Genomic DNA, 72,089 nt, shown 5'->3' with positions numbered 1-72,089 from the left:
GGACTGCCCTGATAGTAGTGTTTGGTCCTGCACTGTGGCTAGGGTATGATGAGATTTTAACAGCTTGTTTGGAGGTCATACCTAAAACCTGCCACTTATAATTAATTTACCTGATTAAATAAGAGGCTAGGCTAGGTTCATAAGATGAATCATCTTGCATACAGAGATGCAGAAGGAAATTGTGAATTTTAACTTATTATGTTAGAACTGCTGGATGCTGGAGGATGTGCATGATGATGCAGGCCGGCCAGACCTGATGCATAATTTCTAAAAGTGAAAGATAGTTGATATCTATGATTGACTAGTTTATTCATTTTTTACAACATTTGTCAATGCATTTTTGTTTGTGTATTCTATAAGTGGAAGAGGTGACAGGGGGCCTAGAATGTCCAGGAGAGACCTAGCAAGTATTGTTGCTCGAATGATGGACATAGATAAAACAAATAGATCGAGATGGCAAAACTTAGCATTTGAGCTAAATCAGAAGTTCAAGATATCAGGTGTAACACTCTGTGCTGGCATACACTACTGCACATCAACCGCATCCTCGACATATATATGAATTAAGACATGTTTTTGCTACGGGATGACCATGCATGGGAGGGGCTTCCAAGATCAAAACCAGATATTAGCTGCTGTTGGTCTTGTTGGTTTAATTTGATTAATCCAAAATCACAAAACTGACTTATCCACTAGACTAGTTTATTTGATTTACAGATTGTCGTAGATTTACTACGACGTGATCCATCAAATGCACGAATTATGTTTCTGGAAAATAACAAATATACATATAACATTAATACTAAATGATATGTCATTTTCTGTTCATCTACTCGTCCCCACATCCCAAACCGAAATCCTATCTCCTTTCCCAGCACAGCAGCTCGATCGTCCACAACAAACAGACAAATCCATCAATATTTTTTATATATGGACGTCATAGTAAATTTAGCACATTACCGAATACATTTGTTAAGAATCAATCTATCAAGGGCTCCTCTCACAGAAAAAAAGAATCTATAGAGGGCGGGCTAGATGGCAGGGGACTCAAACTCAAAGCACATGTCAAGAACTGATCCATATGGGTGCATGTTCGTGGCTTTTCTCGATGGTTTGGTTAAATTAACGCTTCAAGCTCCCTCTTAAAGAAGAGCCGTGGGGATGATCATCCCCTAGCCGGTCGTGGTTTCTTTTCTGAATACAATATATCTAACAAGTTCATCACCACTCTAGCCATCAACCCGCGCATTGCACGTAATGTATCATGGATGTTAAAAATAAAACTAGAAAGGAAGCCCGCGCAGATGCGCGGGCAGTTTATTTATTGGTTATAAAAAGAATACTAAAAGAAGTCATGGCTCACTATATCCATTATAATAACCCTAGATTAACATATAATCTAAAAGAAAAAAATATTTATACTGTTAAATAGACCATAGAATTTATATGCTAAATAAAAATGACTATCATCTTCAAACAAAAATCACTTTGTCTCAATTTTATGTAAACTCTCCTATCACCATCCTCCGCAAACATAATATGGGCTTTGATTTTTTTTTCTTTTATTATACATCTAATTCACCTATGCATGTTTATGGGTAATATACTAAGGAATAATTTATATTATTGAAATTATTTGTGCTAATTGTTAATGCTATTTAAATGAGAATGACATAATTAAAAAGGATATTATATGGTTCCATATGACATTTCCGATTGTACGTATGTATATATATTTTTCTAGTGAATAGTAATCTCTCGTTCGCACTTACTTTTTCCCATTTTTGAACAAATATTTTTCTCTCATATGGGGTAGGGTATGCATATATGTATTCATGGAGTGGGTATGCACATGTTTATATCAGCGCCTATGATTTCCTTTACACTATTTTTTAAAAAATACTTTCAAGAAAATTAGTGGGATAGCGTGAAGTGGCGCCATAGCGGCGTTGCTTCTCTGACAACATCGCCAGGAGTGGTTGCTACATACATGCACAATTTGAAGAAAACATTAGGGCTATAAAGAGAGAAACATAAAACTACTAAGATGGGACAGATCGTACGTGCTCTTCTTTTTTTCTTCTTTTCGATATCTCTTGTGTACATATGTACATAGGGATAGATTAGCTGATTTTCGGAAGCAAGGGATTAGAATAGATCTAATCTAATGGTTGAAAGTGGATTGATCGGTTTAATTTTAAATTGATGACCAGATGTTTTGCCTTTTTCTTATATTTAGCGTCACATAGCATCTTAGGAGTGTTTGTAGGAGTGTAGGAATGTTATTAGTCGTACTCACAATCTATTTGTAGTCAACTATTATTTGATGTGGCTTGGTGGCACTCTCTATTTACCTATCATTATTTGTTCATACATGCCCTTAGGCTGAGTTTGGCAGTGAGAGTTCCCAACTCTCCTCACTCATTTTCCACACACACGTTTCTCAAACGGCTAAACGGTGTATTTTTTGCAAAAATTTTCTATAGTAAAATTGCTTTAAAAAATCATATTGCTCCATTTTTTAAGTTTTTTAGGTAATAGTTAATTAATCACACGCTAATGAACAACCCCGTTTTCCGTCCCAGCGGGAACGTTCCCAACTTTAACGAATGAAAAGCAGCCTTAGTATCGTCCTTTATCCTCCGTGTTTCATGACAAATGTGTTCATTGGATGTCAGCTAATTATTAGACGCATTGCGTATGGATACCATGTAAGCAATATAACTTGGCATTGGTGGATAGTGGTTTGTATATAAAACATATATACATAGGGATAAAATTAGTGGGAACATTATTGAATAATTATATATTGTATACTACATATTAGTTTTAGTACATACGCAATATATTTATGGTTAAGTTCTAAAATGCTTATATGATTGGCTACTCACTTAGTTATCGTGACTACGTTTACCGAATTGCTAAATGGTGTGTATTTGCAAAATATTTTCTATACAATATTTTTCAAAATCAAATAAATTCACTTTTGAGTTTATAATATTTAATACTTAACTAATATTGCGCTAATGACCTACGTCAATTCGTGTGCCATGGACATGCTCAACCAATGAGCTAGATGGAACGAAGGCTAAGTAGGAGATAAAGAACATCAATATGGTGTCAAAAGAATATATTTGTTCTTTAATTTTCCAATAATATATGAATAGAGAAAACACAAAATACAATAAAAGTACATTTACGATAAATTTAGATGTGTCATTTTGATGTATGTGTACTTTTTATTGTTGGAGTTATTTTTATGTTCGAAAATATAAGTCTAATTTAACTATTAAATAATCTACATTTTTCAGTTCATTTATGTTTTCATGGATTTTTCGATGACATGTGTCTAATTAGAATACAACTCGAAATAACATATTCCCTCTCTCAAAATATAATAAATTTTAGGTATGAATCAGGACTGATGCATGCTTGTTCGGAATGAATGTAGTACATGTTTACGCCTTAAAGCATAATACCCAACTTATATGTGTATTATTATTCATTATGGTTTTAGTATATTTTTATTGTTTCGTTGTTATTTGGTTGTCACGCAAATGGCAAAAGACAGTGGTACATATACGTTTAAAGTTAGAAGAGTGTTTTCTTATATATGGATTTAATGGTTTCACCGGTTAAATGTTTAATGGAAATTAATGGGTAATTGTTTTCTTTATAATATTTTTTAAAAAATTTAAAATATTAGCTAGAGTATAGGAAGGTGAGAGAGAGGATTATTGGACGATGGAGGAAGTGTACGTGTCCATGTGCGTGCACGGGTGTTCGGAGGGATTAGTCTGCTTTTCATCTAATCTAAATAAGAAAGAAAATAAAAGATATGCAACCGGGACTACATAAGTACGTACATACGTTTGTTTTTCCTTTTCTGGCCGCACTATGCACATACTTAATCGGTAGTTTTTGATAGATATTTTTTGGAATATTTTTTTAAGTAGTTGTCGTACATGTGTATATAGATCTAATTTATTAGTATAAAATAATGGGCCTAAGAATTTAAGTGAAAATCGATGACAAGTATAAATCTATTCTAACGGTATAAAATAACAGGTCCATCAATTTAAATGAAAATCGACGGTGAGAATAGACTGTACCACGTAGCGGTCTAAGAGTATTTAAAGATAGAACGTTTAAAAAGCATTGATTGGATACTTTATTTTTATATTAATTTGCGTAAATTTATAGAGTAATATATTTTATTTTTAACTTATAGAAAATCCTATTTTATGTGCCATCGATTTTTTTCAATGCACTACGTACGTATGTTTCCTCTTTTTTTTTACTAAGCAGCTTCTTTTCCAGTCGTACGTAAGTACGGAATACTTTTTGATGGGATACATATGTTGAAAGTGTATAAGATTGATTGAGCGAGAGGGATTGAGTGAGAGAGAGAATTGCACACAAGAACATAGAGAATGAATGAGCGGAATCTTTATTGATCAATGCGGTACAATATATAGATGGGGAAGGGGTGGCAACCGGAGATGCGATGGTTTGGGAACCATCGCGTCCGTTGCTAGAATCGCCGTGAGGTGAGAAGAGGTGTGGGGCACGACCAACCGTCGTGTCCCAGAATTGATTGCTGTTCTATCCATATAGATGGATGAGATCACCCAAATATTTCATAACACTCCCCATGATCGAATCCAGCTTTGATCATTGCTCTTTCACTGTTCCAGATATCTGTAAAGATAATCTTAAAAATAATTATAGTTAAATACATCACGTAAAACTTCTCGAAAACCCAGTGGGAAAAATAAGGAGAGAACCGTGATATATATTATTGACTATTTTAGATCTATGAGTAAAGCTCATAGTATGATCCAAAATAGTATAATGTCTACAGTTATCATTTAGTAAAAACCCCAGTGGGGAAAAGCCAAATGATAAGACATATAACTTATGTTGATATTACCTCGTTAAAAACTTTGGATAAGAAAACCTAAAAGGTAAAACTCATACAAAGGAAAAAGAGTATAATATGACGAAAATAGGTTATTTTCCAGAGGAAGATACTCCCCCTGAATCCTACAAATTTTTAAGTCGTCTCATACCGATTCCTTCGACACATTTAAAGAATGTGGAGTATGGTAGAGATTTTGTGAATAAATCAGCAAGACTATCACATGACTTAGTTTGCAAGATGTTTATCTCTCCATGTTGCTGAAGCTCATTAGGATAAAATAATTTAGGAGCAATATGCTTTTTGATGTTGCTCTTAATATAACCAGTTTCCATCTGAACAACACAAGCGGCATTATCTTCATAGATAATGGTAGGTGATTCCAATGAACCAATACCACAAGATGTTAATATGTGGTTAACCATTCTGCGAAGCCATACACATTCACGTGATGCCTCATATAATGCAATTATTTCAGAATAATTTGTGGATGTGGCTACCAGAGTCTGTTCAGAAGACTTCCATGAAATAGCAGTTCCACCTTGTAAAAATACGAATCATGTTTGTGATCTGGCATTGTGGGGATCAGATAAATAGCCAGCATCAGTATACCCAATTAAAGTTGAATCTTGGTTCTTTTTAAAGAAAAGTCCAAGATCTCTTGTGCCATTAAGATATCGAAAGACATTCTTAACTCCAGTCCAATGGCGTTTGGTAGGAGCAGCGCTGTATCTTGCTAATAGATTTACCGAGAAAGCAATATCTGGCCTCGTACTATTTGCAAGTACATAAGTGCGCCAATAGCACTAAGATATGGAAAATCAGGACCAAGTACATCCTCTCCATCTTCCTTTGGTCTAAATGGATCTTTCTCCACGTCTAGAAATCGAACTACCATAGGGGTTTTGGAAGGATATGACTTGTCCATATTAAATTTCTCCAAAATTTTCTGCGTATATGCACTTTGGTGCACAAGGATTCCAGAAGGTAAATGCTCAAGTTGTAGACCTAAGAAAAATTTGGTTTGACCCAAATCCTTCATCTCAAATTCCGTCTTTAAATGATGACGTACTTCATTAATATCTTGTGTATTGCCAATGATGTTGAGATCATCGACATATACCGAGATAATACAAAATCATGTGGGGGACTTTTTGATAAAGACGCACGGGCAATCATCATTTTTAGTGTATCCCTTTAGTGAAAGGAATTCACTTAATCGGTTATACCACATCCTGCCTGATTGTTTTAAGCCATAAAGTGACTTCTACAACTTAACACAATACATGTTACGATTTACCTTCTGATTCGGGATGTCAATTCCGTCAGGAACCTTCATGTAAATATTAGAATCAAGTGACCCATAAAGATATGTTGTCACTACGTCCATCAACTGCATAAATAGACAATTTTGTACCGCCAATGATATTAAATATCGGAAAGTTATACCACTCATAACTGGAGAGTAAGTTTCGTTGAAATCAACGCCATGTTTTTGCGTAAAACCTTGTGCTACAAGCCTTGCTTTATATCTCACCACCTCATTGTTTTCATTCCGTTTCCGGACGAAAACCCATTTGTATCCCACAGGAAAGATACCACGAGGAGTAGGCATTACAGCCGAGAATACATCACTTTTGTAAAGCGAGGCTAATTCTGCGTCAATTGCGTCCTTCCATTTGTTCCAGTCAGAGCGCTTTTGGCACTCTTTTATAGACCTAGGTTCTGGATCAACTTGGAGGCAATCAGCAATTTGTTCAGAAAAATTAGTGTCGACAATTGTAGCTCTTCTATCAAAAGATTCTCCAGTTTCAGAGTAGTTGATGGCAATTTCATCAACCCTTATAGACTCATTGTGATCTCCCGAAACAATGTGTCTATGGTCTTCCGAATTCCTAGTCTCAGTATTGTGCACCACCGAGCTAGGTTGCAGACTATCACGATCTGCTTGATATATAGTATCAATTTGGTGTGCACCAACTAAAGGTTGGTTTGCATTTACCGTCTTTCTTTGCTTATTAGCAATTGTTTCTCGCTGAGTGGCCATACTTCTTCCTCTCTTTTTAGTCAATGGAAGTTGAGTGGTTTTATTTGGTACCTCCACTCTTTCTGGCGCATTCTGAGCGGGAATGAAAGATTTAATCACACCTTTATAATTGGTAAATGCATCTGGCAGGATATTTGCAAGTCTTTGCAAATGTATAATTTTCTAAACTTGAAGTTCAGTTTCAGTAGTACGTGGGTCTGAGGCGGGAATACCTTGGGCATCCCAATCAATTTCCTGGCATTCTTTCTTGTACTTGAAGTCTCCCCCTAATGCTAGGAAATGTTCCTCATCAAAAATAGAGTCAGCGAACCAGGCAGTAAATAGATCACCTGTTAAGGGTTCTAAATACTTTATGATCAACGGAGATTTGAATCCCACATAGATCCCCACTTTCCTGTGTGGGCCCATAGCGGTACGCTGTGGTGGTGAGATCGGTATGTATACAGCACATCCGAACTTACGCAAATGGGAAATACTTGGAGGATTTCCACGTACTAACTGCAGTGGGGAAGTTTCATGATATGCAGGTGGTCGTAGTTCGACAAGGTCAGCAGCGTGCAGAACTGCATGACCCCAACACGACGAAGGTAATTTGAAATTCATCAATAATGGTCGAGCAATAAGCTTAATTCTTTTGATCAGCGATTCAGCCAAACCATTTTGTGTGTGGACATATGGAACAGAGTGCTGAACCTGAATTCCCAATGCCATACAATAATCATCGAAAGCATGGGATGTAAATTCGGCAGCATTGTCCATACGGATTGATTGAATCCTATGTTCAGGGTAATTTGCCTTCAGCCTTATAATTTGAGACATTAATTTGGCAAAGGCATGGTTTCGTGTCGATAGAAGACACACATGAGACCATCTAGTAGATGCGTCAATCAAAACCATAAAGTACCTGAACGGTCCAGATCTTGGCACAATAGGGCCACAGATATCTCCTTGAATGCGTTCAAGGAATTTAAGTGGTTCGGCTCTAATTTTGAGATAAGATGGTCTCAAAATCAGTTTCCCAGTAGCACATGCAGTGCATACGAAATCAGAGGATTTGGGAAATTTGTCAGTGATCAAATGATGACCAATAGAGTTCCAATAATTTTTCTCATCATCCCGATACCGGGGTGCCCAAGTCGATCATGCCAAGTGTGGAATGCATCAACATTTTGAAAAATTACTTTGTACACAACATGTGCAATGGGCTTAATGTATGTATAGTACAATCCCGATGTGAGAGATGGAATTTTCTCACAAATGCGTTTGCCATATCCGTTTTGTTTGGTTAAGAGAAGAAATTCTTCTCGATTATCCATATGGGTTTCAATGTGAAACCCATTTTGACGGATATCTCTATAACTTAGTAGGGTACGAGTTGAATCAGGATACAATAAAGCATCATCGATTGTAATTTGTGTACCCATTGGGAGTGTAATAATTGCTCGTCCTGAGCCAACTATCACAGTATCGCGTCCAGCGATAGTCAAAACTTTGCCTTCTCTCTTTTTGAGAGTTTGAAAGTATTTGATCTCCCTAAGTATAGAGTTTGTAGTACCACTGTCCACAAGACATAATTCCTCTCCAATCGGAGTGATATCCTTAGACATCTATAGTGAAAGAAGAATTGCTTAGTGAAGAATTCTTTATCCACAATATATACATACATACAATAATGAAAACATCAAACACATAGTATGACGTTTACATAGGTTTATAGTACATACTCTAAGGACTGTCAAGTCTTACAACCTTATAATATAAGGGAGTTTGTACTTATCTACTTATTACAACCAATATTGTTTTGACAAACTATAGGATATCAATATAATGTCTCAAACACACTGAGAGTAAAGCAGCTTTATCTCTATGTGGGATGCACTGAGATTACAGTAAATCTTTAAGTGGGTCCGTTGAGCAGTATTCGATGAGCATGTCATCCATTGCAGAAAGTGCAGCGGTATCCTCTGGGAGAAGAACGAGGGTGTTCTCTGGTTCAAGGAGCCTGGTGAGAACTTTCAACCTCAGGTCTTTCTTTTGTAAGATTGAAGTGAGCTTCAAATCTTAGTTCCTCAGAAGACTTTTTCTCCTTTAGGGATTTCTGATACAGGAGAACAAGATGTTTTTTGGGATACGGCAATCTTTAGCGACATGATAGTCAGATCCACACCTGTTGCAATGCTTGTTGCTATTGCCACTAGGTTGTGGTGCCTTACCCTTCCCTTTACCTTTCTGTCGACCATTGGATTTGCGCCTTTGTTGCATTTGCGTTTTCCAGTCAAATTCTTAGGGTTATTCGAGGAATTTCCCTTGAATCCTTTGAGTGCGATACTGTTGGTTCAGTATCATGTCCTCTAGAAACATAGTTGATAGAGTTTTCTCTATCTTCTCTGCTTCCGTTGGCTCTTTTTCGTAAAACTTCAACTTGGAGCAAATGCTATGAACAACATGATTGTATTCTGCCACAATTTTTAAAATCCTGTAGGCATAAATGAATTCACTCATAATTAGCCTCAGGCCAATTGAGTTCCTTTTTCTGATCATAACGCTCTTTTAGAGATTTCCATAGGTTGACAGGGCTCGTCTCCAACATGTACTCATGTTTGAGATATTTATAGATGTAAAGCCTCAGAAGGAAAAGGGCAATATATAGCTTTCTGTTCTCAACTGATGGATCCCAATCATTTGGTTCTTTATTTGTATGTGAAATCCCACTAGAAGAAAAATTTATTTTGATATCGGAAGCCCAAATTGGGTAGTTACTCCCATCGAGGGCGAGTTCGTCGAACTCTATAGTTGCCATGTCCCTATAATCATGATTAACATTATTAATTTACAGAAGTAAATTAATAAAAACATGATATTATGGTTGTAATCTCAATGCGAAATATAAGATTTCATATTCTGTAATGTTTCGAAGATGTAGGTTACAGACCTGACAATTTGAGTTAGAATTCGAAATTAGGTGGCACAATGTGGATAATCTCCAAGTAATTAAATAGTGGAGTAGATCTCTTAATAGTGGGCAAGTTATACTTGCTGCCTAGAACATGGTCTCCAGGCAAATATATTCTGGTGAATATACCGCAGCCAATGTTTAGGACTCCACTACCCTGTGTTCAACCAAATTTCAAATAATCTCATTTTTCAAAACATATTCTCGGAAAATAACACATGTGGGTAATCATCGTGAGATGTAGACCTCTGTGAGATGGGCGAGATGTTCGCTGCCTAGGTTATGACCAGTGCAGCCAATTTGTAGGACTCCATCGGGTAATCATCTCAAAATGTAGACCACTTGATGATGGGCGAGATACTCGCTCCCTAAGTTATGACCAGTGTGGCCAATTTGTAGGACTCCATCTACATGTGAGTAATTTCTGAGTCAAAATGTGCAGTCGAACACGCATTAAATCCTCCATTAATCATGTTGTACATAATTAAGAGAATTTGCTAAATCAAAGTACAAAATTTATAGAATTTTGTAAATTAATAAAGCGAGGAAGTAGAGCGTGTCTTGAAATAATATGCAAAAGGCATGTTACTAAGATAACAAATAAATTTAGTAAAGCAGGGTATTTAATAAGCACATATGTTAAGGAACATATAACATCAGTGGTCTAAAGGACCATTACATAGTAATTTGTATAACTGATGAACTGCTTATACTAAATTGAATAAAACACAGAGACTTAAATGAAAATTGCTGCTAAAAATATAAAATATATAAAAAAATGATAAATTGGGTGGTGGGCCGAAATCTATAGGATTCGGCCCACCACCTTTCGGCACTGGGCCGGCGCGCAAGTGGAACGGGGGGTGCTAGGCCGAGCGAGGGGCGCTAGGCCGGCCCAATATGGCCGCCGGCCCATGTGGCCGGGGTAAGTGGGGAGGGGACGGGTGCAGCTAGGGTTTTACCCTAACCACCGCCGCCGCCTCCCCCATTTCGCCACAGCCGCCGCCTTTCTCGTCGCCACCTCTACCACCGTCGTCGCCGCCGCCTCAGCCGCCGCCGCCGTTTTCGCCCCCGTTGGCCGCCGTTCCCCCGCCTTTCCGCCGCCGCCTCTGCCGCCGCCGCCTCAACTGCCGCCTCCTCCTCAGTCTCCTGCCGCAACCATCCCTCCGTTCGCCGGCGATTTGCCGGCCGGGTTAGGCCGTCACCCCCCACTCCTCATTGGAGTCGGAGGCCAGCCGGACCCGGATGCCGTTCCCCATGACCCCATTTGCTAGGGTCCGGCTAGGAGAGCCGTGGCGAACGACAATCGTGGCGCGGAGGACGGGACGGCGCGCAGCGGCGGCACCGGCGTATGGGCGCGACGAAGGAGGAGTGAAAAGCGGCGGTTCCCCCCTGCGCATGGCAAGTGTCCCGGTCCGGCCGTAGCCCGGCGGCTCGGGAGTGGGGAAGCGACTTCGGCGTGGTGGCAGTGGAGGTGGCTGAGCGGCTACCGGTGGCGTGGGAGTTGGGAATCAGCGTCGTCGTGGGGGCGGTGTCGGGGATGTCGGAGACAGCGACGAATGGAGCCGGCGGCGACTCCATCTCCAGTGGGAGGGTGCAAAGCTTGCCACCAGGAGAGGCCACCGCCGTCCATCCATGGGTGGTACAATACTGTACCCCCCTGGACTTGGACACGGTTAGGAGGTCCAGCGTTCATCGAGGCAGTTCTTGGAGGAGAAGGTGTAGCGATCGGTGGAGAAGGACTAGGCGCGTCAGGGACCAGCGGGGCAGCCACGATCGGAGTGGCAGACATACGGGGGCGAGGGTAGTGGCGCCGGCCACCAACCCCCACCACGAGATCCCGGCGCGTCCTCCTTGTCGATCGTCGACGAAGATGGCAAAGACGGCGTGCGTGATCATGGCGAGGGATGCCGAGAATGGCATCGAGGATGGAAATAAAGGTAGACATACCTTCTGTTCTTCGCTTTTTCTTGAGATAAAAAGCGTTTCTCCTGTTCTTCGCTTTTCCTGTAGATCAAAAAAAGCGATGTTTCTTCCTTCTTTCACTTCGAGATCTCCTTCGCGAGAGCGAAAGTTCTGATAACGTGTTGAAAGTGTATAAGATTGATTGAGCGAGAGGGATTGAGTGAGAGAGAGAATTGCACACAAGAATGTAGAGAATGAATGAGCAGAATCTTTATTGATCAATGTGGTACAATATATAGATGGGAAAGGGGTGGCAACCGGAGACGCGATGGTTTGGGAACCATCGCGTCCGTTGCTAGAATCGCCGTGAGGCGAGAAGAGGTGTGGGGCACGACCAACCGTCGTGTCCCAGAATTGATTGCTGCTCTATCCATATAGATGGATCAGATCACCCAAATATTTCATAACAACATATACGGAGTTTTTGTTTGCATGCTTTCCCAGCCCACAGTAAACATGAGAAAAGTATTAGTTTTTTAAAAAATAATATATCCAATCTAATGGTCTAAAATATCAGGTCCACAAATTTAAGTAGATTAAACAATGCTATGTAGCGGTCTAGGAGCGTTTATAGGAGCGCCACGTGGCGGCTTATGAGCGTTTGTAGAAAGTTTAATGGACTTTTAGTATATAATAGATAGATATGATAATTTTATATGGTACTCCCTTCATTCTAGTTTGATCATCATCTAATACTTTTGAGATTTTTCTGCAAATGATCATCACCTACCAAAATGTTTCTTTGTTAATTTATGTAAAGAGTAGATTTGCATCGTGAAATATCCTGCGTGCATACAACATTTAAAACGTAAATTAATTTTTTGTTGGACACAAAACAATATAGCACCTTGATCGATAAGAATTAATTTCAAAATGATAGATATTTCGGTCTCATAGCTCTTGGTGTCATTTGCTTAAGGAATGATTAAATTGGGATAGATAAAGTATATAAAGTAAAGAAGCTGAAAAGCAGAGAGGCAGAAGGGGGAAACAAGCTAATTAACCAAACATTCTTTCTGGTGCTAAACGGCAGCTATACCATCTTCCCTTTTTTTTCTTATGAGCTCGACTAACCAATATGATATCGACTAACACACTGTATAAATCGACTAACCAATTGAGTTCACCGCTTGTAATCAGTAGGATCAGCATGTTCACCAGTTCAGCACGTAGCATCAGCAGGCAAATTATTTTGAGTGTTCCTAGACATTAACCGCATAAATCCCACGAACAGCAGTGAGCCTGCCTGCAGCTTTGCGCAACTGCAGCTCTCATGGACGTCGCTGAGACTGTTCAAATGTGCGGTAGGAATGCCATCTTTATTGCTTACAACTGATGTGTAACGATGTTCCTTCCCCATGTCTCGCATTGCCCACCGTTAATTCTTATTCTTCTCCAATTAACCCGCTTGGACACTGAATATATATGTTTTTCTTTTTTATTTTCTTGTTTTTGACTTTGCGAGATGATTATGTTTTACCTATTGCTGCCTATTTGCCAATGAGCGGACAGATTGTCAGGCCCTGCGTAGGTCGTGACGAGGCTATGCAAATATACTCAAGCGCCGGTCAATTTAATGTGTATGAGTACAGGCAATATCGTAAAATTTGAGGACTATAAAATTTAATGTGCCTCATCAACCTTTACAATAGGGCAGGACTATCAACCTTTACAATAGGGCAGGACTATAAAATTTGAGGGTTGGGTCCAAAATAGGGTGGGTTTTTTTACTTTTTAAATGCTTTTTAACTAAAATATTTCACGGATAGGTATGATTAGGGAAGAATCTATGGGCCTTGAATCTTTAACACCCCTACACCAATTACTACGACGAAGACTGACCCAGCAACTGCAAACCAAAATCTCTAAACATGTCAGGCAGAACAACTCCCCATGAATTTTAACCTTTTTCACAAATCAAACCAGGGAGTATTTTTATATTCTTTGTTTTGCCTTGAATATCAGCAGTAATGCTCACCATGTTTTTCATGTGCTTCATGTATCACGATGCTTATTATCAAACATTTTGTGGTATGGGGCCATGCTTCTGGTGGAGTACTAAGTATGTTTTTATATGATCGTAAAGGGTATTTCCTACCCCAAAAGCTAGTCAATGAGATAAGGGACTCCCTCACTTATATATTACTCCCTCCGTTTCGAAATGTTTGACACCGTTGACTTTTTAGCATATGTTTGACCGTTCGTCTTATTTAAAAACTTTTGTGAGATATGTAAAATTATATGCCTATATAAAAATATATTTAACAATGAATCAAACGATAGGAAAAGAATTAATAATTACTTAAATTTTTTGAATAAGACGAACGGTCAAACATGTGATAAAAACGGCGTCAAACATTTCGAAACGGAAGGAGTAGCAACCAATGTTTTCCCACCCCAAAAGCTAGTCAATGAGATAAGTGGCTCCCCCACTTATATATTAGCAACCGATGTCTTCTCCCTTCACACATTGGTGTCCCTCAGCCGTTCACTGCCCATGCACCGTACCCCGACGGTCCTTTACGTATACAGGCCCCGTATGCCCATGCACCGTACCCCGACGGTCCTTTACGTATACAAGCCCCGTATGAGCCCTCGGTCTATCAGGCTTTCAAACACTTTATCCCTCAGGCTAGAGATATTAAACTAGCTAGGCTCTAATACTAATTGTAGGACCGTAAATGATCTTTCCTACCCAAAAGCTAGCTAATGAGGTGAGGGGCTCCCCCACTTATATATTAGGTTTTTTTTCCTTCGACAATCAATGTGGTACTATTCAATAGTTTTTTCCATGATGGCTGATGTATCTGAAATTTGTAGTGATTCTACATGCCACGGTGTATGGCACTCTCTGCATGAACCTGTACCAGCTACTGTGTGGGATCTTTCCATCGAAGGTTTCAGAATAGTTGTAGCTTGTAGCAGTCTGCTCGTATCTTGTGACCTGATACTCATGGGCTGGCAGTGCTAGGGTTTGTTCCAGTGGCGGTGGCGTGCAACGGATAGGATGAGAAAAATAACTGGCTACTGGAAAACACCAGAAGAAAAAACATATAATTGTTTAGTTTTTCTGAATCGGACATATGGCAAGGGCAAAACACCGGATAAAAAACATATATATTTTTAGTTTTTCCCAATTGAACATATAGCAAGGACAAATCGAGCGTGTGTGGGCGTCGCGGGCCTAATCAAGGATGCAAAAAATCGCGCGCGCAAGGATGTTATGGGCCCAATCGCGGCGGCACAAAAGGTGCGTGTGGAAAAAGAACTCAGGTGCGAGCTCGATTAATTCACGCCCATCTCGTATAAGAAGAACACTCTGGCGTAAGAAAAAAAGAAAGGTTTTGACATAAACATAAAATTAAAACCAATTCATACACGAATGATGTACCAAAATTAGCCATTCCAGACAGTGACTCCTTTATAGGTATTAGGGGTGAAAACGGCCATAGAAATTTATGATACCGTTTCCGTATAAGGGGTACCAATTCCGAGTGTACCTTTTTGGCAATTTATGATTCTTGTTCTTTTTCTAATTTATTTCTGCATTGTATTAATCTCGATATTACGTAGTGTAAAAGATCAATATGGTCAATTACCGGCCGATCGAGCGTCGTTTTCAAACAGATGCTACCGATTCTGACCGTTTTCACCCCTAAGTAGGTATCACTTAGTAGTGGATGAGACGAGAAATTTGTGCAAGGTCAAGGACAATTAATTAAACGTCCTCGTAGTTTATGCTTTCGAGCGCAACATAAATTTTGATGAAATTTGCTGAGTTCTTCTAAATGGTGTTTGGTGTGATCAGTTGTCTTGCAGATCCGGTCATGTCAATCAATCAGGAATAAATTACTGGACTGGGTTTCTTTAAAGAAGTTTTTTTCTTTCCCCATGTCTCTTATTCCCCAATATTTAATATCGTCTCCAAACCTGCTTCAATATTTTTTTTATTACAGCCCATGTTTGCCGAATAGACGTGCAGCTTACCAACTACCACGTAGGTTGAGATAGGGCTATTACTACTCTTGTTTGGATTTTACAAATATTGTAGGATCACTGATTTAACCATGTTTGCAGACTTTTGTCCTTGCGATCAGGGCTATCCTTGGTCCAATGACCAGACTCACCGCACATAAAGCTGTGGCGCTATGCCTTTCCCTTGCATTTCTTCTTAAAATTGGTTGTAGTATTAAGTTTGAAATCTTCTTGTTATCTTGAGATGCATAAGAGTTCTCTCGACCTTTTTGCCGCGGTTGTCCTTTGCTCTCGCCTTATCCTCAACACCCAAAGAACTAATGATATCAGCAACATTGAACTCTTGCCTCTTTGTGTTTTAGAGAAGTGGCAAAGTCTGACCAAGAAGGTGGCAATTTGGTAATAATGCCACCTGCCATGAACTTGTTCGGCAGCTATTGTTCTCAAGATCCATTGCCAGCATTTGAATCTCAAGAGCTTGTTCTACTACAGAACAGACATCGACCATCTAGTAGTCATAGAACTGTTCTATGACATACAACTCACTGCCAACATCGAAGACTTCGAACTTGACCTCAAATGCATCCCAGAAGTCCTTCCCTGAAGGCATGTGCATATACACATCCATTATGTTGTCAGCTAATACATTGATCAATGCTCCACGGAACAAGCAATCTGCAGACTCGAACTTAGCCTACTCCTCAGGCGAGAAAGGTCGTTCGGTTGTCTTGCCCCATGAAAAATAAAGAAGCATTGCATGGTTATCAACCACATTAGTGCACGTGGTTTCAATCTCTTATAGTTTGAACCATCAAATGCATGAAATTTTAGTGATGCAGCAAAGCCAAGTACGGGAAAGACCTATCAAGTTTTTAGATTGTTGGAAATATAGTCATGAATCGATATATTTTAATCCAGAAAAACATCATACTAAGTATGACGTGTATATAGTAGAATAATCTAGTGATAGTGCTAAACATGAATATACTGATAATAAAATAAGCATCATCTAGTAACATGCATGTTTACTACTACAATAATAAAATTGACATACCCCGAGAACGCTATGGTACTGGATGAGGCAGTGTTAGTGTTGATGCATCCATCGGTGTTGCCATTCTGGCCTCCACTAGTGCCGTTGCCATCACCTCCACCATTGTCGCCGTTGCCGCCATCTCAACCATTGCCGACGCCAGTTGACATGTCGATGCAAAGAAAGTAAACGATGCAGTGCAGAGAGCAGTCGTGTGTCAATGAACTCTCCAAGAACTTGATCGCATGCCAAACCATGGAGGTACTCAAGCGGACGGATGTCCCGAGGCGCTCGTCCTGAGAACCTATGAGAACCTATGCGGGCGGGTGCTTGGAACCGAGATACAGAAGCGCAACACAGGAACAGAAGACACAAAGTGTTTTGCCAAGGAGAAAATAGAGTGAGAGGATGAAGAGAGGAGTTGTATCTACTCTGTCTATCTCGGAGGTAGGAGTTATATAGTGCGCGAGAGAGTAAAATTCCGGAAGGAATCAAATCGAGATTGAATTCTTCATCCGTTACAGGAGTGACAACAGAATCAATCCGATTCAATTCCGCATCCGTTGCTGCTGGAGTAATGAGCGCCTCCGTCGGTTACCAGAGATACAGAAGAGCAACGCCGCGGTTACCAGAGATATAGATGCGCAACGCATGAACAGAAGAATCAATCCGATTGAATTCTTCCCCGACCGTTAAGCGTAGCAATGGAAAAAACAATGAGATACAGAGGCATGCATAATACAGGAATAGAAGAATCAATCCAATTGAACTCCCCATCAGTTATGCGCAGCGCAGGAACAAAAGAATCAAAGAGTAACGAGCGCATCCGTCGGTGAATCAACCCGATAGAATTTTCTGTCTGTTAACCGCAGGAACAGAAGAATCAAGGAGTAATGGAATAATGAGTGCCTCCGTCGGTTATGTTTTCCATCAAAACATAATGTTAGCTAGAGTAGCAGCCAGCCACGCCATGCCCTTGGCTCAAGCTCACCGCGCACGCACGTGTGGCAATCCCACCACCATATTAACTGTGCAACTTGTGCTCTCTTATAGCAGCCTATTTAAGTTGAGATCCCTCCACGTTGGTTTTTAAGATGATATTAATCTCTTAATATTAATTGTGGGCACATGAAATTTATTAGGATTAAATTGGGCTTAGCCCATTTAATCTAACAAAATTTGGTTTAGTGTACGTCGTATTTTGTTACGGTTTGTCATCCAAACACAGTGCAACAACCAACTAACCAACACGCAACCTGCCACAAGCAGCAGGTAACGTCCAATCTTTTGGTGAGTACCGTAACTACAGGTTTTTAGACTAAAGATATTTCCTTGCAATTTTATTAAGAAATCCACATGGTAGTATTTTACAGAAAAGGATAACGAAAAAAAAAGTGACTGTTTAGACTTGGGTTGTCTCTTAATTTACTGTATGTGCAAAAGATGCATGTCTATCAAAAGGGCAATTTGGCTAATACCCCGGCCTGGACAATTCCTATCTCCCAACATTTAATGCACGTAGTTTTGAAACAAATTCTCCCAACATTTAATAATGGTAAATGAAACACTAGCTGTACTTTGAGAATATGTTAGGACAAAGAATGAAATTATCCTATCACTACTTGGAGGTATAATAATGTTGCGTGGCGTGGCATCAGAACTTGCTTGAACAACTTATTTGGTGCGAGGTGTCCGTACTTCCTATACCTAATCTTTCCTAATGCATCCCAGTCCTAACATACATATTTGCCTGCTTGTCTGAAATTAAGAGAGAAGCCTAGCTAGGTAAGTGTATGATGAATCGATATGAACATAGGGTTACAGGAGATGATGGAAAGTTCTAATTTTCATGTTCATATCGATTCAACTTACAAAGTGGAACTGCCGGATATTGAAGCTAGAATGTATTTGAATTATTGTGACAATGTAGGCTAGTAGATTATGTTGGGAAGTTGCTGTTCTCATGCTATGATTTCTAACTGAGAGAGAGCATTGTTAGATATATGTGGTATGTCAACACCATAGATTTACTAGTTGCTTCAATAGTTGTGTGCAATGTTTGTTGCTGCAATTTGTTTCTGTGTTCTAGGAAACAAGAGTTTGCACTAGGAAGTCCTAGAGATGCCTAGCAAGTTTTTTTTTTTTTTTTGCTCGAATCATGGAGTAGAACAAGTTGAGATGGCAGCATTGTCATCAGAGCATGAAGCGGCTGTAGCACACTTATAGGGAGCAGCAAACGACGTTTAAACTGACAGAGTTATGAGATGTAGCTAAACCACGTTAAATGATAATGAATGTCCTCATAAAGCTGTTCATGCACTTCTGTCCTCATAAAACGTTGGCACTGAGTTAGGAACGTTGCCCCCCTGCTGTCCATTTGGCCCTCCAAAAGTCTGTTGTCCTGCCGTCCCCCCCAAAAAAAACCTTTTTTTTTTTAGGAAAAATACAGTAGGAGAGGCTCCAACAGTGCATAAATATAATAGTATAAATTTACAATTACATATTTACATGTGAAAATCTTAAAACTGTCTTAGCCATGTTAAAATTTGAGGGTGGGTAAACGTTCCTTTGCCCTATGGATAACCAGGGCAAACTCTGTTCTTAGTGACGGACGCTGGTCACACAGCTTTAAAATATAGATGGACCGGTATCTAGTAAAGAGCTAGCTAGTCCTAATTAGATAATGGCACACATAAACCATAATCGCCGGTTCATGGCACAGGCACAACAACACACACGAAAATTAATAGTCGAACAAATGTCAGAGTTAGATAGAAGAGGTGGTAGGTTAGTCACGAAGATGAGAGACGCTGGATGTCTCATGCTAGGAATTAGGGATGAAAATGATTGAACATAAAATTATTTATTAAAAACAAATTTATAGGCATTTGGGAATATTCATATTTAAAAAAATCCATTTCACTCCCCTGGACAATTTTATTTGATCATTGGGTTAAAATATATTTTGCTCATTTTAACCCTAAAATATTGAAAATGGTTTGCATTGCTGCTTAATAGCATCTCTTCTTTGTTTCTCTTTATATAATTCGTATTTTAAGCTGAAATTTTCTAAGCCATAAATGATACAATTATCAAAGTATCAAAATACTTTCAAAGTCCTTCAAAACATATGTAAATATGGATAAAAATTATAACAAAATGTTAAGAGGTAGGTTATAATGGATCTATCAATCCTACCAAAGTAATGTGCAAGTATGACTTATATGTAGAAATAATACTATTGAAAATGGTACTGCTTATTTCTATCAATCCTACCAAACTATTGAAAATGGTACTACTTATACAGAGATAATAATCATTCAGTCACCAATTTTCATAAATATTTTTGTCCTACTTAAAATACTTAATTTATAGGATTATTCAATAGTGGACTGATAAGGATAACTGATGTGCTAGAAACAAGATTATAAATGAGATTTGGGGGTGTGGGGCAATATGGATCGTAGTTGGGACGACCGACCCACCCTGCCCAGTGGGTGTGTCTGCCACTAAGTATTAGCTGAAAATACTTGAAAATAGATTCATATTATTAGTATAAAAATTTTAAAAGAAACACACCGTTTAGCAGTCAGGAAGCGTGTGCATAGAAAATGGGGGAGTAAAGGTTGGGAAGCGGAAGTATAGAACACACTCTAGTTTTCCACAAACATGCTTTCTAATTGGGAAACGATGCATCTTTTATGAAAATTTTCTATACAAGAGTTGCCTTAAAGATCATATTAATTTATTTTTTTATCTAATACTTAATTAACCATGCGCTAATCCGCTGCTCCGTTTTGCATGTCGACGAAAAAGGGTTTCTAACCCTCAATGCCAAATACACACTTAGGGTATATGTTCGATACTCCCTCTTCCTATCTTCTACTCACTTGTTTTCCATTAGCACGATTCATCTTTTGCAAAATTCTTCTATAAGAATATTGCTTTAGAAAATTATATTATTTTATTTTTTCAATATTTTTGGCTAATACTTAATTAATCGAGTGCTAATAAGTCATTGTGTTTTGCATGAAGCTCCCAATGCCTACTACCGAACACAACCTAAGCCTAGTGCTAAAGCTTAAGCTATCTTGCAGAAATACAGTCTAAGATCCACTCTACAACCTGTCAGAGGCAGCCAAATTGGATCACGCAAGGATTCGAGGGAACTTTCTTGGATTAATCGCTCCAACCCAACAGGATTGAGCCACCGTCAAGTTGCTAGTTCATACTTGTTACAGTACATTTCATCCCTTGAGTACAACATAGCCGACAGTCCATCTCCCTTGCTGCTGTTGCGAATCCTGCACCACGCATGGAAGAGTCGCTTCTCCAAGCGTCCTCACAGTCGCATAGACTGTCACATAGCCTGTCTTTCCCATTGCATCCCAGTCCTAATGCAATTATTAATTTCCCTGGTGCCAAAAAGAAAAAGGAGGCAAGGTCTTTTAGATGAATCATCATGCATAAATATAGGGTATACAGGCATTGGTTACAGCTGTGATTTGTGAGAGCATTGACTCGTTGCTTCATGTTTTTGCAACATTTGTCAATGCATTTTTTGTTTATGTGTTCTACAAGTGGATGAGGAAACAAGAAGCTTGCCCTAGAAGGTCTAAGAGGTTAGTAGCAAAGTATTGTGTGTTGTTCGAGTGATAGCTGTACAGAAAGAGTTAAGATGGAAAACCTGGCATCAAAGTTAAATCAGAAGTGCAAGATATTGACGAGTGTAACATTTTCCGACATCGAGTCGTGATCAAATCATATCTTTGATAGCATAAATAAAACTAGAAGATGGTATAGTGAGGCATCTCTGTTTCTCCTGAATGATGCTAAGATATGTACATGATGGCAACTTTTTAGCTCCTCATATATAATGATTTTAAGTCCATGGCAACGGTCTGGAGTTTGCAAATATGCCCCAACCTTTATTTATATTTTCATTATCTATATTTGTGGCGGGAAGAATGACACACTACTACAGAAAAGGGGATTGGTGCCAGTTGGGAACTAGACATAGGTGTCAGATTTCCTAACCGACACCTTTGAGGAGGCCTCAAAGGTGGCGTTTTAGGAACCAGCACCTTTGAGGTTGCAAGAATGAAAAAAACAAAGTCGGCTTGATGCATCGGCTCATTCGAGCAGCTCCAGTTCACACCGACCAGATTCCAAAGAATAATAGAATGAACATTTTAACAACTCGATCAATCGAGTTCAATCATAGAATAAACATTTTAATCGGCTCGATTCAATCAAGTTCGATCTAACATAAAATAACAAAATCAACACACAACAACACATAGAAAGAGTTGATGAAGCCACACTAAGAACACAAGAACACTAAGAACACAACAATAGTAAGCCTGCCGCTCACCGTTGCCGATGTCAGGGAGCACGCTGCTACCACCACCTCTGGGTGGGGAACCCACCGTCTCCCCTTCCGTTGGATCTGGCGTCGGGGACGGCGCCACCGCTACTACTCACGGGAGGAGAGGTTGTTGCCTCCGTTGCCACCACTGGGTGGGGAGCCCGCCGCCATCCCTCTTGCTGGATCTGGTGAAGAGGAAGGTGCCACCACCACCACTATGTAGGGAGCCCCCTGCCTACCCTCCAACCAGATTTAGCAGTGGGAGGGCGTCACCGCTCGCAGGTGGGAAGAGAGAGGCGTGATGGAGAGTGTCGTTCACTTCTCACCTTATCTGTTCATGAGGATAAAGATGAACAGTCGGCTTGGTTTGTCTTTTACTGGTGCTGTTTTTAGAAAACCGACACCTACAATATATTATAGGTGTTGGTTTTTAATTAACTGGAACTTATGATAAATTAAACGTGTTGGTTTTTTTTAAAAAAACAATGTGCACCTATAATATTGGTTTCAATTTATCTCTAGAACCAACACCTATAGTCACTTAAAGGTGCCGGTTGTTTATTTTAGGTGCCGGTTGTTTATGTTTTCAGCCTACGGGGGTGGGAAAAGTTATGGGAAATTTTGCTACAGAACACTTTTTATGTATGGTTTTACCCATAGGACATTGCCCAGACTCACTTTTAGGGGAAAACACTTCGTAAACATGGTAATTTGTCAATGGACACCGCGCCGATTAAAATAATAATTTCCGGTTGAAGAGGAGAGAGAAATCACGTGAAATGTCAAAAATGCCCTTGGGCCCACATGTTAGCTCTATCTCCTATCTCTCTTCTCCTTCTCCTTCTCTTTTCTCTTCTTCTCTTCTTCAGCTACCACGGCGATGAAGCATGCATAGAGCGGCGGCGGCGGCGGCTAGCGGCATGCGTGAGCCGCGGCTGCGAGAGCGGCGGTCGCCTCTTCCCCCTCTCCCACCGGCGCAGCCTCATCCTCCCCACCTTCTCCCGCCGCCACTCCGCCAGCCGCCGTGTGATCGCCCGCCGCTGCCGGCGCTCCACTCCACCTACCGCCGTGCAATCGCCCGACGCTGCCGCTCCGCCGGCCGCGCGCTCGTCCACCGCCGACGCCGCCCCGCTCCACTCCGCCGGCCACCGCACGCTCGTCCACCGCCGACACCGCCCCGCTCTAATCCACCGGCCACCGCGCGCTCGCCCACCTGCTTCGGTCGGCCGCAAGCTCCGCTCCGCCACAGCCGACGCCCTGCTCCACTCTGCCGGCCGCCGTCCTCACCATCTCCTCCGCCGCGACGAGCTCAAGCCCTGGCGACCGACGCCGCCACATGCTCCTCTGAGAGAGAATAGAGAGAGAGAGAGATGAGAAGAGAGATAAGAGATAGAGCTGACATGTGGGCCCAAGGGCATTTTTGACATTTCACGTGATTTCTCTCTCCTCTTCAACTGGAAATTATTATTTTAATCAGCGCAGTGTCCACTGGCAAATTACCATGTTTATGGAGTGTTTTCCCCCAAAAGTGAGTTTGGGTAGTGTCCTAGGGTTAAAACCACATATAAACAATGTCGTGTAGCAAAATTTGTCAAAATTTATATAGTTGTCAGTTTTAAAACTTCCGGCACCTATAGGCATGTCCCCTTTTTGCTTTTCTGTTGTAGTGGCATATTGATGCAGAACATAAGTAGGTGCTAACGGAAATTCAGTTTTATAGTTTACAAAAAAATGTGCTAAGACTTATTTTCAATACAGGTTGGCCATCATGGGATTCAGAGGACATCAATATTTAGATATTCGCTGTTGTTAGCTTGAGTTATTCATTCCGTGAAGTCTTATTAGTTTGATTAATTCAAATAAGTCATTTAATTATCTTATTTGATTTACAAGTTATGATGGATCATAAAGCTCAAGAAGAAAGCTAACATAGTACTCCCTCCGTATTTTAATGTATGACGCCGTTGACTTTTTAACTAACGTTTAACCATTCGTCCTATTCAAATTTTTTATGCAAATACAAAAATACTTATGTCATGCTTAAAGAACATTTGATGATAAATCAAGTCATAATAAAATAAATGATAATTACATAAATTTTTTAAATAAGACGAAAAGTCAAACGTTTGTTAAAAAGTCAACGGCGTCATACATTAAAATACGGAGGGAGTATATGCCAACAATCCATCTTTGTTTCCCTTGGCATGATCTCACCACACCATTCTTCTCTTTTCTGTAATGAAATAGAATCCAATCCCGCAAACCCCCCCCCCCCCCCCCAAAAAAAAAAAAAAGAAAGAAAGAAAGAACAACCAAATAAGTCAGGAAACTTTCCTAAAGAACTGATCCGTGTGTGTCTAATCTGCCTCGATGTTTATCATACACTAGTTAATGAAATGGCAGAGCTCTTCCCTCGAAAAACAAATAGCTCATTATGTAATTTCAATATCGTTATTTTTCACGAGAATCTTGGTGCTGCGGATGATCATGGTATGCGGTGCAACCAAAGCAATCCATGTGGCATCAGGCTGGCTGCGTGAGATAACAAGCTGCATGCCTCCTAACACTACTCTTGGAAGTTATATCCTAATTTCAAGTGTATTTTGCACCTATCTAAAGTAAAGTAGTGAAATTACTAAAGTTTCTCCAATCCTGATTGTGCCACGTCATCAATTAAACACAGACCATTGGATACACAAGGAAATCAATAGCTGCCATCAGATGCAAAGTAAAGTTGAGTTGAAAAATAAAATCTGGTAAATGGTAGAATCCTCCAGATTGTGGCAAACGGCCCATGGGCCATGGAGCCGAAGCGTCGTGTACGTATATAAAGATAAAGAGAATCACGGAGCAGGTAAGAGGATACGAAAAAGAAAAAAAAAGAGCGCAGAACCCATCTCCTCCCGAAACCCATCGCCGCTGCCTCCCCATTGCCATTGCCTCCTCTGCCTCCTCCTCCACCGCGCCCACTCGCCCCTCCATATCCACGTCGCTTGCGCAACCCCACCGCCTCAGATCCTCCCCCTACCATCCGGCGAAGTTCCTCATCTGCCTTTCCATCCACCCCGACTCCCACGATGTCGCCTTCTCCTTTCCGCCCCTGGCGTCGTTTCCCCTCCCCCTCTCTGCAACCGGCATTTCTTCCTCGCATAGTCCACCACCTCCTCCCCTCACCCATTGCCGCCACCTCCTCGCCTCCACGCACCCTCCACTCACTTTCTCATCCCCATCCCCATCCCCATCCAATGATCCCAATCCCAATCGCAGCTCCAAAACAGCATCGGATCACAACTAAATATTTTCGTAAGTCACAAACTCAGATAATCCCATCACCTCCTATCTTTGCTTTCTCACACTGTAGCCGGGAACTACATATAAGGTCAAAAAAATATCAGTAATAGGATGGATTGACAAAGAGCAATGCTATAAAAATATATTAAAAACCACATGTACAATTATGTTTCTGTTAAAAAAAAGGATTGTTGTTGTGTTTTGTTCAGCAAGGGAATTTAATCTTAAAGGCGGATAGCCAACTCAAATGATTCTTTTTTCTTCGACGATGGTTTTTTTTTAGCATCATCAGCAATGATCTAAAGGTTTGGTTTGACATTAATGTGCCTTCGATGACAGTAAAAGACACTTGGTTTCTTGCCCTGCGTCAGTCTGTTGTGCAAATATGCAAATCAAGGACATCGATGTATTAGGAGTTTAGGACACAATTAAATGCTAAGCAGATAGAATATCTATTATTACCTGTTCACTTTAGTATTTTTGCCTTCTGAGTTTTGAAGCTAAAAACCAAGCAAACAGCTCATGGTCACTATGTTATTGGTTCTCTGGTGTGTTCATGAGGCCTGATGGCACCTTAACCTTAACCTGTTAATTAACAACAAACATCGATGGCACCTTTTTAGTTGTACACCAATCACCTGAATAGTGTAATTTCTGACTTTGCATTTAGCCTATGTAATTAGTAAATGTCAATCATATCTACTTTCTCAGGCCTACAGGGAAGAGTTGAGAAATCCTCCTTAGCTTTGGGCTGAAGGGTTTTTGGTTGACAACAATGCACAAACAGACAAACTACATTAATTGTGATGACTCTGGATTTTCTACTACACTTCATAACAAAATTGTGCATTTTTATTTTGTGATGTTTATTATGTTATTTTCTTGAGATACTTAGAGGTCAAATGATCTTTGAGCAATTTGTGTTGGTTTCAAATCATGGACTAGATTGCCGTTTAGTTTGCTAATGTGTATTGCATTAGGTTTGACTATTTTATGCCTTATGCATCATATTGCTGAGTAAACATTCTCATCTTTTGATGGTATACGGTAAGAGGTTGATCCTGGACATATTATTTGAACCTTCAGTTCAAATATAGCTTGAGCTGAATCTATAGTGCTAACTAATAGTTTATCAAGTTGTATGATTCTGTAAAAGAAAAAAAATCAAAATTAAGTATGATAGTACATTACGGGCACCCAAAGTCGTGCAACACACGACTAAGTGGCTAGTAATGGTGATTCTTCATACATATAGTTTCCCGATGCTTCCTAATCCAAGCATATAATTTCCTTGGATTATGTAGGGTCTTGGATAAATATACTTCCCCAATGCTTCCTAATCGAAACATATAAGATAAGGCTACAAAATTCAGATGTATGGTCTTGGATGTTGTGCTACAACTAGCATTAAGAATATGTTAATTATAAGTTCTTGAAAGTAAATAATTGACTATATGATGTATATAGATAACTACGAAAACATGTAAAAGAACTATAGCTGGTTCCACAATGCAATTGTTTTTTTTTATTTTCATGCCTTAGCAGTCAATGATGTGAATGGAGAAATATTACATTCACTACCACATAACACCACATCAGTGCTAGTTGGAAACCCCACATAGATGTCGGTTTTCCCAGCCAGCACAAAAGAGGCGGCACTGATGTAAGTATTCAAAGGTGCCGGTTTAGGAATCGACACCTTTGAGGTCCCAAGAATCCAAAAAAAAAGGGCTCGATGAATTGGCTCGAATCGAGCCGATGCATCGAGCCGTTCCCCGTCACCACAAGACCATTGATCCAAAACAAAATCACAGATGTTTCTCACATGAGACCACCTTCGATCCAAAACAAAATCACAGAAGTTTCACACTGTCACCATCGATTCATCCAACACATATCCCTCGAAGCAAATCACAGAAGTTTCACACAAATGACAGATGAAAAAATCACAAATCACAGATCCCTCAACAATTTCATAGAAACAATCACTGTTGCCGCTGCGTCGCAGGATCCGTCACAGGACCCGCCGCCGACGCCGAACCCGAATGCGGCTCCGCCCGCCGTCGCCACCCAACCGCCGCCGAGGCCAGATCAGTCGTGGGAGCCGCCGACGCCGACGCCGCCACCACCACCGCCGACGCCGCCTCGCCCACCACCGCATCCGCCGCGGGAGAAGCCGCCAACGACGACGCCATATGCGGGGAGAAGAAGGACGGGGCGAGAGAGAGAGAGAGAGAGAAACTGAGAGATAGAGGGGCGAGAGAGAGATCGAGAAGCCACTAGCGAGCGCCTTATCCTTATCTCGTCTTGGTGGGGCTAGCCGGCTCAGCTCGATTTGGATGTCAGTCTTTTTTAAAAAACCGGCACCTATAATATCTTATAGGTGTTGGTTTTTAATTAACCGACACCTATAATATATTATAGGTATCGGTTTTTTTAAAAAAATACACAATATATAATAGGTATCGGTTTTTATTTGGAACCGACACCTATAATTGTTTAAAGGCGCCGGTTTTTTACGATTTCAACCTGCGGAGGTGGGAAAAGGACTATAGGTACCAGTTTTAGCACTACCGGTATCTATAGTGGCGAGAACTATTTGATGTTTTGTAGTAGTGATTGGGAGAAGAATGAAGTTCGCAGCAAAAGAGATGGGTGCTGAATATATGCACGAAGCACAGAAGAAGAGATCGTTGTTAGTTATACTAAATGTCAATAATAGAAATAGGATTAACTCCTATAATATTTTAAGCGTGCATAATTTTAAGTATCCCTTTGTACTTACTAGTATAAAAATAGATGGTTGTTCGTATAGGATTGTTGTCGAATGGACAACTATGCCACGTCGAAAGACATGGTTCTCCTAACAATAGTTGGAATGTAAAAGCAATTGTATTGATTCGTAAAATTTTTTGGCGATCCCCCATTACATGGCCCTAGAGGTCTATTTATAGCCTTACCACAAGCTTGCACCTTCTAGGGTTTAGGGTTATAGGGGATTTTACATGGGTGCCCTTATGAAAGGGACATTTACATGGGTACGCAGTGTCATTTGCACATATGGGCCTTTAATGGGCTGATAGGCTGGGCCTGGTCTATAGTGAACGGGCCTAAAAGCCTGGGGGCGGCCTGTTGGGCCTCCTTGATGCCGAACTCGTCATGGCGAAGTCTTTGTAGTTCGCCCGAGATGCCTTCGCCCAAGATGCCTTTACTTTCGGAGTACCGACGCGGCTTTCTAGCCTTCGCCATCTTCGCTTATGGCTTTCGCTATAGGGCTTCTCTTGAAAGGTCTTGACGTCTTTAGCTTGAATCTTTGCTGGTACTATGGTTTCGGCAGGTCCGGCCGAAGGGCTTCATGGCATGCCTCCAACAAGGATCAACATTGCAATAAGTACTGATTGATTTCCCATTGCAACCACCGTTTATATATATAGCGATGCAAGAGAAGGAAGTAATACCTGCTTCTTCTCCTTCCTACAATCCTAAGCGGACCAACAATTCAGGGTGTTTAAAACTGGTAGAGATGAAATCTTATAATACGAATTCCATGCAAAAAATTGAAAGAAGAATTGTGCCACGTGGCAACACCGGTTTCGCGGGACGGCTCAATCCTGCTTGCGTGCGTACAGCGTGAAACGCTCGTGTGCGTGCGTGCAGCGGTTGTCCAGAAGGTCGTCCAGAAGTTTCTATTGATCGAGCAATTAGGTCCATGGGGGCACAGTAGGCTATGTGATTTTTCGCGTTGCCGCCGTACGGCTGGCAAAGCTCAGGCAGCTATTGCTTCCTCCTACCACCGGATATTGAGGACTAAAGAACTAAAGAAGTAATGATACATACTTTGGTTAGAGACTAAAAGAGGATTAACAGGATGTAATCAAATCACCCACTAAAATTCCTACGTTGCAAACATCCATCCTTTGGCAGTTCCTGCGTTTCCTTATTTTGTATCTGTACTCATGTGATTTATATTATTTCTTTTCTGTGTTTTCCTCTACGGAAATCATAGAACCTTTTCTCTTTGGGGGCAATTTCATTCTTACTCCTACTTTGATGTTTAACATTGATGTTGCCCAGTATTTTGGGTTAATTCGATCCATGCCACTGCAACTTTAACAAATTAAAAAAATACCACTACTATTCATCATATCGGTTCCATGCCACTAAAAAATTCTAAAATTGGAACCATGCCACTCCTGTCGCTTTTTACGTCCTCCTCCCTCACGCTGTTTCCCTTCCCGTTGTCGACACCACACCACATCTTCTTCGTCCCCAACGCCACCGCACCATGTCGGCCTCGCCTTCTCCCCGCCGGCGAGGGCCGCCGCCGCTGCTCCTCCCTGTCCTCTCCCCGCACGGACCATGCCGCCACTGCTACTCCTGCTCCGAAGAGCAACCAGCCGGAGGAGAGCTCCAGATCCGGCGCCGCCAGGACCGCCGACGAGGTCCACCGCTGCTGCTCCTCCCCGTCCTCTCGTCGCGCGCACCGTGCCGCCGCTGCTACTCCCGCTCCGTAGAGCAACCAGCCGGCGAGCAGCGTTGCAGGGATCCCCATCTCCTCTAGATCTGATGCCGCGGGCACCGCCGACGAGGGCCGTTGCCGCCGCTCCTCCCCATGCTCTTGTCGTCATCGCCCGCCGCGGCCATCTCTGGTGAGAACCTCAGGATCCCCGTCTCCTCCAGATTCGGTGCCGCCGGCATCGCCGACGAGGGCTGCTGCCGCTGCTCCTCCCCCATGCTCTTGTCGTCGTCGCCCGCGGCTCCTTGGCCTTGCCACCAAGCTCGCCAACGATTCCTCCTGCTCCGATCTCCTTTGCCGTTCCCCGTCCTTGAGAACGGCAGCGCCGCGTACCTCCTCCGCGGCACGCCACCGCCGACGACGACGATGATGCCGCGGTGCCCCGTCCACATCAAGAGCTTATCGTCGCCGGCGCAGCGTGTTCACGGAGTTCCGTGACGCGGCACCATCTCCCGAAACGCCTGATGCCGACGCCACCGACGACGACTACCTCGGGGAGCTTGACTTCGAAGATGAGGATGGATTCGACGCCGACTCTTTCCTTGCCGCCAACATCCTGTCCAGTGCCGCCATACATCCATACATAAGAAGCCTCATGGTGCTCGGTCTCATGTTCCGGCAAGGCTGGCTCAACACCGGCCAAGCAATGAAGCGGCATGGCGATGAGAGTGATTGGTGGATGTGCCCTGCTCAATCGCCGTGAGAGAGGACGAGGACGGGAAGGGAAACGGCGTGAGAGAGGAGACGGAAAAAGGGATGAGAGTGGCATGGTTTCAATTTTAGAAATTTACAGTGGCATGTAGCCAATATGATGAATAGTAGTGGCATTTTTTTAATTTGTCAAAGTTGCAGTGGCATGGATCCAATTAACCCCAGTATTTTAGGGTTTTGTTTTTGCCCATGGTTTCTTGAAATAAAGATAAATTTTGCTCCTACTTTTGATGGGCAGATTAACAATGTTAAATCTTTAGCGAGAAGGCATTCAATACCCTTACTCATGTTGCAAACTTCCCCTGTTTTTGTTTATGATTGAGAATTTGCCCACATTTAGCACATGAACCTTGCAAATTCGATAAACTTTTACCAATATGATAATTTTAACATAAACATCAGCAAAAATTTGCTTCAAAATTTCATATCTTGAAAAAAAAACAGACAAGTCAAGCAAATCTGTTGCCTACATGTGCCAAGCTGTCGTCGTCGCCTCCTCTCACAAACTGCCGCCACCGTTGTTGCCTCCTCTTCTCACTGAGCCGCCGCCGCCTCCTCCCCACGTCGAGCCGCCACCATCACCTCCCCGCGCTAAGCTGCCGTTGTCACCTCCTCTCATCGAGCCACCACCACCGCCGTTGACCTATTGTCCTCCTCCCCATCGCCTCCTCGACACGTCGAGCAGCCACACCTCCTCCCTACGCTGAGCTACAGCAGCCCCATTGTCCTCCTCTCTACCATGGCCTCTTGCACAATGCCTAGCCTCCTCCTGCACGCTGCAACTGGGTTGGGTGGCCTGCACTTGCTCGGGTCGTGCCCGTTGCCTGGCCGGCCAGCCCACGAACACTGCCGCCACTGCTTCAGAATGGGGATTTGGGATCAAGAAGGGAAGAGTCGATGCCAAGTGCTCAAGCCTGGAGGGACACCAAGCGGTACTTGGATATTTTCTAGGGGTAAAAGGGTCAATCGATAATTTAAAAAATCGTTATCTCTTTTTTTCTCTAATTCTTTACCGCATTAAGTCCAATCTCACTCACTTCCATCAAAAACAGGGGTAAACTCCTCATTCGTTTGAAAAAAAATAGGGCAAAAAACAACAACCCTAAAATGTAGGGTAAAATCGGTATTGGACATCAAAGTAGGGGTACAATTGTACTAGCAAAATTGTCCCTTTCTCTTTTCTCCCTCGGTCAAATGCAACCTATATATGTCTTGTAAGGGCTACTTTGAAACAAAGATTGAGGGATGAATAGGAAAAACATAGAATTCTGACAAAAAATCAAGCACAAAACAAAGAATTATAAAACACATAAAAAAATATATAAAATAATCATTTGATTGGACGGTACGAAAAATGCAAGAATTAGATGAGAGAGATAAACTCATAAGAGACTTCACGTGATATTGGACCTCATGTTAAAAATACTCCAAAACTTGTATGAATTTGGGCATTCCTTAGAAATTTGATAAGACTCAATAGTTTTCAATAATCCTTTGGTTCAAAGAATCATATAGAAAATTTTCCTATAGCAAAATTTATTGTTTCTATACACAATAAAAGTTCCTATATTTTTCTTTCAAGTAAGGGGGGCCCTAATTAGTTACTCCACTAAAGTCGAATCAGCTGGGTTCACTTTACCATGCGTGGCGAAGCCACGCGGTTTTTCTAGTTTAACTTAGCGCACGTAAAACGAAAAAATCATTTGCACATTATTAATTAATTATAAATTATTACAAACTTAACAAATAGATATATTTGATACTTTAAAGTAACTTCTGTATAGAAAGTTTTCACACCATTTAGTAGTTTAAAAAGTGTCCCGACGGAAATTGAGGTAAAATCTGAATCTTAATAAGAAAAGGAACCGAATATGAGTGAATGTGTTTCCGTAAATGCAATAAGCTGAGTGGTTATAGTTTTCATAAATGCAATAATCTAGAGTGAATGTAACCAAGGCTGCAATGTAAGCCTCGGTTGCGAATTCACATGTGAAAATTTTGAGTCACTAAAGATTGGGAGATAGAAAGAGGAGAGAGCTGCTTACTTGTTCGGGTACTTCTTTTGCATTTTGTTTCGTGTTTTTATCAGCATTAACAGCAATATAACCAGCTAGCATAGTCACGACGACAGTATTCTTCCATCCTGCTCACTTGCCGAGGTGAATTCACTAATCAGAAAAAGTTAATCTGCGTGATAGTCACCAGTAGGTAAAAAGAATGGAGTATGTTTAAACAGATCATGGAAGTAGACAGTATTTGAAAATAATTGAATAATATGTCATTTAATTTATTTGATAAATCTATTGGTTTATCGATCTATCTTAAACAAATAGGATATTAACAACTGAATCATCTAGAGAATGCTGTCTCGGAAGGAAGAAAACTGAAAATATATGTTTTTTCCTTAAATTTGTAAGAAAATATTGGTTGGGAATTGTATAGGAAAAAAAATAGGAGACGACTCCGCGTCAGATATTCCACCAAATATACCTACGCACCTGTCATGCCTCCTGCGTGCAGCATGCATCCTCCGTCTATCATGCACCTCCGTATGCCACATGCAGCCTACCATGTGCCTGTCACACCACCTCTTGCTTTTCCTCTTTCCTTTTCACATATACTAGCACTTTTTTCTCCTTTTTTCTTTCACCAAAAGTTAATCAAAATTTTCTTTTAAAATATACATCTAGTTGTGATTTAATTATACCATTAAGTTTGTTATATTTGAAATTTTTATAACAAATCTTATACAGTTATATTTTGATTAAAAATATATGTAAAAAAATCAACTGTTGTTTCACAATTTATATAAAATTGTTTCACCTCACTAATGAAATGTGTTCTAGAGAAATGCAACATATAAAATATATTGATTATAACAATGACAACCATTATACGAAACATTAAATACAAACGGGTGATACACAAAAAATTCATATGAATATACAAAATATTTGTAAATACTTAATTACGTTTAATATTTTCTTTATCTCATCCATGTAGCACAGAGTTGTAATTGTTGAAAAAAAACCTGCTAAAACATAAAAAAGGATTATGTGCAACATTTGTAAATAAAGTAGTACTTATTGAAACATTTATATAATACCATATGCAACATTAAAAACATTCATTAAAAAAACTTTAAATGTGCAACATTGTCTAATTTTAAATGACACATTCTCTTCTCACCAAGTGAAACATCGGTTGAAACATATAAATATATGTTATCGAAATATAATCATATGATATCTTATTTTGAAACCACAGATTACAAAAGGAATAACAGTACTCGATGATACCGACGAGACCGTAGTCGAGTTGGTTTGACTAGATCACCCGGCGACTTGGCTCCTATAGGCTTCGACTTCGTAGGCTGTGGTGGTTGTGTTGGCGGTGAGATTTGATGCCTTAGGTCCGGGGGTCCCTTTTATACCCGTAGACCGGATATAGAGGGTATTGGGGTACGCTGGTACAAGGATCTACGTAGTATGACATCAAGCAAACAGGAAACAGGGATTATACTAGTTCAGGCCCCTTGATAGGTAATAGCCCTAATCTAGTTGGTATGGGATTATATAATGGAAACCACAGATTATAAAGAGAATAGCAGAACTAGATGATACCGACGAGACCGTAGTCGAGTTGGTTCGACTAGATCACCCGGCGACTTGCCTCCTGTAGGCTCCGACTTCGTAGGCTGTGGTGGTTATGTTGGCGGTGAGATTCGATGCCTTAGGTCCTCCCGGGGGGTCCCTTTTATACCGCGGGTCAGTTGGTCTCCAAGTAGAACTCAGAGACATCGGACCCCACACGATACAGTAACGACCCAGTTCTGTCCGAGTAGGACTCCTTCCATCCGTGAACTCCGTTTCTATTACGTGATGAATTTCCTTAATGTGTACAGGAAACATCCGTACACGCGCAGGTATACCATATCAGTATACGGCATACATCCAAGGGTAAAGAGTATACCTTATCCGTAACCCTGACAGTAGCCCCCGACTTCTGCTTAAATGAACTCATGTGGCCGATCATGACTTCTGATGTCGGAATCGTTATCGCTCTCAACTGGTCGGTCTCGGTATGAGAACCGTAGAGACAAAGAGTTATCGATAACATTGTATGAAGTTCAACGGTCATGAGTGAATTTAAATTGAAGTCCGAAAACTACTGCGCGTAACGGACCCAGAAATTTCCGGCGACCATCTCTCTCCTTTCCTTGAAATTCACACCGTCGGTAGTGCACTTATTTAAGGGAGTTTTGGGGATCCATTTTGAAGTCTGTTCGCTGCAAAACTTTCCAGCCCCCAAGCGCCCCTCGTCTTCTCCGCTCCCGCAGAAAAACCCTAGCTTGCTCATCTCGGTCTATTCTCCGGCAATCTCCGGCGGCGATGGATCTCGACAAATCCACCTCCACCAACGCGTCCCTGAAGAAGCTGCAGGATGACGGTGCCCTCCCTGGTCGCGGGACCATGGAGAGAGAACCAGGAGGTATTGAACCCGAACCTGTCCTAGGCCGCATGGTTTTGGTTGAGGATTATATTCTTTGCGGTTTTCTTCCTCCGCCCTCTGAGCTTCTTCTTCTTGTCTTGAATTTGTATGGTCTTTCCTTGCTCCATCTAAACCCCAATTCCATCTCCTTCCTCAGTATTTTCTCTTATCTTTGTGAGGCCTACATTGGGGTAAAGCCATTTATTGATCTCTTCCGCTTCTACTATGAGTTGCGCTGGATGGAACCTAAAAAGGTATCCAGATGTATCGTTTCCGACTTCGGAATGGCCTGAAGTCACGATACATCCCCTTCCAGTGCCCCTCTTCTCGTAGTAAATGGCGGGCGAGATGGTTCTATCTTCAGATAGAACATTCGGATCCAGTCTTTGTTGTCCCTGAGGAACAACCAGACAAGATTTCGGAATGGACCGCCAAACCCGCCCTAACTCCCCCCCTCCAGTCTTTCATCGATATCATCGATGACCTCCGAGTACGAGGGTTGTCGGGGTATGAAGTTGCTGCCGACTTCATCGGTAGGCGGATCCAGCTGCTCCAGGCTCGAGCCCACCCAGCCTTTGACTATTCTAGGCCGGAGGATGCGACCCGGGTTTCTCCTCGGGGTATTTTTCTTGTATTTCGGATTTCATTCTTTATGTGCATGTTCCTCCTGACTTATCGAGTTCTGATTCTCGATCCTACAGGTTTGAACAGCGAAACCGTGGAGCGCCGCATCGGCCAAGTGATGATCAGCGGCCCTACGACAGTGAGCAACATCCCCATCCCCCTTTGCGAGAAGGGGAAGGCTGATCACGAGGCTGCGATCAACGTGAGTGTATTTGATGACTCCTTTACTTTTGCTTTCCTGGGATCGCATTGTGACATCATGTATGCAGGCTCTCCCTTTAACGGACGTCATCGAGCTACTCGCGGATCACCAGGCGACAGCGGCGTTAAAGGAGGGCGTTGCCAAGGAGGCGTCTGACATTGCTGTTGCCGCTGCCACGACGAGTGGCAACAATGTTCCAAAGAAAGGGAGGAAGTTCTCCTCTGTACTTGGAAACCGTCGGAAAGCGCCTACTCCGTCGGTAAGCCTCTCATGTTTCTTAATCGTGTAGTCAGAATACATTGACCTCATATCGTGCTATCTTGTTCAGGCCTCGGATGCGTCTCCTCCGCCCCAGCGAAGGCAAAGGCTGGTGACGCTTGGTGAGAAGTAAGTAGACGTTTTAGAAGTCATCCTATTCGCAAACTCTTGCTTGCATGTCTTCATGAAATTGCGGAAATCCTTCCCAGGGCGGCACGGTCGAAGGCGGCGCAAGATGGGTCCGGCACGACCTCCAATGTGTCTCCCATGGCGGCCTCGACAGACATCGTGGTCACAGTTAGGGACCGAGAGGCGACGCTGAGTGGACCCGCTAGCGGTCTTGCGCCCGCTCGGGGCCCGCCCGTTGATGCCCTCACCTGGGGGGAGCTCCAAGCTAAGATGGAGCGCATCCTCCAGGCTGGTGCCCGCGGCATGGGCCGCGAGATCGAGGAGGCCAGGGCGGCGGCGGCGTCGTGTAACGTCCCGCCTTCCCCCAGGCCGAGCCCACTTACATCTGATAGCTTTCATAGGTCATAGACTGCCCTCACACACCAACACATGTCTTTTCTGCACACTTTGTCCTCACTCGTGTGCACCCGGGAAGAATTTCCCGGTCGGTCACCCATCCCAAATTGCTCCAGGCCAAGCTCCAGGCCAAGCACGCTTAACCCTAGAGTTCTTTGGAGATTGGCTCCCGGAAAAGAAGTTGCAACTTGTTGATATGAGTATTCTATTAATCCTATTAAGCCCTAGGCCAGGATGTTACACGGCATTGAGCAGATTCGTCGCTAGGATGGGAGAACGAGTACAACCCTTCTTCGCTCTGCTAAAGAAACAAGACAAACTTGTATGGACACAGGAAGCTGAAGATGCGTTCATCGCACTCAAACGCAACCTGTCAAATCCCCTTGTACTTGTTGCCCCCACACCTAATAAAGAATTATTCCTCTATATTGCTGCCACACCATACTCTGTGAGTACCGTCATTGTTGTCGAGAGAGAGAAGGTGCAAAGACTAGTTTATTACGTCAGCGAAGCTCTCCACGACGCAAAGACAAGATACCCACAGATCCAAAAGCTGCTTTACGCAGTAATCATGACATCAAGAAAGTTACGCCACTACTTCCAAGCCCATAGGGTCACAGTCGTCTCCTCCTTCCCTCTTGGTGAAGTCGTGAGAAACAAAGACGTTGTCGGCCGCATCGCGAAATGGGTAGTCGAGCTAAGTCAGTTTGATGTCCGCTTTGTGCCACGAACAGCCATCAAGTCCCAGGTCCTCGCGGACTTCGTAGCTGACTGGACTATGCCTGAAAACAGGGCAGACAGTCAGACCGACAACGAGACATGGACAATGGCATTTGACGGCGCACTCAATAGCCAAGTAGCAGGGGCATGGTTCATCTTGACATCACCTTCGGGAGATCAGTTCAAGCATGCAATTCACCTCAACTTCAGGGCAACCAATAACACAGCCGAGTACGAAGGACTACCCGCTAGGATAAGAGCAGCAGCCGCACTAGGAGTCAAGCGACTAATCGTGAAAGGGGATTCCGAACTTGTCGCAAACCAGGTGCACAAAGACTACAAATGCTCTAGCCCCGAGTTATCCAAGTACCTCGCAGAAGTCAGGAAGCTGGAAAAAAGGTTTGATGGGATCGAGGTCCGACACGTATATCGCAAGGACAACATCGAACCTGACGACCTAGCCGTGCGTCCAGATGAGAACCATTCGACCCCGGCACCTTTCTGGACGTCCTGACGAAGCCATCGATGAAAGAGGCAAATGACAAAGATAGCACAGTCGTCCCCACCATCAGCTCGGTGAAAGGCGGAACACGTCGTTGTTGACATCGAGACCACAGACGATTGGCGGACCCCACTCATCAAGTTCCTGACTAGTGATGAGTTGCCCGAGAACGATGCAGAAGCCGAGAAAATAACCCATCAAGCCAAAATATACTGTATGATCAGCAACGATCTATACAAGAAGGCGCCAAACGGGGTACTTCTCAAATGCGTCTCGTCCGACGACGGCAAACATCTCTTCCTCGACCTACACGAAGGGATCTGTGGGTCACACGCTGCCGGTCGTACATTGGTCGGAAAAGCTTTTCGACAAGGGTTTTTCTGGCCGACCGCCCTCAAAGACGCTTGCGATATGGTTCGGCGGTGTGAAGCTTGTCAATTTCACAGTAAACACACAAAGCTACCAGTGCAAGCGCTCCAGACTATCCCTCTTATTTGGCCATTCTTGTGCTGGGGGCTCGACATACTCGGACCATTCCCACGAGGACAGAGCGGCTACAGGTGCCTATTCGTGGCGATCGACAAGTTTACCAAGTGGATCGAAGCGACACCCATGGGGGAAATCAAGGCCGATAACGCCATCAAATTCATTAAAGGGATATTCTGCAGATATGGATTGCTTCGCCGCATCATAACAGACAACGGCTCCCAGTTCATCAGTGCCGACTTCCAGGATTACTGTATTGGATTAGGAGTCAAGATCTGCTTCGCTAAGGTTTCTCACCCTCAGAGCAATGGACAGGTCGAGAGGGCAAATGGCATAGTACTACAAGGAATCAAGACCCGTGTCTACGACAAACTGATGTCACATGACAAGAAGTGGGTTGAAGAACTCCCCTCTGTACTATGGGCCATGCGTACCACACCGACAATGTCCAACAAGGAGACACCTTTCTTCCTCGTGTACGGCTCAGAAGCCATGCTCCCCACTGAGCTATGACATCAGACCACACGAGTACAGAAGTACTCCGACGAGGATCAGGAGGAGCAGCGAAACGACGATGTGAATCTACTCGAGGAACATCGAGAATGAGTTGCCGTCAGAGCAGCCAGCTACCAACAGGCCCTTCACCGATACCACGAGAAGCGCATCAGAGCACGCACGCTTTCAATCGGCGACTACGTCCTCCGACGGGTTCAAAGCCAAGCAGGGCGTAACAAGCTCTCACCCAAGTGGGAAGGACCGTACACGATCACGCAAGTGTTGCAGCCAGGTGCATTCAAGATTGCAGACGGCGATGGTCGGGAGTTAGCAAATTCTTGGAATATTGATCAATTACGTAAATTCTATGTATAAATCAATAGTATCTATACATGTTACATCTTACGACTTCAATAAAGTTGATTTCAGGTAAAGACTATGATCAAAGTGTTCCTTCCCGACGATCCCTTACCATGACGACACCTAGCGTTGAAACCTATCCTCATGTCCCTTTACGCTGTCTTGACAAGGCCTCTGAGGAACCTAAGGGAACTTCAGCTGGGGACTCCTAGAGCGGATAAGGCCTTGTCGGATCATGTAGAGACAAACGACCATGTAAGATCTGGTCATGTAAGAGTTCTCGCCGTGCGTATTAACCAAGCCGTGTAATCGGAAACTGAGTTTTCCAACTTCACGGCTGGGGGCTAGGATCAGTGCTTGTTCAACCAAGGCAGGTCAAGGGTCCAAGAGCCTTATCTTCCGAGAACAATTCTCCGAAGACAAGTTTGGGGGCTAGGGAGAGTGTATGACTCAAGTGACTGATCGAAGTCGTGAAGTGAGAAAACACTCATATACAGCACATCCAGAGTAAGAAAACTTAGTTAGATATATTTTTTTTTCTATTTCACAAGTACTTCTTACAATTCATAATTGCTCCAAAATATATTACACGTCTCCTTTAGATAATTTTAACAGGACATAAAGACTACCAGGACGGCCAATGCCAGTCCATAGACTGAAAGACTTTCTCCGCAAGCGGCGCCATCGACTTCGCCAGATTATCTATCTCTGCGGGAGTCCTCCGAGAACGTGAAAACCCTTCGTGGAGGAACTCGAGGTGTCACTGCGGGCGGTGATCTCGGATACAGGCCAGCACGTGCCCTCTGGCATATCGGCTCGATCGACGAAACTCCTGCTTCAGGGCCTCGTCGATATGCTTGCCGATGCCTTCAAGCTGAGCGCAGGCCCTATTCAACCACGAGATGTATCCGGCCGCCGACTCCTCGAGATTCCCGCGAGGTACTCGGAGTTCCCTACAGACTCCAGCCATGGCCATACAACAGCTCTTGAGGTATGAGTTGAACCACACCTCGCGACCTTGGAGCGCTTCCACGGCTTGGTCTTTTTTGACTTCCACCATAGTCCTCTTGAGTTCGGCCACCTCGGACTTCGTCCTCCAATATTAGATCCGTTGATCTCGGCCGGCCAACGCACTCTCCAGGTCTGCTCAACACAGAAATGACTAAGTCAAGTCGTTCTCCTCTTTCGAGAACACGACAAATTAATTCGATCCGAACAAAAGAGCCAAGGAGATGAAGACTAAAAGTACCAACCTAAGAAAGTCATCGCCATGTCCGCCTCCACGGACAGGCTTTGATCGATATCGTCCCGCGGCACATACGGCTCAAGCGCAAGTGCCGGAACGACTACCGGCGACTCAGGCTGCCCGCGCTGCTGGACATCCTCGACATCGACATCTCTACAACGACAACAAAGTACTCGGAATCAACATGCTAAAGAAAACGAAGGAAACAACTTCATACACAAAAGCAGTTTGAACCTACGAAAGTTTTACAAGCATAATTGAGTAAGGAGTACAAGGGAAATAAAGTCCTACTCTTCAAAAATGGGGAGAATAGACTCCCCCAAATCACCGACTTCTTCCATCACGCCCTTGCGCGCGTCATTGGCGGTCCCCTGATCCAGAATCCTCACGCCAACCTCACGCACGTGAGGACGTGGCACGCCCCGGTGTAGATCCCATTCGACGTCTCCTCGCCGATCCCGGCCGCATGCTTGGAGGGGATCTCCTCCATCGCCACAGCTAGCTCCGCGAGCGAGGACGTCAGCGAGAACTCGTCGGGGGTTGTCGGGATGGTGGTCGTGACGCTGCACTCCCCGGTGAGTTGGTGTAGGCCGGTGTAAGACACCCACAGCGAGCCGCGGATCTCCAATAGGTTGTTCTCGAGCTCCGACATCCGGTGCTAGAGCCCCTGCCGCTGCCGTTTGTTGCCGGCCACCAACTCCCTCATCTTGAGGAGGTCCTCGCGGGTCTTCGACAGATCGCGCACCAGCTGCTCGGCGCGTTGGATTGCCGACGTGTCACGACCGGAAATAACCCAACGAGCGTTCCTTACGTGCGTGTGTTATTCCTTGTCCTAGGAGGCAAGGTACACCAAAAGTTGATACAATTCAGAGTTTAACAAGCGGAAGCGTAAATAGTTAATTATTACATGGGCAGCGACGGCCCAGCACACTCAAAGACAACGAAAAACAGCGGAAGACTAAGGCGACGACCACAGGCGCTTGACGGCAGGCACGAGCTAGACACCAAAGCCTTCATCATCCAGGGGCTCCTCTTCTGGGTTTGGGAAAAATTGAGCAAGACTGAGTACAACCACCGTACTCAACAAGACACACCCACAAGTGCAGCATAAATGCAAAGGAGTACAATGGAGTTATAATATAGGGGTTAGGTTTTGCAATAAACAGCATTTAAAAGACCCTTAGTTGCTCAAAGCTATTTTGTAAACACGATTCTAGAGCTGTACAATATTATTAACCAAGGCCGTGAACCCACACGAACCTGCCTTAACCCAAGGCCTACGATGATTCAGACCGAACTGGCAACCCGACCCTGGGTCCCAGCTCGTCCCAAGCCAACCCAGGCCAACCATTCCACATTTTAGTTGTTAAGCAGGTTTTAAGAATTAAAACACTAACTTGGGTACATTGCTCGGCTTGCCCATAACCGAGGGCGCGGCTATTCGAATAGATTATACTCTGATCAGAGGTGTACATCTTTACCCACAAGACACATCTTCCTCACGCGTAACCACGTGCCACATACCACCACGGAATACGGACGGAAGACGTGACATAGTTTCCAACCCATCCTAGCCATAGACAAGAGTACCGACCCAACCCCACCTACGGCCGGAACCCCCGGGACAGGTAGGCAGGACTGAGCCCCTAGCAGCAGGACACCGGTCCTGTGCCATGACATCTCAACTACCGGGCCGCAGCTCGTGTAGCCTTCATTTGCCCTAGAGATGTCCATCGACCCCCGACTTCGTCCATCTCCATCCGTGTACTTTTGTTTATAACCAGACTAAGCCACAAACTAAGCCTTACCCATTAGACATGTGGAAGTACGGTAGTGCTTTGCAACAGAGGCCCGAAGACCGGTCCTTATATGGCCGAGGTGCTACCATCAAAACCATGCACCCCGAGCCCAGCCTAAAACCATTTTGAGGGTTTTGAATAGAGGGAGAGGTGTGAATCCAATTCCACAATAATCCAACCATTCCATGGTGTCCAAGTGATATGAATATTCCCAAAGTCTAGAGTTATAAAACCACCTAATGTTGCCTAATTAATCAGCGAAGCATCTACCTAAGTTCATACTAGTGGAACCATGAATAGAGTGCCCACTAGCTGGGGTTTTGTTTATTCTAGGGTGAACAAGGTAATAATAACAATAACAACAATAATAAGGTCATAACAAAGGTAAACAGGCATGGCTAAATAAAACAGCGATAACGCGGGAATTTAAATAAAGCGATAATGCAATAATTTAAATCAAAATAATTTTATAAACTAGGATCCAATATGTTCAGAGAATGATGTGACTTGCCTTGCTCGCTTTCCCAAACGTTGGCTTCAACCTCCACGAAGAGCGGATCTTCCGAAGCTGCAGCGTCTACACGACCAACGGAAAATAAAAGGGCTTTTACTCTAATAAACTCCATATAACAAGCAGGAACAAAGCACAAAAATGGGTTCTTGACTTCTTAAGGAAAAATTAGAGACTTGAACGGTCCAATTCCGAGTTCAAATGGCCAAGTTATGGCCATTTGAAGTTTATATGCTCTTTAAATGAATATTTACGAATTTCTTCATTTAAATTTTAATTTAAAAATATATTTATTGCGTCAGCCGGGACCCACGCGGCAACCTCACGGTCCACGGTGGACCGGGTGCACCCGGCTCACACCGGCCGGCGCTGTGGGCCCCACGCGTCAGCCGCACCCGAGGGCGCGGGCGGCTGACGGCCGGGCCCCACGCGGCAGCCGCTAGGCGCGCCCGGAGGCGGCCACGTCGGCGCGGCCGGCGGGAGGCAGCGCCCGCGCCCCGATGGTCGCCACCGGCGACCACCGGCACGGCGGAGCAGCGGCCGAGAGAGGGGAGGGAAGGGGGAAAGGAGGCGGCGGTCCACGGCTCACCCCGGGTCGACGGCGACGACGGAAACGGCAACCGGAGCGGAGGAAGGCGGCGGCGTGGCTCGGGTGGACGGGGTCGACGGCGCTCCGGCGGTCGGCGAACGAAACGGAGGGGTGGACGGGGTCGGCGAGGATGCGGCGAAGCCGAAGGAGGCGGCGCCGAGGTGGGAGGTGGTCCGGGGCGACGGCGGCGGCGGACCGGAGCTCGGCGGCGACGGCGGAGAGAGAGGGCGACGGCGCGAGCTCGATTCCGGCGAGGAGAGAGGGCGGTGAGTGGCGGAAACGGTGGTGGGGAACTCGGGGAGGGTTTATATAGGGTTGGGAGTGAGAGAGGGCGGCCGGAGGGGAAGGAAACCGGCGCGGGAGGTCCGGCCGCCATCAATGGCGCCGGCGAGATTTGCGGGGGCAAATCCGCCCGTTTGAACGCGAGAGAGAGAGGGAAAAATGGGGGGAAAGGGAGAGGGGATCACGGGGAGTGATTCCCCCCACTTTATTGCTTGCGGGGACGGCGGGAGGCGGCGGGATTCGCGGCGGCGGCGGCGCTAGGGCGCGGGGAGGCAGCGGGAGCGACGGGAGGAAGGGGATGACGGGTGGGCCCCACCCGTCAGCGAGGGTGGCGGGCGGGCCCGCCCGTCAGCGGCGCGCGCGCGGGGAGGCGGCGAGTGGGCCGCGGGGGAGAGGAGAGAGGGGGAGGGAGATGGGCCGAATTCGGCCCATCTGAGGGGAGAGGGTGGTTTTTAGGGTTTTCTTTTTATAAAACCTTTTTAACTTTGTTTATTTCTTAATAATTATTATTTGTGCTCTGAAAATTCCACTGAAATTTATTTACACATTTTAGGCTTTTAGGAAATATACAAAAATCCTCCAAGCCGTATTTGACTTTTGACTTTGCACATTTTAATTTTTGAAGGCTTTCACAAGCATTTTAATCATTCTAGGCATGATTTAGAGGATGTATTTTAGGGTCGATTTGGGACGCGACATGCCGCCATGCATCCAGTTAGCTTCTGGACTTCCTTGAGTCTTGTGGGGGACTTCATGTTCTCGATTGCCTTGATCTTCTCGGGATTTGCTTCGATCCCTCTTCCAGAGACGAGGAACCCTAGGAGTTTGCCCGATGGTACTCCGAATGTGCACTTCTCTGGATTGAGCATGAGGCGATATCGTCGGAGGTTGTCGAACGTTTCCCGGAGATCATCAATCAATGAGTCACTTATCTTGGTCTTGACAACAATGTCATCGACGTATGCCTCGACATTGTTCCCAAGCTGATGGCTAAGTGCCCCTTGGACTGTGCGTTGGAAAGTATTTCCTACGGTTATCAGTCCAAACGGCATCTTAACGTAGCAGAATACACCGAACGACGTGATGAATGTTGTCTTCTCTTCATCCTCTTTCGCCATGCTGATCTGGTGGTAGCCGGAGTAGGCGTCAAGAAAGCTTAACAACTCACAACTAACTATTGAATCCACCAATTGGTCTATTCGAGGAAGAGGGAAGTGATCCTTAGGACACGCCTTGTTGAGGTCGGTGAAGTCGACACACATCCTCCACTTCCCATTGGCCTTGCGCACCATGACTGGATTGGCTAGCTACTCTGGATGGAGAACCTCTCTGATGAAGCCAGCTTTGAGAAGCTTGTCGAGCTCTTCTCGTATGGCCTGTTTTCGATCTGGTGCAAATCTCCGCAGTTTTTGTTTTACTGGCTTAGCATCGGGTCGCACCATGAGCTTGTGCTCAATCACCTCCCTGGGAACCCCGGGCATGTCGGACGGCTGCCAAGCAAACACGTCTGCATTGTCGCGGAGGAAGGTGATGAGCGCGAGTTCCTATTTCTCGTCCAGTGATGCCTCGATCTTGACGGTCTTGTCGGGGTTGGCACTGGAGAGTGGAACGATCTTGATTGCGCCGTCTGGCTTCGGCGTCTTGTTTGTTTTGCTCACTTTCTTGGGTGGCTCAGCTGTGGCGGGTGGGTTGGGCGTGTGCTCAACCATGTCGAGACTCCGCTTATCGCACTGCACCGCCAGCTTTGTGTTCCCCTGAATAGTGATTGTTCCCTTCGGCCCGGGCAACTTGAGCACTTGGTACGCGTAGTGAGATGCGGCCATGAACTTCGTGAGTGCAGTTCTCCCGATGATGGCATTGTATGATGTATCAAATTCAGCGACATCAAAGGTTATCTGCTTTGTTCGGAAGTTGTTTGCTTGGCCGAAAGTCACAGGCAACGTAATCTTGCCCAAAGGCTTGGACGATGACTGAGGAGTAATTCCATGGAAGGGTTGATCAATGGGCGTCAATTCGCTTCGTGGGATCCCCATCGTGTCCAAGGTGCTAGCGAAGAGTAGGTTGATGGAACTGCCGCCATCGATGAGAACCCGTGCGACCTTGATATTCTGAATAGTAGGCTCGACCACGATCGGATATCGTCCTGGGATAATAGCAGTCTTGGGGTGGTCTTCCTCTGAGAATTCGATCTTCTGTTCAGACCACTTCATCTTAGGCGCAGCCCCCTGCCATGTCGAACAAACTTCACGCTCCACTTTTTTATACTCTCGCTTTGAGGGGTACGCCGTGGAACCTCCGAAGATGTGTGAGACATGGAGATCAGAGTCTGGGTATGCTGAGTCCGAGTCCTGAGCAGCTGCATCAGCGGCCTTCTCGACTACACGTACTCGCTTGCCCTTCTCCAATGCCAGTTGCTTTGTGAGCGACATTTTGAAAACGAAACAAGCTTCTAGGGAGTGCTTGTCCGACTTGTGTATAGGGCACCATATTTTCTTCATGTCGTTGCCTTGCGGGTCTGGGTGCTTGGGAGGGTCTGCGTACTTTGCTGCGAGGACTTCCATTTGAGCTTTCCTTTTCCCACTCTTGCGACTCTTCTTCTTGCTTGACTCAGGTGCGTCCTTGGCTGGTTTCTTCTCTCCCCCCGTCTTTGGCTTGTCGTTCTTGCGTCTCAGTGCGTCGTCCGCGTGAGCGTATCGATTGACAATCTCGAATAGCTTTCGAGCAGTTGTGATTCATCTTGTTGCCAACTCCTGGGTGGTGTAGCGATCTCTGACACCAGTCTTGAAAGCGCGGATCACGGAAGCGTCGGTGATCTCGGGCATCGTATTTCTGCACTCATTAAAACGCTAAACGTAGTCCCTCAATGATTCGCCCGGATTCTGTGTCAACGCGTGCAGGTCGTCTTCGATCGCGTGGCGCTTGTAAGTTCCTTGGAAGTTAGCGATGAACTGCTGCCACAGATCTGCCCACGAAGGAATCGAGTATGGTGGGAGGTGGACTAGCCATGAACATGCAGATCCTTTCAACGCCACCGGCAAATAATTCGCCAACGCGTTGTCGTCTACTCCGACAGCGTAGAGTACCGTGGAATAGACCTGAAAGAATTCTTCTGGGTCGGTGCTCCCATCGTACTTCTCTATTGCTCCTGGTTGGAATCTCTCAGGATTGAAAGCTCTACACCCACTGCCGGGGGCGGTGGGTTGTCGGCGATCGTATGTCCTCTGTGGATGTCTATCTGACGATGAGGATGATGACGATGACGATGAGTCACTTGGTTTCGGTGTATGATTACGAGGATGACGTCCGGGTTCTCGAGAATCCTGTCGTCGCTCCCCATTGTTGTACCGGCGCCGATCTCCGTCGTCATCATCATTATGGCGGCGTCCTCGACTAGTATCGCCCGGCATCCGCTGTTCGCGGTCATCACGTTCGTGGCAATTGTGGCAGTTATCACGGTCTCGGTTCTCGCTCGGGTGTCCTCCTCGCTCTTCGTTTTCCTGACGTCATGAAGAGACGCGATGTCGAGAACGATTTTTGTTGTCTCGCGCGCGTCGTGCTTCTCGGCGGCCATTCAAATGGTCACGGAGATCGCTGGTGCTGCGAGGTGGAGGGGTGGCTTGACGAGGTGGTGCCCGCTGCCCAGGTAATTCGCCATTGGCACCGCTAGTTGGCGGTTGTTCTGGTAGTACTACGGCGGCGACCTCCTCGAATGCGTTGCTGAGGTTAGCCACTGATTCCCGTAGTCGTTCTGTCCACTATGCTAGATCATCGTTCAGAATGGGATCATAAGGCGTTTCCCTCAGTATTGTGTTGATGGCCCTGATGTGCTGGGCCAGTGTAACCACTTGATCCTCTGCTTCCGCGTTAGCGCACGCAGACGTACTGGTCCCATCGATAGCAAATACATCACGTGGTGTACTAGTAAACGATGAGCCCTAGTCTTCGAGCAAGTGTAGAACTGACGGCTCGTGGGGATCGATGTTGATTACCCCAACGAATCGGTCTGAGATAACTGTCACTCCTTGTTCCTTGTTCGCATCTCTAAGAGAGATTTGTGACTGCTGGACCTTAGACGGTGACGTCCTCATGGCGCTGAGAAGAACCTTACAGCTTGAGAGGTCGTGATTCTTTGTCTTGTGAATAGGACAATAGACATCACGGGTTGGAGAAGTACGTTGAATTCCACGCTCTTTGCAGGCACGGATCTCAGCTTGTACGTCGAGAAAAACCCAGAAAGCTTGCAAGGTGTGTTTCCTGGTTTTGTGGATAGGACACAAGGACCTTGTCACCTCGGAAGTTGTCCTTGTCGGCTTGTGACTCTCGTCGGAAAGACAAGATTTGGCCACACTAGGATCCTTCTCGGGCTCAGATGTCGTCGATGTTCCGTTCTCCACTTCTGCGGGAGGATCCTTCGACATGGAGTCGTCCAGGGTTGTAACCACGGCGTTCTCGCTTTCGGTCATTGATGGACCAGTCGAGACCGGCAACGTGGTGTAAACCGGGAAGACGATTTTGTCGACTTGAGTCCACACCAGCATTGTTGAAGTAGAAACTCCTTGGTTGATGCCGGGGTTGACGCTGTTGTCGACGAAGCTTGATGACATAGTAGTAGAACCTTGAGCACCAAGTTCCCCTACCTGGCACACCACTGTCGACGGGGGATACCCGTAGACCGGATATAGAGGGTATTGGGGTACGCTGGTATGAGGATCTACGTAGTATGACATCAAGCTAACAGGAAACAGGGATTATACTGGTTCAGGCCCCTTGATAGGTAATAGCTCTAATCCAGTTGGTATGGGATTATATAATGGAAACCACAGATTACAAAGGGAATAGCAGAACTCGATGATACCGACGAGACCGTAGTCGAGTTGGTTCGACTAGATCACCCGGCGACTTGGCTCCTATAGGCTCTGACTTCGTAGGCTGTGGTGGTTGTGTTGGCGGTGAGATTCGATGCCTTAGGTCCTCCCGGGGGGTCCCTTTTATACCGCGGGTCAGTTGGTCTCCAAGTAGAACTCAGAGACATCGGACCCCACACGATACAGTAACGACCCAGTTCTGTCCGAGTAGGACTCCTTCCATCCGTGGACTCCGTTTCTATTACGTGATGAATTTCCTTAACGTGTACAGGAAACATCCGTATACGCGCAGGTATACCATATTAGTATACGGCATACATCTAAGGGTAGAGAGTATACCTTATCTGTAACCCTGACAATTGGTTTTAGTCAATTCCATAATTTGTACTTATTAAATTTAATATTTATATAGACTCATGTTTTTACCCCAACAAACGGATTTACTTCTATTGTCATGACAAGTTACTTTCCTTTTGTTTTAAGTTACTTCTATATATGCAAATTACTTTTCAGCTTTATTGAATTTACTTTTATATGTCTAAGAAGTAATTTAATGAAATCTAAAGGTAATTTATATATATTGTAAAAAGTATTATGTAAGTTTTCATTAAAAAAATATAATCATGTGATATCTTGTTATAAAGATTTAATTGTTATGAACACAACAGTGTAATCGGATCGTAGATCAGATGAGTAATTTAAGAGAAAAATTTATTTGAAGCATAGTTGGTAGGAAAATATTTCTCTACTTATTTAAGTAGATTCTTCCGGTCAATGCCCCGTCGCTAGCAGTGGCAGTTCCAAAGGGCGGTTCAGGTGATCCCTGGACCACCCTAGAATTTTGCCCATGAGGACACCCCCTGAGCTGTGCTAGGGTTAGGGAGAGGCACAGACAACCGCCAACCATAGTCGCACGCATTGCTGGCTGGCAGCTGCCTCCTTTGTCTTCGCGTCCCGACTCCGACTCTGACTCCACCTTCGCCTCAGGCTTGGCACGATGGTCCCGACACATCGCCTCCCCGGTTCCCGCCTTTGCCTCCGCGTCGGCATGCCACCTCCCCATCTCCTGCCTCCCTCCTCAAGTCCTCCTCGGCGCCACCCGACTCCGCCTCCGCCTCGGCGCCGCCTCTATGCCTCCTCCAGTCCCCCACCCCTGTCGGGCAGCGCCGGTACGCCAGTGGGAGGCGGCTAGCGCCTATAGGCCGGCTGCCTAGGCGCTTGGGCCCAGGTGCCCAGTCCGGCGGTCGCCCCCACCCCTTGGAAAGGGAAGAAAGGGAGGCATTGAAGCGACGCCGCCATTCTGCCGGCGGCCGGTGTCAGGTCCCCTCCCTCTCCAGCTCTCCTGCTGCCCGACAAAGTTCAAAGGTCAGTAGACATTTCTTGTTGGCTTTTTGCAATGTTGCCCTATGCAGTAGTGAGTAGACAGTAGTAGTGTTAGTGAAAAATTGTTGGTTATGTCTTTATTTTGTGGTGTAAATTGCAGTGAGACATGAAAAGGAATGGAGACATTGCATCACATTTTTGGAAACATGAAGCAAAGGTGAAAAAAAGGCATATCCTATTGATGAGGAAGTTCAAATTGAAGAGGAGGAGCCACCATTGGTTGAGCCACAAACTCTTGGATTTATAAGATATATTACTACATTTCAATTATATTTTTACTATTTTTGACACATTTTGTTAGAATAGATGTCAAATATACTAGTCCTATTTAGCTACAGTTGGACTTGGAGTTATAATAAATAGTAGGGGGTGGAGTTAAAGTCAGACTCTGTAACTCGGCATCTCTCTATTTTAGAGAGGGGGGCACCACTATGTAACCATGGTGACTACAATGTAGCGTAGACACGCAGGGAGATGATGGCGGCGAGGCCATGGACTCGTAGCAGCTAGGTGCTATATTGGTTAGGGAGGAGCACCCATAATCAGAGCCCCGAGGATGGGATGTAGGCTTCAGCTAAACCTTGTTAACAAATATCGTGCGTTCTTGTGTCGTCATCTAGCATGTATTTGGTGGTCAATAATTGAAGCGATCGAGAAAAGGTTAGTCGTCGTTCCGCTATATCGACTAACTTTTATAGCGAACGTCTTGATGCGATCTTCCAAGAAAAGTTTGATGGTTCAGGGCTCGATATTTGATGCATTTACATAAGTTTGTTTTAGTTTGATAAAATTTGCCATAAGACACTCAAAAGTTATGGTCTTTGTTGCTAGGCACTGTAAAACGTGATATGAATCTAGAATACCCAAAAACCAGGTAATTTGCCGGGAATGTTATTTTATCATTTTTACGCTACATAGAGAGGAAAAAATTTAGAAACGACTTATTTGCCCCAAGGCCAGCAACTTGTAATGGCCTCCGCGGCTCCGCCGAGGACATTGTCGCCGCTGCCTCCAATTTTTAGGTTTTGATCAAGAGGGGATTAGAGCACGGAATGTGGCTTGGGTCTGGTTTGAACCAGACCCAGCCGTGTTACAACTTGCTAGCCTGAGAGGCAAAATAGTTTTTTTATGGGATTTCTTTCTCCATTTGACTTGCTCGGAAATAACAAAATAATAGATACAGTATCCCATTGCAAATTACAGGTATTCTTTCATTGTACAGTCGTGTCATGTTTTTTTAGGTGTCCAACACGTTTACGTGTCCTTCAGCAAATTTTGCCTTTTAGTTTTTTAGGGCACAATGATGCCTTTGTGCCTCCAAAACAAGTGCATTTACTATGACACTCACACCCATTTTCACAATAACGCATGGCTCAATTTGGATTAATGACTTTTATGCATGCCAATTTTGACATAGCAGGGTTGTAATTCAATTAAAGATAAACTATTAAAAAAAGAAACAAACATATCAGGGCCACGTATGCATCACAACCACAAACGATCGAGTCGACAATGATAGAGTGAGAAATGCTGCATCATGGACTTGTCAAGTCAATGGAAAAATGGATGGATGGATGGGTGCACAACGCATGCAGCTGGTAAATAATTAGGTAAGTTTCATGTTTGGTGGCAATTAAGCTTCAGTTGACATTTGCAGGAAAAATGAAAGCAGCAGCTAAAATTGAACAACTGAATTCGTTCGAAAGTACGGCTGTATATACTATATGGATGATTGTATATGTTCATAGATGGATAGATAGATCGCGATCGATGGCACGCAAGTTGCAGGTACCAACAGCACTAGTATCTCTGGTCGAATTAATCGATCGATTGATCTGCGAATCATAATATTAAGCTCAAGTCCAAGTCAGCAACAGTGCAAAAACATAGGCTACCACAAAAGCAAAGCCATCCACACGACATATTTCAATCCAGATAAAAATATCAGCCCAGCCCGGCCCTTTCCTCGGGATAGCCCACGCCACACCGAAGAAGGTATCAAGCCAAGCCGTACCACACCCACAACCGCAACGCGGCCACCTACCATCTCCGTCTCGTCCACCCTACTCTAACCCCTGATCTCCTCCTCTTCCCCAAAATCTCTCTCACCTTCTGCTCCAACAAAATCTCTTACTTCCCGTGCCTGAACCCTCCTTGGAATCCTCCTATATAGCAGCAGCAGATCAGATCTTCGACTCCTCCAAGGTACACTTCGTCTCTTCTGTTGCCCTTCCCCATTCCCCAAGGGAGATATTCTTGATTTGGCCATATAGATCTAGAGCCCTATAATCTCCCCCGATGTTTCTCCTCAATTCGAATCCCTTCTTTCTTTGCAGAAGTGAACAATCAATCCGACAGGATCTGGGGATGATGGAGGAGGACAGCTTCGTCAACAACGATGTTGGGGAGGAGGTGGTGGTTGCGAACGGTGGTGACGGCGAAGGGGTCGGAGGGATGGCGAGGAGCGACGACGGCGGCGATGGCGGAGGGGGGAATGTGGTGCAGGACCCGCCACTTAGCTTAGGTGAGGTGCGAGGGATCCTGGAGCAGAACCACACGCTGATCCAAGAGATCAGCCAGAACCACAAGGCCCGCGATGCCGATCGCCTCACCCGCAACGTCGCCCTCATCCGGGATCTCAACACAAACATCGCCCGCGTCGTTGACCTCTACGCCAACCTCACTGGCTCCTCTCACTCCCACACCACATCTGACGTTGCCAGCGCCACCAACACCAACGCCACCAATAGTTCCTCCCCGTCCGCCGCCGCCGCCACAGCTGAGGTGAGCAAGCAACCCCACACCACCGACACCGACGCTAAGTAGAGCACCTACAACTCTAGCAATTCGATCTCTTCTCCTTTCTTTTATGTCTAGAATTTTAGATTTACTGAGCAACAGGAGGAGAGGAGGTAGATTTGGAATCCTGCTAAACTTTTTTCTCTTAAATTTCCGTTTTCTTTCTCTCGATGTAATTCAGCGATGAGATAGACATGGACAACCGTAAACACCCAACTTATCAGAGATCAAAGAAAGATGCAGACATGGTAACAATGCCATGCCAGCACCCCTCATTGTAGTGAGAATGGTAGGGACTTTTCCGACCGTGCCAATGCAAATGGTGTATGGTTTTTTCAACCAAGTATACTGATTTTATTCGGAATTTATATATAGTTTGTTATATCAGCACTCAGCAGTGTTACCTGGACACGAACATCCGACTCAGGACTTGCGTCTCCAATTTGGCACAAAAGAACTATAGATGAGAATCCTTCTTGGAGTCTCACACGGGTGTTAGACTCAATGTTCAACATAAATTTGGATATAGGGTGTCCGATTCGGTAAAAATTTAGGAGTCCAGGTAACACTGTATATCAGAACTGTGAACCGATTCATCTGTGGAGCTTTCAGTCATACCATAATTGTTTATTCTGATATCTTAATGGTATAAAAGGTTTGTCATGCTGTCATAATGGTATAAGTGGAAACGGATCAATAGAGATTTATTTCATTGAGCTAGATATATATATACTAGAAAATCAGCTTGGCGCGCTGACTATATGACCATCATGTCTTTATCTTATATGCCCATTAGTCAATGGCACGTACATATATTTTAGTGAAATATGAATTTGCTAAAGGAGCTTCAAAGAACCTCTTAATGTGTTTTAGCTTTCAATGTGATAAGTATCTATAATATTGTATAATATTGTAGTGAAATGTGTTGTATTTTGAAAACAAAACATTTTTTTTCTTTTTTCCTCATCTATTTATTTTTCTATTAGTGACTAAATTAATGAACCTGTAAAGTAGTACGATGGAAAATACATTTAGTGCATAATCAGATTAGTGAGCTAGAGGTTGGGTATTGAAACAACCGATGAATAATAAGAGAGCAGATTTCTATCTCATTCTAGTTCAGATTTGAGAAAGTTCTACACTTCCCTTCCTTAACCTCTTCTCTCTGTTTTTGATGCAGCACAAATGAGTTTTTCTCCTTTTTTTTCCTATTAGTAATTGCATGATTTATCTCAGTTTTTATGATGCCATGTGGTCCAATCACAATCCGATAAAATTGCCGGCTTGAGAATAATAAGATATGCCGTTTTCCTACGGAATTTATGAAAAATACCACAATATATTGGCAACTCATAAGAACGAAACAAATGGCGTGCTTGGTTTTGATGCATTTACTGAACTTTTTTGTATGGTGTTGAGTGAGAATGGTTTTAGAAGTAGACAATTTAGGTGTGGAAGAATATAAGACAATGTTTGATGTTCGGTTGGTTACTTTAAAATGCTAAAATTTGTTGTGGCTGAAAATGGTAGCAAACCAAATAACCCTCAAGCCTTAAACTTAACCTTAACCTCTTACATGGTTAGTGTTGACGCTATGCTACTGTAATAATGTATTTTAACCAGTGACCCCTAGCTTAATTTGAATCTTTGACAATAGTTGTATGTGAAGTTAATTTATAACATAAATAAACATATGATTCTGGTTTTCTTGTTGCTATGTGCCATGTTTTTATTTATGTACTGCTCTGTCTGTTCAGATAGTTCTGTTCCAAAAATTCTGATATATGCGATTGTGGAGAAACGGAGGTAATTGCAATTTGCAAATGCAATCTCCGCCCAATGATGTGGTGTAGGGTCAGTTAAAAGGAGTGGCGAGTTGCACGTACGCTTGCATTAGAAATTTAGAATATCGTATCTTCATCATGGATGAAGCTTGCTGTTTTATTTTTTTTCTTTGCGATCAATCCACAAACAGCGTTTGGCACTTTGGCCTGTTTTGGAAAGAAAAGAAAAGAAAAGTTCATTTATTTTTCTCTCATCTTTACGTCTTGATGTTTGAATTGCATCCTTAAACTGCAATATCAGATAACTTGCAATACCGATATACCTGACGTTTCAAGGCAGAATAGTCCCTGATTTCCATCAACATGGGTCAAAGTGGGACCTACATGTCATACACACACAAAAATACCTTCCACCCCTCACTTGCAGACCACCCGTGAGCAGTCCACCACACTGATACTGGAGCCACAGTTGCCAACGCCGTGAGATGGAATGTGGGAGCGGCTATTGGGGAGGAAGGCGACAAAGGCATGCTGCCAGTGGAGGAGAGGGACGACGGAGCTCAAGGAGGATAGAGAGATAGTCGTTGCTATCATCGATGAAGATTAGGTCGAATGCGTCGGCGGCGCAAGGGCACAAGCAGACACGGTGATGTACTCGGCCATAGCAGCCATAGCAATGGGGAGTTGCTGCTGCTGCTACGACGGCTCGTCCTAGAGGAAGGTGGAGCAGGTTTACCCACGCCAAGAACATGCAAGACGGTAGATCTTGTCAGTGGTGGCCCCGTCCGTGCACCGTCGCCGAGGTCTATTGAGGTAGGATACCGAAGAGGATGGCGTTGGTGGCGTCACCTACCCTCTCCAGCCAAGCTTCACCCCTGGCCGCTCCATCTACCACTTTGGCGTAGACAAAGAGAGGGGAGAAGTAGAGAGAGATGGCAAGAGGAGAGAATGAAAGGGTGGAGAAGCTGACATGTGGGTCCCACACCCGACTCGGCTAGGTTGACTGTAAGCAACTCGCCATGTCTGCACTATACTGCTCTATGATCTTGAGTACACTAAAATTGAGGTACACCGAAATTACAAGTTAAAAGACGCGTTACACAATTCAAATTCAATGTCAAGATTATGGACCTAAAGTGAACTTATATTCCATGAAACTTCCATGTTGCTGAATAAGCGTTTTGTTGAGGCGAGCGAACCATGGATTGGTTTTCAATAACTCGTCATGGAGAAACATTTTATTTAACTGGATGAGAATCTCATGTTACTGCAGGAGAATTATATGATAAAATGGTAATTCGCTTGTGTTCAGATTACACTGTTGATATAACGAATTGTGTGCAAATTCCAAATAAAATCGGTATACTTCGTCAGAAAAACCATCGACCATTTCCAGTGGGGCACGGTTGGAAAATTCCCTAACATTCTCACTACAAAGAGGGGTGCTGGCATGACAGTGAAAACATCAGTCTATCATATCTGCATCTTTCTTTAATCTCTGACAAGGCAGGTGTTTACTGTTGTCATGTCCATCTCAGCTCTGAATTACATCAAGAGAAAAAAAGATGGAAAAGAGAAAAAGAGTTTAGCAGGATACCGAATCTACCTCCTGTCCTCCTGCTGCTCAGTAAATCTAAAATTCTAGACAGAAAGAAAAAAGCGAGAAGAAATGGGGGCGAGAAGGAGAAGAAATCGGATAGCCGGAGTTGTAGGCGCTCTACTCGGTGTCGGTGGCGCGGGACCGCTTGCTTGCCTTGGCTGCGGCGGCGGCAGAAGGGGAGGTGCTGTTGGTGGCATTGGTGTTATTGGCGCTGGCAGCGGCAGTGACAGAGCGGGAGAAGGAGCCGGAGAGATTAGCGTAGAGGTCGACGACACGGGCGATGTTGGTGTTGAGCTCCCGGATGAGGGCGACGTTGCGGGTGAGGCCATCGGCGTCGCGGGCCTCGTGGTTCTGGCTGATCTCCTGGATCAGCACACGGTTCTGCTCCAAAATCCCCTGCACCTCACCAAAGTTCCTCTGCAGCAACTGCACCACCTTCCCCCCTCCCCCACCGCCGCTCCTCGCCGTCCCCCCTACCCCTCCGCCAATGCCGTTCGCAACCACCACCTCCTCCTCCCTGCCGCCGTTGCTGATGACGCTGTCCTCCTCCATTATCCCCTGATTTGATCGCTCGCTCCTGCATCAAAGAATGGAATTTGAATTGAGGAGAAAGATTCGGGGAGATTGTGAGCCTAAATCCTACCAACAGCACACACATAAATATACTACAAAAAAATCAAATTTTGGCAGCACCACCTCTGCAAAAAGGACACTAGAGACTAGACTAACCAAATAATCATTTCAACATAAGACTAAACAAGCTCACAGGTACAGCAGCCATACACACATAACCATGACTGACGATCATTAATGTTTCGCTTGCAGCCAAAGCTCAAAAGATACCAGCACTTCAGCCCTACTTGATTTAGATTATCGAGTAGATTGTTGTTGCGGATTATCTACTCTAATATAGGGGTAAATCAAATATTTCGAGAAATAAACTTAACATATACTGTAGCTTAAAACAGGTGGTCTACACAATGTGGTAAAAGTTTTTTGAGAAAAGTGTGGAGCAAATAATATGTTTAATAATCCAGTGAATAAGCTTAAATATTAACTAAGCATCTAAAGTAGTGATAAGGTTGCATAAGTGATATATAGTGGTCTCATATGGAGCTACACCCGTTCCCCATGCATATGTTGGCTTCAACTATTACCTAACAAGGAAAAACATCAAAACAACAAGCATGAGTACAGGATTCAGCAAAGCATATGAATTAAACAGTAAACATCACATAGGAACTATTCTATTGCCATGTTAAACATTTATCATACTCCAAATGCAATGAATAGCTAACTACATGCTCATTTGCTCATGTCATTACTTATATTGGTATTGCTTGGGTGAATGCCAGTCAACATTCACCCTCTTTCATAACATAGAAAAGTAGGCCCATATGCCCACACAAGGTGGGCCTTCTTCATACCATAGATGCATATAATGCAAATGCATTTAACATTAAATGCCGACTTACTCCATTTTCACCTTGTAACCGTTATTATACCACCATAACATTTCCATAACTTCGTAACAAGCATTAATGGTACAGAAAGAACAAGAGGCGGCATCTTGTGACATTATAATTTATAATCACCGCCAATTTACTGTTTAACAATATACTTGCCTTAACCGCGTGAAGATGAGCGATGGGTGGAGGTTTCCACTCCTTGATTTGCACCACGACCTGAACATTCATCAAATAACATTAAAAAAACAACTCAAAACAGGACAGGATGACAACCAAAGAGAACAACAATCGTGCTACGTGCAACCTGCTAGAGCTCTGCTCTCAAAATCGTCACTTAACACTCCGTCCAAAGTAAAATACTTTTCAGGTAATAGACTAATAAAAGTTCGCTAACTATTCGTTATTAGCCGTTGTCCCTAGTTTGCTTAAAAAGACTCTAGTTTTAACCGATGATTGCTGTACTGTCCAAAACAGGACAGTTGCTTCGCAAGCACATAACCGCCTCATTCTTTCTCCAATTCCTGCAACATTTGGTTCTGTGAAGACTTTCTAGTTATGAGCCCACATAGCCATCATAATTTATAAGGGAAAGACTGAAACTGCTACATGTGGTCATCAAATTCTAAACAGCAGCACTCCCAGGGGCTTTTCTCCCAAACCACCTGACCAAAAGTTTAAGTTCTAATACTCTACGGAAAGCTTAGAGAGAAATCTACAACTTCCATTTAGACCAAGAGCCCCGATTCCCCATGAATAAATCCCAGATTTCGAAACGATATATATCAGCTCATAGGTCGCAAGAACAGATTCCAATCAACTATTTGATGTCTAAAAAACCTTGGTTCCTAAGTGTAGGTAGTGCAACTAGGGACTAACAAGAGCTTACCCTGGCAGCAAGAACCACAAATCGAAGGAGGATCTGACGAAACCCACAGAGAAATCCCCGAATTCTTCCCTTTCCCCGTTTCTTCTCTTTTTCTTCTTCCTTTTTCCCCCCTGTGTTCTTCTTCCTTCTCCTTTTTACTCCTCTTCCTTTCCCCCCTTCTCTTCCTCTCTCTCCCTGGTCAGGTGGCCGATGCGGGCGAAAGCAGAATCAGCAGCCCGCGGTTGAGGGCGGCCGGCGGCTGACGGCGGAGACACACGGCGACGAGGGCGACGGCCGGCAGCGAGGGAGGTGGCGGCGTGAGGTTGCTAGGGTTTGGGTGGAACCGGCGAGCACGCCGACCATGGGGGAAGGGATCGGCCTCCACAATGCCCTCGGGATGCCCTCTTTAACCTTCCGTTTTTTTTCTTCTCTCTTCTATCTTTCTTAAATCTAACGCCCAAATTAATCTGATTACCATGAAATCAGAGTAACTCTAATTTCATCAGAGTATAAATACACAAATAAAACCAAAAAGAATTAAACCCTAAGGTGAATCTAGACACACATATGTCCAGATTCATCTCTAGGGTTTGATTTTTTTTTGAGAGAGAGAGTACTCAACTAGATTGACACGACCGTGTTTCTTGATCGGCGATTCAAGCGCTCTAGCGTAAAAAGGAAAAAAAAACATGTTTTAGCACTTTCTCGTTAGAGTTATTATATGATGATATCTTCTCTAGGAGTGAGCAAGGCAGCGCAGCTAATGGAATGTACCTTGTAGGAATCAAAGATCTGATCCACCCAGGAGGATTCCAAGGAAGGGTCTGGTAACAGGAAGTGAGAGATTTTGTTGAAACTAATGGTGAGGAGATTTTGTTTTGTTGGAAAGGAGAGAGAGATTTGGGGGACGATGAGAACGGGGTTAGGGCAGAGCGGATGAAACGGAGTCAACAGGTACCAGTATTACGGTTGAGATCGCGGGGCTGTGCTGCATGGTTTCGACGTACTAGATAAAAAAATACAAAATTGTATCAAGAGCATAATGCATGAAAAGAAAAGCAAAAGAAAATATTGATTATAGATGTCTAAGGTTTAACGTTGGTTGTATACCAAGATGGGAGGGTCATTTGGAAATTTAGTTTAGCATTAATGGTAGGGTTACCCGCTTACACTAAGTTTTAGAATAAACCCTAAAATAGACATTAGTCAAAATTCATTATAATAGCACTTCACCTATTCTTAGGACCAGAAGATAAGAAGGATGGTGACATTTTCAAATGCATGATCCTCTTAACCATTAGAATGGACTTTATTGAATCCACCCTTGTATTTCACTTAGAAAAGGTCATAGACTAAAAAATGTATATATACATATTATACAAACTTTATACACGACTTCATTTAATGAATAGGCAAGTACAATATGAGTATATAAAATAGGCAAGGGTTTATCTATATCCGACAGATATGGATTCAGATTCAGATAGTACATGCAGATTCGGAGATAGATGTGGTATTGACAATATACGTGGGATGCGAATTATTCGCCATTTCAAGCGGATTATCCAATAGATGTTTTAGTAGACTATCCAGCCCATGCATCCACTCTATTTGGCCTATTTCACATAAGGCAATCCATCCATACCATCTATTAGTTAATCTAAGTAACGCACTCTCTTTGTCACAACAAGCATAACACAGAGGCATGAGGCGCTAGCATTGGCACCATGCGCCATGGTGAAACATGCAAAATGGTCTGTTGCGCCGCAGACGCCTCCTAAGGTCCTCAGCTTCTCCCTACGCCGTTGATTGCCACCCTCCACCGCCAACGTCGTCTCTCCATCTCCTCCTCCTTGCAGAAGTCCACATAAGAGAATTCGGAAATCGGAAGTACTCGAGGTGAAGAGAGTCATGCAGTGGACGCTACCAACCCTACATTAGATCAAACGTTTGTGGACCCCACCCACCTAGGGGTGAAAACGGTACGGAAACTTTCCGGATTCCGGACTTATTTTCGAAAACGGAATCGGTCGGTCGGAATTTTTTCGGAATTTTTCGGAAACGGAAACAAAATCGGAAATATTTTCTCGGAAACGGAATCGGAAATGATAAGGGCAGTTTCCGTCGGAACTCGGAATCGGTCGGAAACTTTTCGGAAATTTTCTCGGAATTTCTGGAAATTTTCTCGGAATTACCAGAAATTTTGTGACTGAAATACCCTGGATTCTTTTTTTAAGCGCTAAATAGTGAATACCATGGTGTTTGGCTGTTATTTTTTAAAAAAATATTTGTTATGCAAATCTAAAATTACATAAGAATATTTTTTTCCTACATTGGGATTTATCAACAACATTACTCTTTCAAACATAGATAACTTATTCAATTGGATTTATCAGTTTGAGGGGTTTTTTTATTCCGATAAATTTTCGTTACCATATTCGCGCCGGTTCATTTTCGCTCCGTTTTCGGTTCTATAATATTCGATTCCGTTTTCGTATCCGAGGTTTCCGATTCTGATTCCGAAAAAAATATGAAAACGAAAACGATAAAGATGGTTTCCATCCGTTTCCGTACCGTTTTCACCCCTACACCCACCTACCCAATACATAAGGCCTGTTCGGCTGCCATTCTTGCGGCAGCACTGCGGCTGCAGCGCTTGGTTGTGTGACCGTAGCTGTGCTGCTTGCAGCTGCGATAAATGGTAGCCGAACAGGCCCATAGAGAGCATGAGTGAGGTGAAAATCACCGAGAGTCACATTCATCCGGCTTTCAAGGTTGTAAGCAATGATAGTATAAGAGTTAATTCATTATCTGCAATGCATCCTAACACTACGATAGAAAGGGATCCTCTAGTGTAGACTCCCCTCTGACATGTTCATTAACATGTGGGTTTATGAGTCCATGGACCCACACATGTCACTGACCACATCCCTCTAACTTCACGTCAGAGGATCCCTTTCCTCTACATTGTGTGTCGGAGATTGGTTGTGTTTCTAAGGCTATGTATTTTTCCTTACCTTTCCCAATTTCTACACTCTAGTTTTCCGCGTGCATACTTTTCAAACTACTGAACAGTGTGTCTTTTTTAAAAAAATCAATTGAAAAGTTATTGTAAAAAATTAAACTAATCCATTTTAAGGGTTTTTTAAAAAAATAATAATTAATCATTACACTAATGAGCTAACTCGTTTTTTATGTGAGAGAAAAAGGTTCCCAACTCAATCAAACAAAGACAGCCTGATGTTCATGCTCAACGTCTGACCTGGTTTGTTACAAGGGAGAAATCACAACGAGACGAATGCCATATAGAGAGGTATAGGATGCAGAGACCTGTTTAACATAGTCCTATAAGCTAATAAATTTAATTTTCTTCAATGCTCTTACTAAAAATTGGAAAATAATTAAATTAAAGAACTTGCTTGCAACCACGAACTTGGTAAACCATACAATTTCACAATCATGCATTCCATACAAGACCCCAGAACTGAACTGGAACCTCCAAATTTCAGTCAAATCCGTTCATTTAACACAACCAAGAACACAATTTCAACTGCTGAATGCTGATCACCATTGGCGCAACTGGACAAGATAGCCACACTCGAACAGCATGCACGAAAATATATCAGTTGTAAACAGCCAAAGAGATCATTGATATTTTAATAAACATCATGCATAAACCACGCAGGTTATCAAGTCAGTTTTAAGGTCCAGCACAACTCTTGCACACTAGGGACTATGACACACAAAGAGCGGCAGCATTACAAGGTTTGCGACAACATAATAGTTATTCAGTATTCACTCATGCACCAACAGAAACATCCTGCATGGTATCAAAAGACCCAGCATAGGTTACGCAAACATTTTGGCTTTGGTTGCTCCAACACTATGCTTCAGGGCCTAATAGTAGAACATTATTTCTTGCCGCGCAGCTTTGTTCCAAGAGCCCTTTCAAGCTTCCCGATGATCTGCTGGTTCGGAATAGCTTTACCTGACTCGTACTCCTGGATCACCTGGGGCTTCTCATTGATCATCTGTTTGCAAAACACACCATATTTTAGTTGAAGGTTAGCGTATGTGCGAGTGGCTGTGGTAAAAGTTAATGTAACGCTAGGAAATTCTAAAATTGTATGGTTGGACAGGGCACCTGTGCAAGCTGTGCCTGGGTCATCTTCTTGTCCAGCCTTGCTTGCATGAGGTTTTTCTTCAGGTCACTTGAGACACGCTCATCTAGCATATGTTGAGAATAACAAGGGATTAGAGAACAGTAGAAATAATGAAAAGGACAAGCAAGTCCAAGTAATAGATTGAATTTATGCTTTCTCGGGGCTAAAATTTGGAGATAACACAAGGACCTGATCCATCCAATGAAATTCCATGTAAAAAAATCATCTTTTAGCAAAGAACAGACAGTCAAAATTCCTGTCTTCAGGCAATTATATCCGATGGATGTTTAGAATGCCCCATCATTTGGTTGTACGATTGCTTTTGCACCCATGGTAAATTTTCATTTAAGATGTAAAAATGTTCATATCAAATATATCTTGTTTAGGCGCACACAGTGGCATATAAAGTCAACATAGCTCAATAAAATTATGATATTGCATCAAAGAAGATTATCTTCCATTTAGCTGTTTGATTGCTGTAGATCAGCACCATCAAAGCTACAAAAACAATTATAGAGCGAGCCCATTGAATAAGCAAACTTACGATCTAAATATGGGCCCAAGCTAGGAAGTAGGATCTAAAGTTACACCCCAGATTTGTAAGGCTGAGACCTTATAGTCATGCAAGATATAACTGGAACATCATCTCATCACCCTCATCGTTCAAAGTGGTGGTACTGACCTATCCCATCCAATCCAATTACATGTCACACCCAATACAAGCATATATATATCTCCAAGTTACGTGACAATCTTTTTTGGAGCCCACCAGCATCAGAGGTATATATCAGAGGGTCAGAGCAAGTGCTTAGAAGTATATAGTGAAGATTCAAATAGAATTCAGGTGCATTTTGTTACAAACTACAGATGCAAATATTCTAACATGAACAAATGTTAGCAAGACCAAATAACATGTAGAAAAAAAAAACTAGTGATGTACCAACTAGGGGATCTTGATATGCACAACATGGAGTATATACATATGAAGTTCCCGGTTCCGATTTGACCATTCATGCATGGTGCACATACAGACACATATATACTGCTTGTGAAGCTTGCAGCATCCATGAAGATGATCATAAAAGGATGTATCAAGAAGACATAGGTCCTTACAGTACATATTCAGCAAGAATTTGAATAACAAATGTCAAGGACCATCTTAGTAGTATGATACTCATTGTTCACAGAAAATCAATATTATTAATGGAATCCAACAACTGTGAAATAACCATGGAAGAATTTAAGCAATTTGAAGCAAGATTGTCATGAAGCGCAAATGTACACTTCAATCAGGCCATCAATGAGGTGGAAACATTTAGGAGCTACAAAACTAGACAACATCATATATCTATGTAAGTTATATATCAATATATGCTTAGAACATAACTATGTCATGAGACCAATAACCTCGAAAGAGAAATTGAAACTTAGTGATACATAGTGATTGTTCAAACATAATCAGGGCTCGTCAGTGACAAATACTCTTGACAGAACAAACAGGGCATTTGGTAAAACCTAACCTAGTTCATAAAGAATTGTTCTTGTGCCCCCAAAAATTAAAATAAAATAAGACCACATTGATCAACCTCAGTATCCAACAGAAGTTTTTTTATGGTCGTATAACTTTTAGGATAAATAAGCTCGCAAGTCGCAACCAAAAAGATTATTAGTAGTTAACAAATAAGATGATACGGGCTTGAAGATGACTCACGGGCAAGGCTCTCGGTGTCGTCATCCAGCCGCTTGGTGTTGAGGGATGTGCCACTGGACGCCGCCTTGTTTGTTCCAGCGTTATCTGTGCATAGATCAAACAGAAAGAATCAATATTTAAGCGAAGACCAGAATAAAAGAAGGATCTTTGAACAACATATAGATCGAACAAAACCCTCAAAATCAGACATCAACTCCGCCCAAAAAAAACGAAATCTTTTTTCCCAAAAAGAGTCCATCAGTAATAAGCCCAAAAACCTATAACCTAAAAAGAAATCAACAGAAAACAAAAACGAACTCCCCAAACCGAATCGATCGATTCCCTCTGCACCGGAGCGGCAGGGATCGATCAAATCCAGAAGAAAAATCGCACCCAAAAAAAAAAGAACCCCTTCGATTCAAAGAAAAGGAGAGGGAAAAGCGAATCGAATCAAATCAAAAGAAAAGGGTAGGAGGAGGTGGGGGAGGCAGTAGTACGCACACTTCTTCATGGTCTCGATCTCGGCGCCGGAGCGGCGGGCGGCGTTGACGGCCTTCTCATCCTTCTTGGCGGCGGCGGTGGGCGCCTTCTTCCGCACCACCACCGGCTCCCAGTCCTGCCTGATCGGACCAATCCCGGCCATCTCGACGAGACGACAAGAGGAAGAACAAGATGAACAAAGAAAGGGTTAGGGGATGAACGAACAAGGAAGAAGAGAAGGTTCTGGAGTCGCAATTGATGGGCACACCCCCCACCCCACCCCCGGGCCGGGATATTATATCCACTGAACGCGTAGAGTCCGTGACCCTGACAGGTGGGGCCCACCTAGCTTTGGGAATCCACGGTGGGACCGGCACGACAAGTCTGTATCCTGTTTTGTTTCTCTCTCTTGTTTTTTCTTCTTTCGTTAGCAATTCTTTTTTTTTCTTTTCTTTTCTGAAATATTGTTCGCATAAACACGAATACACTTATCTATATGAATACAACAAGTACACTTTATTTGAGCCAGTATCTTCGAACTGTTGGAACTGAGGGACTGTTCAGATTGTAGCCAAAATAAACCTTAACAATATTGCCAAAATATATAAGAAATGGCATCAACCATTGTCAAGTTTTGGTAAAATTTCTTATATATTTACCAAAGTTTAGCAACAAACTAAACGTGGTATGGCTAAAAATGGTATCAATCTGACCAGCCCCTAAGCATCATGTTTTGAGATTAATAAAACCATTACAGACATCTTGTTGTCGATATAAACATTATTTACCTATTAAAGAATAGTTAGAGATGAATACAAGTGGCCAAGATTGAAAATGAAAGTCATAAGTTTTGTCTTCGCAAACAGTTTGGTTTTATCATGTGCTCATGATCAAGTCACGGGTCATGGTAAAGTCATAAGATATTGTTGATGCCCAAGGGATAGAACTTGACATGTGCAATTCTAATTGCGCAGGATAATGGTTTCCTTAGCATGAGCAGTGATAATAATATTATTAGTATTCAACTGCTATACTCAAGTCATTAACATTTTTGTTCATAAAAGTGGAAAGATGCTTCCGTAACCATCAAAAAAGAGAAAAAAAAGAATCGAAAAAGAAATTGATTCCGCAAGGAACTTCTACACTGGCGTCGGTAGCAAAGGAAAGAAAAGCCAAAAATTCAAGAGAAGTATAATAGAATCTGCTTTAGGCCACTTTTCGTAGGTACCATTAATTTGGGCCAGCTCTACAAATCTGTTTGGGCCAAGCTGAGCCAAAGCACAAAGGCCGAAGAGAGAAGGAATAAATCTACTTCACCTCCCTCAGCTCTTGCTCCTAATTGAATCGTCTCCCTCAACCGTAAATACCGGCTATAACATCTCCCCAATCTTCGAAAACCAGATCAAATCGAGTTCCTCGACTGTTTGGGTAGCGGTTTCGTCCTACGTGGCTCTCATATGGGAGTCATCGGAGCTAGTGAAGTTCGTCGGCGTCTAGTGACATGTGGGTCCTATGAGTGACACGTAAGACAAACCCGCTATTCAAACAGTCTAAGACTCGATTTGCTCTGGTTTTCGAAGATTAAGGGGGCGTTATACCCGCTATTGCGGTTGAGGGCATGAGTTGAAGGATGCAAAATAGACTTATTTGAAGAGAGTATTGGTCAGGCTCAAATGCCATTATTGGGTTCAAGGCCCATAGCAAAGTAGCTGACAGTACCACAAGTGAACAGCCGCCCCAGTCGCAAATACAGTAACTAGATGATGCCTCACACTTTGCTGCAGGATATATGTTAGATATTGGAGAAATGATGAAATGGTTTAGATTGAAATATTATAAAAATGATGATTTAGCATGTATGTGTTTAGTTTTAAAATGAAATAAATTATAGATATAATTACTATACGAAAGTAACCGCGGAAGTATATATAGGCCAGCACAATTGAACGCGGTTTATTTAATTATCAAGTCTTATCATCAGCTAAATAAAGCATTAATCATGTTCTGATTGGCAAGCTCATATTGCAAGCCCGAAATTCCTCAGTTCTCCTCGAATTACACGATTCAAAGTACAAAGAACGTGTCGAATGAATTCTTTTTCTTTAGACCAACAATGCAATTTTTACTCTAGGTACAAGATATACCTGTATACTCCATCTCGAATATATGCAATTCTTACTCTAGGCAGCGTATACGTTACCCTGCTCAATCATGACTCAAAAAAAGTTCCGAGAACATGCAATTAACGCAACAATTAATCATGTTTGTCATTAGTAAATCAAATACAATATCAACCACAATGCTTTGAGTAAGTAATAGCTCTTTGTTTTCAGAAAATCCAAGTTTTTCTCACACTTGAAACATCAAGCTATTAAATAAAGGTGTAGTTAATTACCTGGCGCTATTCATCTCATCCCGAAATCTGATGAACTTGTAGATATGATTGCTGCACTGGAGACGGCAATAATTTTTCCAAAAACATTTGCAAAAAGAAATCAATAGAGCGAGACAATGATGTGAACAAATAATATCAAGAAGCAAGAAAGGGCAGAACTTAAGGAGTGCAGTAAATAATTCATGTACAGAAATCAATGACCATATGGTAATTGAATGACCTTGGATGGGAACATTTTTACTTTCTGCATTGGACATTGAAAGATCATTGTCTTGTGGTAGCCCTGGATGAATTCTACTCTGTTAAAGCATAAACACAAATCCCTGTAGCAAAATCAGAGCAACTTTTAAAAGCTTATCTCAGTTTGAGCAACACATCAGATGCGCGGCTAGTCACCCCCCTCCCCCACCGTGCGACTGGACACGTGGCGTGCGGAGAGGGGGTGGGGGGCGAACGGTGTGATTTCCTTTCTTTTCTTTCCCCACTTCTTTTTGGTTTTTTATACAAATTTTGTATACAAGTATATAAACTTTGTATACGTGTATATGTTGTTTTCGATTTTTTATACGCACATATACAAACTTTATACACGTGTGTATACATATAAACTATATATATTGTATATAAATACATATGTATATATTTTATATACATATGCATAAACTTTGTATACATATAGAGGGAGATAGGAGAGATAGAGGGGGGAAACTGATCGTGCGGTGGTGCAAGCACGCTACCACCCGCGCATCACCCCCCCCCCCCTCCCTCACCCACCCAGTACAAGCGTGCCTAAAAAATATTCTCTAGTAGTATTCCCTCTATCTTAATATATGTACAATATATTTGTTTAAATTCGAAGTCCTACCACATGTCACATCAGTCCAGATATATAGATTAGCATGACCTGTCTTCTTAGCCCTGTAAAAAGAAGATGGGGGAAATCGAGAGAGACCACTACTCCCTCCATCCCACAAAACCTAATCTAGATAGGGATTTGAAATAGAGAAAATCTCTTAACTACTCATAGAAAACTCGTCCAATTCCTTTCATACCATCAATTTTTACTCGATCCTCTCCATATCCTCGAAATTTCTCTTTGATCCCTTCTATGTCTCTCCCAATAGGTTTCTTTATTTTTCCTTTTATGTGTGGTTGCAAATGCCCATAATACCATTGTAGATGGAGGAGCGACAGCTACATTGGAAAACAATTGAAAAAATGTTGACTGCACAGTATGTGTATTTCATGAGACTAAATTAATGAGTGTATAAAAAATTTATTATGGTATTGAAAAAATGCAATACTTTGAACCTTTTGTTTTGAAAAAAAAAATAATAGTATCAGGAAAATCAAAGTAATTGTCTATATGGTCGTCATCAGTTTCCAACATACATGAAATTGGTTCCTCTATAGAAGAAGTTCTGGTACATTTACATTAGAATACCAGATCTTTTGGCTATTAAACCTCTCATTATACAGGATGATAGAGAACAATCATCAGGAAGCAAGGACAATGGAGAAAATCTATTGCAGAACATCAGGAGCATCCATACAAAAACATTAGGACCATTGACAGCACCAATTGACAAGAAGGAAATGAAAAGAGCACCCATACAAAAATTTCTGAAATAAAATACATCTGGATCATTAAGAGCATCAGGAGCATCGTACAAATCAGTAGCATCCTGTATAGAACACTTCATATCATGCACACACCAAATTTCATTTCCACCATACATACAGAACAGTTCATATCATGCACACACCACAATTTCATTTCAATAACCAAACCAACTTTCCATTCCATACACAATAGTGCAATCGACAAACCAAATTAACTAAATAGTACATCATGAGCATAATGACATAAGGTCCATAACAGTGCATCACTACATCATGATGAAGCAATCCTTACAATAGCAAAATATGTGAATGTAGCTATGTCTACAGCACTTTGTTGGGCATCACAACAGCAAAATCCATTAGCCTCCACAAGATAAATTTAGGGGCGAAGCCAAGATTTATGGTTAGGGGGGTGTGGGCAGGGTGAACAAGTCATAAGTCAGAGTAAGCAATGCCGATGACAAAACAAGATATCATGTGTTCTGCTATAAAAAAAGCTTGAATCTAGCTCTTTAGTTGTATCATTGGATACTTGACAGTTTGAGACTTGAGGCACCATGCTCGACAGCGAGATGCAATGGGAGGACGGAGAGACGTGTGAAGCCGAAGCAATGAAGACGATGAGTTGATTTGCATTGTCTCTCCGTCTCTTTCTTATTAATTAATTAACATGCTAATGCGCTAGTCAGTATAGCAGGGAAGGGGGTCGGATAGGGGGGTGTTGGCCCCCTCCTGCACCCCCAGTAGCTGCGCCCCTGGATAAATTGACAGTACCGAAATAAAACCTAATCAGCTAGCCATATCTCTAATTTACTCCATAAGATTTCTTTTGCAACTAGTGCCCATTGCATGACTCTTATTTCTGTTCCTTGTGCCCATAGCTGGCATGTCAGGAGCACCAGAACATAGTGGCTTTCCCTTATTTTGCTCTTGGCCTTTTTCCATGCAACTAGTGGTGTTTGCTCTCTAAGACATGGTAGGATTACAACCATGTTAGATGGCTCAGGTTGGTTGAAACCAGTAAGTGTTCTTGGTTTGAAAATGAGAGCTGTGAATATATTGCATAGAGCGTTCTTCAAAAAAATATATTGCATAGAGCAACATAATACCAGCAAATTGACATAACTGATCTAGTTACTTACCTAACTAATCTACTTGAACCTGAGGTATTGTTCCTTGTCCTACTGTCCTCAATGAAATGAATGTTTTGGCTATGGAAAATGAATTTTTATGTACCTAACCGATCTAAATCCATTATAGAATGAAATAGAGAAGTTTGGTTAACCTAGGAGGATATGACGGTTATTAAGTACCGATTTTGACTGTCAACTACCTCAATAAATGAAGGGAGAACTAACATTTCTTACATGTATATTATGTAGTCCCACTTGTCTTGGAGAAATACTATGTATGCAAGGAATAAACAAATAAAATAAAGTTGAAATGAGCCGGCATGCACCACACGTCAGTCAAAACCGACCTAAAGTGGAGCCAAACCATCCTCAACCGCCATAGGAGCCCACATGTCATACACACAATAAAAACGGTGGCCAGAGGCGGTGGAGGTAATTCGACGGAACTAGCCTTGGCACCTCTAACCGCCATCTTCCACATGGCGGCTCCCCATAGGCTCTCAATGACGGTTACAAGTGAACCAACGTTGGAAACCACCATTACAACCATCATATGCAGGCTATACAAGTAGAGGAGCTTCTCACTTCACAACACATATTTCAAGGAGCAATTCTCTCATTCCGTACTCCCTCCTTCCAAAAGTCTAAGACCTATTCCATTATTTGGTTTTTTTCCAAAAGTCTAAGTCCTATTTATAGTCACTATGTGCTAAATTAAATTGTTGATTGGAACCCAAAAAGACATTTTAGTACTTATTAGTTGCATGTTCATTGGTTTTGTCACATGGTGAATGAGTTAATTGCTTCTTAGTCTTGGTGCAAAAAGAAATATGACTTAGACTTTTGGATGGGGGAGTATATTTTATTCTCTCTAGTAATTATGGAGTTAGACTTAGGGCCTATTTAGGGGAGTTTAAGATTCTACTAAGCAGCTGCTTGGTAGCCAACTTCTAAGAATATGGAAAAGCTAGGTTTCCTAGCTTATGGCTTCTAGTTCATTTCTTGGATTCTACATCTATAACTTCTCAGAATCTGGACCAAAAGCTGAATTGTTTGGAGGAGCTTTTGATTTTGGGATAAGCTGCAGCAGCTAGAAGCTCTCCCAAACAGGCCCTTAGAATAGTCTTCGGTCCTCTAGTCTTCACGGAGATTCCGGTATGTCTTTAGTACCTTACTCTTCTATTAAGACTATTAGTGTTCATAGTTCATATATAGTCCATTAGTCATGTGTTCAATGAGTAGATTATACTTCATCTATATGCTTCACCTAATTAGGCTAGTCGATCTATGCTACAATAACGGTGCAATGATCTTAACGGATTGCACTAGTTCTAACTTGTCCACCAAAGGGTGGGAGTCCTGGAGAAACTAGTGACATTATTTATTAACATAAGCATGGTGTGTATGTTAGTTAGATGCCATTGGATGTGGGTATGCCCCCACGGAAAGTGAGGTAGGCAACAAGTGGTGATAGCTCTGTCCGTCCGTTGTATTCCTCCACGTTCAGGTATGATGTAAGAGTTCGTAAAATTTCACAACCACACTGGCAAACCAGTATGGAGTGGCTTCTCGGTAGTACCTGGGTGTCTAGAATTAAGTTCTAGCCTTGCAAGCATGTATGTGTTCAGTGTAAACTAAACATTAATAATATAGAAGTACATATGAACCTTGGCTTTCTATAGTTCTTCTCCACTGCCTAGTGTATATTTATAAGAGATAAATCTCCTGTGTGTAATTAAACCCATTATCATTTATCAATTAACCCATATTTAGACTATGGCGGCGAAGCAATTATTGTTTGAACTATATCTTTACACCGCCACATTCCCCGCAGAAATATAAATACGGTACCCTTGGAATACTCCTAAGTGAAATGCTACATGGGTATCCGTGCGCTTGTTGATTTATCTATGGCCATAAGAAATACCAACAAATATTTATAGCATGTTGCCAGGAGAGGCACTGGTTAA

At 43.2% G+C, this 72,089-nt stretch overlaps 4 protein-coding genes across 4 annotated transcripts; 2 read left to right on the top strand and 2 right to left on the bottom strand.

The window, feature by feature from the left end:
- Window positions 1–35,171: 35,171 nt before the first annotated feature.
- On the top strand, window positions 35,172–36,488 carry LOC127783064 (uncharacterized). The gene is made up of 4 exons (XM_052310335.1): window positions 35,172–35,271; window positions 35,973–36,097; window positions 36,165–36,356; window positions 36,426–36,488. Exons 1-4 carry the CDS (start codon window positions 35,172–35,174, stop codon window positions 36,486–36,488), a joined length of 480 nt encoding a protein of 159 aa, XP_052166295.1.
- A 15,997-nt stretch (window positions 36,489–52,485) lies between these two features.
- Window positions 52,486–53,041, top strand: LOC127781256 (protein ELF4-LIKE 4-like). Its single transcript, XM_052308188.1, has one exon. The coding sequence runs from the start codon at window positions 52,486–52,488 to the stop codon at window positions 52,942–52,944; it is 459 nt and encodes a 152-aa protein (XP_052164148.1). The 3' UTR covers window positions 52,945–53,041.
- A 3,111-nt stretch (window positions 53,042–56,152) lies between these two features.
- LOC127781121 (protein ELF4-LIKE 4-like) lies at window positions 56,153–59,070 on the bottom strand. Its single transcript, XM_052308027.1, has 3 exons — window positions 58,657–59,070; window positions 57,927–57,986; window positions 56,153–56,878 (listed from the first exon to the last, which is right to left on the bottom strand). Exon 3 carries the CDS (start codon window positions 56,851–56,853, stop codon window positions 56,419–56,421), a length of 435 nt encoding a protein of 144 aa, XP_052163987.1. The 5' UTR covers window positions 56,854–56,878; window positions 57,927–57,986; window positions 58,657–59,070; the 3' UTR covers window positions 56,153–56,418.
- Window positions 59,071–62,255: 3,185 nt separating this feature from the next.
- Window positions 62,256–65,239, bottom strand: LOC127782633 (multiprotein-bridging factor 1a-like). Its single transcript, XM_052309902.1, has 4 exons — window positions 64,990–65,239; window positions 64,510–64,593; window positions 62,780–62,862; window positions 62,256–62,666 (listed from the first exon to the last, which is right to left on the bottom strand). The coding sequence occupies exons 1-4, from the start codon at window positions 65,129–65,131 to the stop codon at window positions 62,547–62,549; spliced, it is 429 nt and encodes a 142-aa protein (XP_052165862.1). The 5' UTR covers window positions 65,132–65,239; the 3' UTR covers window positions 62,256–62,546.
- Between the last annotated feature and the right edge of the window lie 6,850 nt (window positions 65,240–72,089).

Source organism: Oryza glaberrima, chromosome 8, assembly GCF_000147395.1.
Source record: "Oryza glaberrima chromosome 8, OglaRS2, whole genome shotgun sequence".
Taxonomy (NCBI): Eukaryota; Viridiplantae; Streptophyta; class Magnoliopsida; order Poales; family Poaceae; genus Oryza; species Oryza glaberrima.
The sequence above is the reverse complement of the archived record's forward strand: the minus strand, read 5'-3'. Positions and strand labels throughout refer to the sequence as shown.

Coding starts and splice junctions, on each gene's coding strand:
- LOC127783064 (XM_052310335.1), top strand. CDS start 35,172: ATGGATCTCGACAAATCCACCTCCACCAACGCGTCCCTGAAGAAGCTG. Junction 35,272..35,972: donor CATGGAGAGAGAACCAGGAG/GTATTGAACCCG, acceptor TCGATCCTACAG/GTTTGAACAGCGAAACCGTG. Junction 36,098..36,164: donor ATCACGAGGCTGCGATCAAC/GTGAGTGTATTT, acceptor TCATGTATGCAG/GCTCTCCCTTTAACGGACGT.
- LOC127781256 (XM_052308188.1), top strand. CDS start 52,486: ATGATGGAGGAGGACAGCTTCGTCAACAACGATGTTGGGGAGGAGGTG.
- LOC127781121 (XM_052308027.1), bottom strand. CDS start 56,853: ATGGAGGAGGACAGCGTCATCAGCAACGGCGGCAGGGAGGAGGAGGTG.
- LOC127782633 (XM_052309902.1), bottom strand. CDS start 65,131: ATGGCCGGGATTGGTCCGATCAGGCAGGACTGGGAGCCGGTGGTGGTG. Junction 64,594..64,989: donor GATCGAGACCATGAAGAAGT/GTGCGTACTACT, acceptor ATCTATGCACAG/ATAACGCTGGAACAAACAAG. Junction 62,667..62,779: donor CCCAGGCACAGCTTGCACAG/GTGCCCTGTCCA, acceptor TTTTGCAAACAG/ATGATCAATGAGAAGCCCCA.